The sequence below is a fragment of the Paramisgurnus dabryanus genome, chromosome 16 (assembly GCF_030506205.2).
Source record: "Paramisgurnus dabryanus chromosome 16, PD_genome_1.1, whole genome shotgun sequence".
NCBI lineage: Eukaryota > Metazoa > Chordata > Actinopteri > Cypriniformes > Cobitidae > Paramisgurnus > Paramisgurnus dabryanus.
Genome location: NC_133352.1, coordinates 16452714 through 16515198, shown reverse-complemented (window position 1 = coordinate 16515198; position 62485 = coordinate 16452714). Strand labels below are relative to the sequence as shown.

The following is a 62485-nucleotide window of genomic DNA, read 5'->3' as shown; positions in this document are numbered from 1 at the left end:
TACGCCCATGCTGTATGTTAACCATCATTTCTCAAAATAATTATCTTCTTTTGTGTTCATCAGAAAAAAGAAAATAATACAGGTTTAGAAAAACACGAGGATGAGTAAATGATGACAGAATTTTCATTTTGGGGTGAACTATCCCTTTAACGCAAAACTTTTATATGCTCGTCTACTTGCCTATACATAGTAGCATATTCTCCATATTAAAATGATATGCAGACAACATTATGCCCCATAAAACTAAGAACGTATGGTTGTTTTGGGGAGGAGATTGGGGTGAGACGCACATATACAATCTTCCGCTGACTGGGATTTATGAATGGAATTTTGCGCAGTTTCTGGAGTACGCATGGTTTTATAAATCTGAAAACCTTTGTGCATACGCAAATTCTGCCTTATGTGCGTACGCACACTTTAAGGAGGAAATCTATGAAGTTTTATACACGAGGCCCCTGGTATTATGTGATGACTTCTAGTGATTCCCAGTTTATTTCCTTCAGCAAATAAAAAATTACATGACAAACAATATTTTTGAATATGTTCCTCCAAATAAACTGTTACATGTTACAACAATCCTCTGCATTTTATCATGCGTCATGCTCTATGTGATGCCTTATTTTTTGCAATAATTTCAGCCACTTCAAGCGCAATTTAAGCGTACTGTAATTTAAGACATGCCTTTATCTGTGCTTAGTAATGTTGCAAATTCCAGTCATAACACATGCTCAAACATTAGTAAAACGTGTTGCGTATATCATTTAAATAATCTCCTACCCAAAATTATGAGTCTGAAAGGGAAACTCCTAGAAATGCATGAAAATGTCAGTCACAAAAAGAACTAGACCACACCTTTTAGCGCTAATGATCCACTGCGAGTCTTAAGTAAATCCCGACATCATTATTTAATGACAAAATTATGGTTTACGCTGGCGCAAGCTGTTAGTAAATCTAGCCCCAGGTAACTTAAATAAATGACCCAACCCTTAATATTAAGTATCACAACTAAACATTTTAGGCTGGGTTCCTGAACAGGGATTAGCTTAAACCAGGACTAGGCCTTAGTTTAATTAGGATATATAACTAGTTTTAACAAATATGTCTTACTTAAAACATTACTTGTGTACATTTTGAAGCAAAACAAAGGGCACTGATGTATTTTAAGATGTGTCAGTGCAATTTGTTTTCAGTTTGGATAGCTCTTACATTTTTTTGAGTCTAGGACTAGTCTAACCCCTGTCCGGGAAACCGCCCCTTTAAGTTGAAAATACTTAAAACTTTAAGTAAATATAACTTAACAAAAATAGTCAAAGCAAAAACACAACTCAAAAATGTAAGTTGGGTGAACAAATTTCAGGTAACTTGAAATAAATAGTTGGGTCAATTATTTTATCACATTATTTTTAACAAAAGTTAAAACTACTTACACTTAAGAAAATATAATTTAACTGAGTCAAAGCAAAAAGACAACTCAAAAAGTTGAGTAAACAATTTTTTACAGTATATTGAACTGATTCAACTTATGTTTTTAAGTTGAGGCCACAAATACTTGTCTCGTCAACTTAGAAATTAGTTAAGAGAGTAAAAACTTAATATTTTTAAGTTGACACAACTTGCAGCTTTTGAATTTGTTCATTCAACTTAACATCTTAATATGAAACAACTAAAATGACAACATTTTTTAAAGTAAAGCGTAACATTAACTGAAAAATAAAAACATTTCTACACATTCATAGTTAACATTTAGTATCTGAATTCAACAGAAGGACACAGTGAAGTACTGATAATTGAACACTTTATTAATGTTTTGCAATTGACACAAGAAAAAGTAACTTGCAGCCTAAATGTCCCATTATTTACAATGGCAATGCAGATTTTATTAAAAATATATTTTTAAACCATTGGCATTAGCTTTCTTGTAGTTTTATCACCACATGGCAGCACAACATTTCATAGGATGAAATTTAATAAGAGAGCGACTCTACTCAAAATGTGGAAGACATTACAAAGAAAACAAAATGCCATAGAAACCGTTAAAATCATAGCAAGTGACCGCTTTTCTCAGCTTTTTGATTGTGCATTTTTTAAGAGATTCTCAATAAGTCACTGAAAAAGATATTCGTATAGATATAAATACTTTAGACGATTATAAGCTCTGTGTAAATTCCATTAGAATAGAATATTTGAACTGTGGCATTATTTGGGAAACAAGCATATGTGATTCCATATGTGTCTAAGTATATTTACAGTTTGTACAGCCCTTAAACATCATTGTGCTTATTAAATGGTATCAAATCAATCACTGTTAAAATGAGTTATTCATCTGCAATAATACAATACAGCACTGATTATTCAACTGATGCTTTAAAGTTATAAAATTCTTTCAAATCAGGGTAAAAAAATCAATTTGTTTAATGTAGATGTGTCTAGAAAATGTTTAGAAAGACAGCAGAAAGAATAAACTTAACCATTTCCCAAAATTTCTTAAAAGGTACAAAAATATAAGCTTTCAAATGAAAAAACAATAAACAAAACAGATGCACACTTTTTGTTTTCTTTAAACTACACACATTGGATTGGATTATTTTCTTAATTACAATACAGATTTCTCTTATTTACAGTTAAATTGGAAAAAAGACATGAATGTCTTTAAAGAACATTTGGAAGAGCGGTAGAAACAAGTGTGTAGCAGTGCACTATTGCTTAAAATTGTCTAGACTGACAAGATGTGAATGTACTGTATATAGACAATTGTATGAAAATTATTTCTTTGGTGAAACAGCTAATTCAAGTTCTGGTAACCGAAAACTACCCTTTGAACCACTATCAATGCTAGAGGATGACGACATTCTGGACTTTTTTGAAGGCTGAGCAATTCCACCGGCATCCTCAGACCTAGCCTCAGTTTCATCTCCAAGTGTCACTTCATATGAACCTTTACCTTTCGAGCTAAAACCTCCAATTGTAGCAAACTTAATCTTTCCTTTTTTGCCTTTAACCTTAGTTTCTCCAACATCGATTGAAATGTTGCCACCCTCTGCCTGTAAGTGCCCTTCGGTAGAGACGGGGGAAGCTAAACCCCCTTCATCACTCACTGAAGATGAGTGATGTCGTGACTTTTTAAAGAAGTCAAGGGAGGCAGATTTACTTTTCGGTGAAACCTTTAATCCTTCTACTGCTACCTTGCCACTTGCCAATTCCCCAGAACTAAGACTCAATTCCTTAAATGCCTTTCCACTAGCTTTAGCAGCAACATCAGTGTCTTCTCCTTGAAAAGCAAGATCACTTGCACTTCCACCCTTAGATTTAGATTTTACAAACATTTTTGGCATCTTGACTTTCACTTTTGCACCACTGGTTTTCACATCTGTACTTTGCATCTCCAGATTCTGGGACATAACATTACCACTAGCAGCCAGTTCTGCTGAACCTACATCTGCTGCTCCAATCTCTTTTCCTTCTACTTTTGGCAATGCAATACCAAACTTTGGTACTTTGATTTTAGGAAAGGTTACATGACCTTCTTGGTACTCCATACCACCTGTTATTTCTCCTGTTTGTCCCCTTACATCCAAGCCTGACATTTCAATGCGCCCTTTTACAGCCTTTTGTTCAGCGAGATTTAAACCAGCACCAAAATCATCACCATGGATTTTAACAGACGGCATTGCGAGCTCAACATCCTGATTTCCTCCTTCAACATCAATTTTAGCACTGCCCTTTCCATTAATGCCAGATCCAGTGACACCTGGAGCATTTAAGCTAACACCCTTGCCCGATGTGCTAAATTTTGGCATTTTGATTTTACTCTCTTTTGCTTTAATATCCGGGCTCTCCAAACTAGTACCTGGGGTCTGAATATCAACACCTTGAACATCAGTTTTAAGGCTTGCAGATGGCAAATCAATATCTGATGATTTTACAGCTCCTTTTACTTTTGGAGATTTTATGTCAAATTCCACATCAGGAAAATGTAGCTTTCCAAAAAATGGCTTCTTTACTTTGGCAGGCTTCAGCTGCAAGTCAGGATCATGTGTCTCTATCTTAACATTTTCAGTCTTCATATCACCATCAAAAGGTTTTGACTTTCCCTTTCCTTTCGCCAATTTAAATTTACCCTTCTTTCCTTTAAAATCTATGTTCATATCAGGTCCTTCTACACTGCCACCAACATCAGGAATTTCTGCCTCTAATTTTGGGCTTTTACCTCCAAATGTAAATTTGGATTTCTTTGTTTTAGGCATTTTGATGTTTACATCTGGTCCACTTATTTTTCCTTCAGGTCCTTTGATATCAACATCTGGAGTTTTGATGTCTATTTTAGGTCCTGCAATATCAAAATCAGCTTTTGGTAAGTTGACATCAACTTCAGGACCCCCCAGTTTAGGACCCTGGAGTCCAAATTTTGGCATTTTGACTTTAGGCATATTGAAACCCCCCTCAGGTCCCTTGATATCAAGATCAGGACCTTCAATGTCTAAGTTCGTAGCCTTTAGGTCACCTTTGATCTTTGGCACAGAAACATCTACATCACCCTTGACTTTGGGGCCTTTAAGATTGAAGTCTACATCTGGCATTGAGATATTTGGTCCAGATATGTGAGGCATTTTGAATTTTGGACCCTTGATTTTTCCCTCAGGACCTTCAATGTCAAGATCTGGAGTTTTGATGTCAATTTCAGGTCCTTTAATGTCAACATCAGCCTTTGGCAGATTGACATCAATCTCAGGACCCTCCAGTTTAGGACCCTTAGATCCAAATGATGGCATTTTAAATGTAGGCATTTTGAATCCACCCTTGGGACCCTCGATATCAACATCAGGACCTTCAATGTCTAATTTCGGAGCCTTTAGGTCACCTTTGATCTTTGGCACAGAAACATCCACATCACCCTTGACTTTGGGGCCTTTAAGATTGAAGTCTACATCTGGCATTGAGATATTTGGTCCAGATATGTGAGGCATTTTGAATTTTGGACCTTTGATTTTTCCCTCAGGACCTTCAATGTCAAGATCTGAAGTTTTGATGTCAATTTCAGGTCCTTTAATGTCAACATCAGCCTTTGGAAGATTGACATCAATCTCAGGACCCTCCAGTTTAGGACCCTTAGATCCAAATGATGGCATATTAAATGTAGGCATTTTGAATCCACCCTTGGGACCCTCGATATCAACATCAGGACCTTCAATGTCTAATTTCGGAGCCTTTAGGTCACCTTTGATCTTTGGCACAGAAACATCCACATCACCCTTGACTTTGGGGCCTTTAAGATTGAAGTCTACATCTGGCATTGAGATATTTGGTCCAGATATGTGAGGCATTTTGAATTTTGGACCTTTGATTTTTCCCTCAGGACCATGAATGTCAAGATCTGGAGTTTTGATGTCAATTTCAGGTCCTTTAATGTCAACATCAGCTTTTGGCAGATTGACATCAATTTCAGGACCCTCCACTTTAGGACCCTTAAATCCAAATGATGGCATTGTGACTTTAGGCATCCTGAAACCACCCTTGGGACCCTCAATATCAACATCAGGACCTTCAATGTCTAATTTTGGAGACTTAAGGTCACCTTTGATCTTTGGCACAGAAACATCAACATCACCCTTGACTTTGGGGCCTTTAAGATTGAAGTCTACATCTGGCATTGAGATATTTGGTCCAGATATGTGAGGCATTTTGAATTTTGGACCCTTGATTTTTCCCTCAGGACCATGAATGTCAAGATCTGGCATTTGGATGTCAATTTCAGGTCCTTTAATGTCAACATCAGCCTTTGGCAGATTGACATCAATCTCAGGACCCTCCAGTTTAGGACCCTTAGATCCAAATGATGGCATTTTAAATGTAGGCATTTTGAATCCACCCTTGGGACCCTCGATATCAACATCAGGACCTTCAATGTCTAATTTCGGAGCCTTTAGGTCACCTTTGATCTTTGGCACAGAAACATCCACATCACCCTTGACTTTGGGGCCTTTAAGATTGAAGTCTACATCTGGCATTGAGATATTTGGTCCAGATATGTGAGGCATTTTGAATTTTGGACCTTTGATTTTTCCCTCAGGACCTTCAATGTCAAGATCTGGAGTTTTGATGTCAATTTCAGGTCCTTTAATGTCAACATCAGCTTTTGGCAAGTTGACATCAATTTCAGGACCCTCCACTTTAGGACCCTTAAATCCAAATGATGGCATTGTGACTTTAGGCATCCTGAAACCACCCTTGGGTCCCTCAATATCAACATCAGGACCTTCAATGTCTAATTTTGGGGACTTAAGGTCACCTTTGATCTTTGGCACAGAAACATCCACATCACCTTTGACTTTGGGGCCTTTAAGATTGAAGTCTACATCTGGCATTGAGATATTTGGTCCAGATATGTGAGGCATTTTGAATTTTGGACCCTTGATTTTTCCCTCAGGACCTTCAATGTCAAGATCTGGAGTTTTGATGTCAATTTCAGGTCCTTTAATGTCAACATCAGCTTTTGGCAGATTGACATCAAACTCAGGACCCTCCAATTTAGGACCCTTATGTCCAAATGATGGCATTTTGAATGTAGGCATTTTGAATCCACCCTCAGGACCCTCGATATCAACATCAGGACCTTTAATGTCTAATTTTGGAGACTTAAGGTCACCTTTGATCTTTGGCACAGAAACATCCACATCACCCTTGACTTTGGGGCCTTTAAGATTGAAGTCTACATCTGGCATTGAGATATTTGGTCCAGATATGTGAGGCATTTTGAATTTTGGACCCTTGATTTTTCCCTCAGGACCATGAATGTCAAGATCTGGAGTTTTGATGTCAATTTCAGGTCCTTTAATGTCAACATCAGCTTTTGGCAAGTTGACATCAATTTCAGGACCCTCCACTTTAGGACCCTTAAATCCAAATGATGGCATTGTGACTTTAGGCATCCTGAAACCACCCTTGGGACCCTCAATATCAACATCAGGACCTTCAATGTCTATTTTTGGAGACTTAAGGTCACCTTTGATCTTTGGCACAGAAACATCCACATCACCTTTGACTTTGGGGCCTTTAAGGTTGAAGTCTACATCTGGCATTGAGATATTCGGTCCAGATATATGAGGCATTTTGAATTTTGGACCCTTGATTTTTCCCTCAGGACCTTCAATGTCAAGATCTGGCGTTTGGATGTCAATTTCAGGTCCTTTAATGTCAACATCAGCTTTTGGCAGATTGACATCAATCTCAGGACCCTCCAGTTTAGGACCCTTAAATCCAAATGATGGCATTTTAAATGTAGGCATTTTGAAACCACCCTTGGGACCCTCGATATCGACATCAGGACCTTCAATGTCTAATTTCGGAGCCTTTAGGTCACCTTTGATTGTTGGCACAGAAACATCCACATCACCTTTGACTTTGGGGCCTTTAAGATTGAAGTCTACATCTGGCATTGAGATATTAGGTCCAGATATATGAGGCATTTTGAATTTTGGACCCTTGATTTTTCCCTCAGGACCTTCAATGTCAAGATCTGGAGTTTTGATGTCAATTTCAGGTCCTTTAATGTCAACATCAGCTTTTGGCAAGTTGACATCAATTTCAGGACCCTCCAATTTAGGACCCTTCAATCCAAATGATGGCATTGTGACTTTAGGCATCCTGAAACCACCCTTGGGACCCTCAATATCAACATCAGGACCTTCAATGTCTAATTTTGGAGACTTAAGGTCACCTTTGATCTTTGGTACAGAAACATCCACATCACCTTTGACTTTGGGGCCTTTAAGATTGAAGTCTACATCTGGCATTGAGATATTTGGTCCAGATATGTGAGGCATTTTGAATTTTGGACCCTTGATTTTTCCCTCAGGACCATGGATGTCAAGATCTGGAGTTTTGATGTCAATTTCAGGTCCTTTAATGTCAACATCAGCTTTTGGCAGATTGACATCAATATCAGGACCCTCCAATTTAGGACCCTTATGTCCAAATGATGGCATTTTGAATGTAGGCATTTTGAAACCACCCTCAGGACCCTCGATATCAACATCAGGACCTTTAATGTCTAATTTTGGAGACTTAAGGTCACCTTTGATCTTTGGCACAGAAACATCCACATCACCCTTGACTTTGGGGCCTTTAAGATTGAAGTCTACATCTGGCATTGAGATATTTGGTCCAGATATGTGAGGCATTTTGAATTTTGGACCCTTGATTTTTCCCTCAGGACCTTCAATGTCAAGATCTGGAGTTTTGATGTCAATTTCAGGTCCTTTAATGTCAACATCAGCTTTTGGCAGGTTGACATCAATTTCAGGACCCTCCACTTTAGGACCCTTAAATCCAAATGATGGCATTGTGACTTTAGGCATCCTGAAACCACCCTTGGGACCCTCAATATCAACATCAGGACCTTCAATGTCTAATTTTGGAGACTTTAGGTCACCTTTGATCTTCGGCACAGAAACATCCACATCGCCCTTGACTTTGGGGCCTTTAAGATTGAAGTCTACATCTGGCATTGAGATATTTGGTCCAGATATGTGAGGCATTTTGAATTTTGGACCCTTGATTTTTCCCTCAGGACCATGAATGTCAAGATCTGGAGTTTTGATGTCAATTTCAGGTCCTTTAATGTCAACATCAGCTTTTGGAAGGTTGACATCAATTTCAGGACCCTCCACTTTAGGACCCTTATGTCCAAATGATGGCATTTTGAATTTAGGCATCCTGAAACCACCCTTAGGACCCTTGATATCAACATCAGGACCTTCAATGTCTAATTTTGGAGCCTTTAGGTCACCTTTGATCTTTGGCACAGAAACATCCACATCACCCTTGACTTTGGGGCCTTTGAGATTGAAGTCTACATCTGGCTTTGAGATATTTGGTCCAGATATGCGAGGCATTTTGAATTTTGGACCCTTGATTTTTCCCTCAGGACCTTCAATGTCAAGATCTGGAGTTTTGATGTCAATTTCAGGTCCTTTAATGTCAACATCAGCTTTTGGCAGGTTGACATCAATCTCAGGACCCTCCACTTTAGGACCCTTAGATCCAAATGATGGCATTTTGAATTTAGGCATGCTGAAACCACCCTCAGGACCCTCGATATCAACATCAGGACCTTCAATGTCTAATTTCGGAGCCTTTAGGTCACCTTTGATCTTTGGCACAGAAACATCCACATCACCCTTGACTTTGGGGCCTTTAAGATTGAAGTCTACATCTGGCATTGAGATATTAGGTCCAGATATGTGAGGCATTTTGAATTTTGGACCCTTGATTTTTCCCTCAGGACCATGAATGTCAAGATCTGGAGTTTTGATGTCAATTTCAGGTCCTTTAATGTCAACATCAGCTTTTGGCAGATTGACATCAATCTCAGGACCCTCCAGTTTAGGACCCTTAGATCCAAATGATGGCATTTTGAATTTAGGCATGCTGAAACCACCCTCAGGACCCTCAATATCAACATCAGGACCTTCAATGTCTAATTTCGGAGCCTTTAGGTCACCTTTGATCTTTGGCACAGAAACATCCACATCACCCTTGACTTTGGGGCCTTTAAGATTGAAGTCTACATCTGGCATTGAGATATTTGGTCCAGATATGTGAGGCATTTTGAATTTTGGACCCTTGATTTTTCCCTCAGGACCATGAATGTCAAGATCTGGAGTTTTGATGTCAATTTCAGGTCCTTTAATGTCAACATCAGCTTTTGGCAGATTGACATCAATCTCAGGACCCTCCAGTTTAGGACCCTTAGATCCAAATGATGGCATTTTAAATGTAGGCATTTTGAAACCACCCTTGGGACCCTCAATATCAACATCAGGACCTTCAATGTCTAATTTCGGAGCCTTTAGGTCACCTTTGATCTTTGGCACAGAAACATCCACATCACCCTTGACTTTGGGGCCTTTGAGATTGAAGTCTACATCTGGCATTGAGATATTTGGTCCAGATATGTGAGGCATTTTGAATTTTGGACCCTTGATTTTTCCCTCAGGACCATGAATGTCAAGATCTGGAGTTTTGATGTCAATTTCAGGTCCTTTAATGTCAACATCAGCTTTTGGCAGATTGACATCAATCTCAGGACCCTCCAGTTTAGGACCCTTAGATCCAAATGATGGCATTTTAAATGTAGGCATTTTGAAACCACCCTTGGGACCCTCAATATCAACATCAGGACCTTCAATGTCTAATTTCGGAGCCTTTAGGTCACCTTTGATCTTTGGCACAGAAACATCCACATCACCCTTGACTTTGGGGCCTTTGAGATTGAAGTCTACATCTGGCATTGAGATATTTGGTCCAGATATGTGAGGCATTTTGAATTTTGGACCCTTGATTTTTCCCTCAGGACCATGAATGTCAAGATCTGGAGTTTTGATGTCAATTTCAGGTCCTTTAATGTCAACATCAGCTTTTGGCAGATTGACATCAATCTCAGGACCCTCCAGTTTAGGACCCTTAGATCCAAATGATGGCATTTTGAATTTAGGCATGCTGAAACCACCCTCAGGACCCTCAATATCAACATCAGGACCTTCAATGTCTAATTTCGGAGCCTTTAGGTCACCTTTGATCTTTGGCACAGAAACATCCACATCACCTTTGACTTTGGGGCCTTTAAGATTGAAGTCTACATCTGGCATTGAGATATTTGGTCCAGATATGTGAGGCATTTTGAATTTTGGACCCTTGATTTTTCCCTCAGGACCATGAATGTCAAGATCTGGAGTTTTGATGTCAATTTCAGGTCCTTTAATGTCAACATCAGCTTTTGGCAGGTTGACATCAATCTCAGGACCCTCCACTTTAGGACCCTTAAATCCAAATGATGGCATTGTGACTTTAGGCATCCTGAAACCACCCTTGGGACCCTCAATATCAACATCAGGACCTTCAATGTCTAATTTCGGAGCCTTTAGGTCACCTTTGATCTTTGGCACAGAAACATCCACATCACCCTTGACTTTGGGGCCTTTGAGATTGAAGTCTACATCTGGCATTGAGATATTTGGTCCAGATATGTGAGGCATTTTGAATTTTGGACCCTTGATTTTTCCCTCAGGACCATGAATGTCAAGATCTGGAGTTTTGATGTCAATTTCAGGTCCTTTAATGTCAACATCAGCTTTTGGCAGATTGACATCAATCTCAGGACCCTCCAGTTTAGGACCCTTAGATCCAAATGATGGCATTTTAAATGTAGGCATTTTGAAACCACCCTTGGGACCCTCGATATCAACATCAGGACCTTCAATGTCTAATTTCGGAGCCTTTAGGTCACCTTTGATCTTTGGCACAGAAACATCCACATCACCTTTAACTTTGGGGCCTTTAAGATTGAAGTCTACATCTGGCATTGAGATATTTGGTCCAGATATTTGAGGCATTTTGAATTTTGGACCCTTAATTTTTCCCTCAGGACCATGAATGTCAAGATCTGGAGTTTTGATGTCAATTTCAGGTCCTTTAATGTCAACATCAGCTTTTGGCAGATTGACATCAATCTCAGGACCCTCCAGTTTAGGACCCTTAGATCCAAATGATGGCATTTTGAATTTAGGCATGCTGAAACCACCCTCAGGACCCTCGATATCAACATCAGGACCTTCAATGTCTAATTTTGGAGACTTTAGGTCACCTTTGATCTTTGGCACAGAAACATCCACATCACCCTTGACTTTGGGGCCTTTAAGATTGAAGTCTACATCTGGCATTGAGATATTTGGTCCAGATATGTGAGGCATTTTGAATTTTGGACCCTTGATTTTTCCCTCAGGACCATGAATGTCAAGATCTGGAGTTTTGATGTCAATTTCAGGTCCTTTAATGTCAACATCAGCTTTTGGCAGATTGACATCAATCTCAGGACCCTCCAGTTTAGGACCCTTAGATCCAAATGATGGCATTTTAAATGTAGGCATTTTGAAACCACCCTTGGGACCCTCAATATCAACATCAGGACCTTCAATGTCTAATTTCGGAGCCTTTAGGTCACCTTTGATCTTTGGCACAGAAACATCCACATCCCCCTTGACTTTGGGGCCTTTGAGATTGAAGTCTACATCTGGCATTGAGATATTTGGTCCAGATATGTGAGGCATTTTAAATTTTGGACCCTGGATTTTTCCCTCAGGACCATGAATGTCAAGATCTGGAGTTTTGATGTCAATTTCAGGTCCTTTAATGTCAACATCAGCTTTTGGCAGATTGACATCAATCTCAGGACCCTCCAGTTTAGGACCCTTAGATCCAAATGATGGCATTTTGAATTTAGGCATGCTGAAACCACCCTCAGGACCCTCGATATCAACATCAGGACCTTCAATGTCTAATTTTGGAGACTTTAGGTCACCTTTGATCTTTGGCACAGAAACATCCACATCACCTTTGACTTTGGGGCCTTTAAGATTGAAGTCTACATCTGGCATTGAGATATTTGGTCCAGATATGTGAGGCATTTTGAATTTTGGACCCTTGATTTTTCCCTCAGGACCATGAATGTCAAGATCTGGAGTTTTGATGTCAATTTCAGGTCCTTTAATGTCAACATCAGCTTTTGGCAGATTGACATCAATCTCAGGACCCTCCAGTTTAGGACCCTTAGATCCAAATGATGGCATTTTAAATGTAGGCATTTTGAAACCACCCTTGGGACCCTCAATATCAACATCAGGACCTTCAATGTCTAATTTCGGAGCCTTTAGGTCACCTTTGATCTTTGGCACAGAAACATCCACATCACCCTTGACTTTGGGGCCTTTGAGATTGAAGTCTACATCTGGCATTGAGATATTTGGTCCAGATATGTGAGGCATTTTAAATTTTGGACCCTTGATTTTTCCCTCAGGACCATGAATGTCAAGATCTGGAGTTTTGATGTCAATTTCAGGTCCTTTAATGTCAACATCAGCTTTTGGCAGATTGACATCAATCTCAGGACCCTCCAGTTTAGGACCCTTAGATCCAAATGATGGCATTTTGAATTTAGGCATTTTGAAACCACTCTCAGGACCCTCGATATCAACATCAGGACCTTCGATGTCTAATTTCGGAGCCTTTAGGTCACCTTTGATCTTTGGCACAGAAACATCCACATCACCTTTAACTTTGGGGCCTTTAAGATTGAAGTCTACATCTGGCATTGAGATATTTGGTCCAGATATGTGAGGCATTTTGAATTTTGGACCCTTAATTTTTCCCTCAGGACCATGAATGTCAAGATCTGGAGTTTTGATGTCAATTTCAGGTCCTTTAATGTCAACATCAGCTTTTGGCAGATTGACATCAATCTCAGGACCCTCCAGTTTAGGACCCTTAGATCCAAATGATGGCATTTTGAATTTAGGCATTTTGAAACCACCCTCAGGACCCTCGATATCAACATCAGGACCTTCAATGTCTAATTTCGGAGCCTTTAGGTCACCTTTGATCTTTGGCACAGAAACATCCACATCACCTTTAACTTTGGGGCCTTTAAGATTGAAGTCTACATCTGGCATTGAGATATTTGGTCCAGATATGTGAGGCATTTTGAATTTTGGACCCTTAATTTTTCCCTCAGGACCATGAATGTCAAGATCTGGAGTTTTGATGTCAATTTCAGGTCCTTTAATGTCAACATCAGCTTTTGGCAGGTTGACATCAATCTCAGGACCCTCCACTTTAGGACCCTTAGATCCAAATGATGGCATTTTGAATTTAGGCATGCTGAAACCACCCTCAGGACCCTCGATATCAACATCAGGACCTTCAATGTCTAATTTCGGAGCCTTTAGGTCACCTTTGATCTTTGGCACAGAAACATCCACATCACCCTTGACTTTGGGGCCTTTAAGATTGAAGTCTACATCTGGCATTGAGATATTTGGTCCAGATATGTGAGGCATTTTGAATTTTGGACCCTTGATTTTTCCCTCAGGACCATGAATGTCAAGATCTGGAGTTTTGATGTCAATTTCAGGTCCTTTAATGTCAACATCAGCTTTTGGCAGATTGACATCAATCTCAGGACCCTCCAGTTTAGGACCCTTAGATCCAAATGATGGCATTTTAAATGTAGGCATTTTGAAACCACCCTTGGGACCCTCGATATCAACATCAGGACCTTCAATGTCTAATTTCGGAGCCTTTAGGTCACCTTTGATCTTTGGCACAGAAACATCCACATCACCTTTGACTTTGGGGCCTTTAAGATTGAAGTCTACATCTGGCATTGAGATATTTGGTCCAGATATGTGAGGCATTTTGAATTTTGGACCCTTGATTTTTCCCTCAGGACCATGAATGTCAAGATCTGGAGTTTTGATGTCAATTTCAGGTCCTTTAATGTCAACATCAGCTTTTGGCAGGTTGACATCAATCTCAGGACCCTCCACTTTAGGACCCTTAGATCCAAATGATGGCATTTTGAATTTAGGCATGCTGAAACCACCCTCAGGACCCTCGATATCAACATCAGGACCTTCAATGTCTAATTTCGGAGCCTTTAGGTCACCTTTGATCTTTGGCACAGAAACATCCACATCACCCTTGACTTTGGGGCCTTTAAGATTGAAGTCTACATCTGGCATTGAGATATTTGGTCCAGATATGCGAGGCATTTTGAATTTTGAACCCTTGATTTTTCCCTCAGGACCTTCAATGTCAAGATCTGGAGTTTTGATGTCAATTTCAGGTCCTTTAATGTCAACATCAGCCTTTGGCAGATTGACATCAATTTCAGGACCCTCCACTTTAGGACCCTTAAATCCAAATGATGGCATTGTGACTTTAGGCATGCTGAAACCACCCTTGGGACCCTCAATATCAACATCAGGACCTTCAATGTCTAATTTCGGAGCCTTTAGGTCACCTTTGATCTTTGGCACAGAAACATCCACATCACCCTTGACTTTGGGGCCTTTAAGGTTGAAGTCTACATCTGGCATTGAGATATTTGGTCCAGATATGTGAGGCATTTTGAATTTTGGACCCTTGATTTTTCCCTCAGGACCTTCAATGTCAAGATCTGGAGTTTTGATGTCAATTTCAGGTCCTTTAATGTCAACATCAGCTTTTGGCAGGTTGACATCAATCTCAGGACCTTCAATGTCTAATTTCGGAGCCTTTAGGTCACCTTTGATCTTTGGCACAGAAACATCCACATCACCCTTGACTTTGGGGCCTTTAAGATTGAAGTCTACATCTGGCATTGATATATTTGGTCCAGATATGTGAGGCATTTTGAATTTTGGACCCTTGATTTTTCCACCTGAACCCTCAATGTTCAGATCAGGAGATTTAATATCAATTTCTGGTGATTTAATACTAACATCACTGGTAGGTAGACTCGTGTCAATGTCTCCTTTAGGTGATTTAAATCCAAATTTTGGCATCTTAAATTTTGGCATCTTAAAACCTCCCTCTGGACTTTTAACATCAAAACTTGGAGAATCAACTTCCACTTTCGGCACACTGACATCACTCTCAACATTTACTCCAGCTTGACCTTTTACTTTGGATCCTTTCAAGCTTAAGTCAACATCAGGTAAAGACATCTTTGGACTTGATATTGATCCCATTTTAAATTTGGATCCTTTAGCTTTGATGTTAGGTGTTGTGATATCAACATCTGGAACTTCAATGCTGCCTTTTGCTCCTTTGGGAAGCTTGGCTTCCACATCAGGACCTTCAATCTTTGGACTTTTAAATCCAAACTTTGGCATTTTGAACTTGCCTTTTTTCACACTACCTCCAGGAACATCTAAATCAACATTAGGGCCCTCTATGTCCATCTCTGGTAACTGGATATCAACATCATGTGAGACATCAGCATCACCTTTTAGTTTGGGCCCTTTAAGGTTGAAATCCACATCCGGCATAGAAATCTTTGGTCCAGAAACCGATTGCATTGTAAATTTGGGGCCCTTGATTTTTCCCTCAGGTCCCTCAATGTCAAGCTCTGGACACTTGATATCCACATCTGGTGCTTTAATCTCAATTTCTGCTTTTGGAAGTTTTACATCAACATCAGGGCCTTCGACTTTTGGACCTTTCTGTCCAAATGAAGGCATTTTGATAGTTGGCATCTTGAAACCACCCTCAGAACCTTTAAAGTCTGGGCCTTCAATTTCAACTTTTGGTGGTTTAATATCTCCTTCAACTTTTGGACCTTTAATAGCCATTTCTGCTTTTGGAAGTTTCACATCAACATCACCTTTTAGTTTGGGCCCTTTAAGATTGAAATCAACATCTGGTCCAGAAATCGATGGCATTGCAAATTTGGGGCCTTTGAATTTTCCCTTAGGTCCCTCAATGTCAAGCTCTGGACTCTTGATATCCACATCTGGTGCTTTAATCTCAATTTCTGCTTTTGGAAGCTTCACATCAACATCAGGGCCTTCGACTTTTGGACCTTTCTGTCCAAATGAAGGCATTTTGATTTTTGGCATCTGGAATCCACCCTTAGAACCTTCAAAGTCTGGGCCTTCAATTTCAACCTTTGGTGCTTTAATATCTCCTTCGACTTTTGGAATAGACACATCCACATCACCTTTCAGTTTGGGCCCTTTAAGGTTGAAATCCACATCCGGCATAGAAATCTTTGGTCCAGAAATCGATGGCATTGTAAATTTGGAGCCCTTGATTTTTCCCTCAGGTCCCTCAATGTCAAGCTCTGGACCTTTAATATCCACATCTGGTGCTTTAATATCTCCTTTAACTTTTGGAACAGACACATCCACATCACCTTTCAGTTTTGGCCCTTTAAGGTTGAAATCCACATCTGGCATAGAAATCTTTGGTCCAGAAATCGATGGCATTGAAAATTTGGTGCCCTTGATTTTTCCCTCAGGTCCCTCAATGTCAAGCTCTGGACCTTTAATATCCACATCTGGTGCTTTAATATCTCCTTTAACTTTTGGAACAGACACATCCACATCACCTTTCAGTTTTGGCCCTTTAAGGTTGAAATCCACATCTGGCATAGAAATCTTTGGTCCAGAAATCGATGGCATTGAAAATTTGGTGCCCTTGATTTTTCCCTCAGGTCCCTCTATGTCAAGCTCTGGACCTTTAATATCCACATGTGGTGCTTTAATATCAATTTCTGCTTTTGGAAGCTTCACATCAACATCAGAGCCTTCGACTTTTGGACCTTTCTGTCCAAATGAAGGCATTTTGATCTTTGGCATCTGGAATCCACCCTTAGAACCTTCAAAGTCTGGGCCTTCAATTTCAACCTTTGGTGCTTTAATATCTCCTTCGACTTTTGGAATAGACACATCCACGTCACCTTTCAGTTTGGGCCCTTTAAGGTTGAAATCCACATCTGGCATAGAAATCTTTGGTCCAGAAATCGATGGCATTGTAAATTTGGAGCCCTTGATGTTTCCCTCAGGTCCCTCAATGTCAAGCTCTGGACCTTTAATATCCACATCTGGTGCTTTAATATCTCCTTTAACTTTTGGAACAGACACATCCACATCACCTTTCAGTTTAGGCCCTTTTAGGTTGAAATCCACATCTGGCATAAAAATCTTTGGTCCAGAAATCGATGGCATTGTAAATTTGGAGCCCTTGATTTTTCCCTCAGGTCCCTCAATGTCAAGCTCTGGACCTTTAATATCCACATCTGGTGCTTTAATATCTCCTTTAACTTTTGGAACAGACACATCCACATCACCTTTCAGTTTAGGCCCTTTTAGGTTGAAATCCACATCTGGCATAGAAATCTTTGGTTTAGAAAATGGCATCTTGAATTTGGAGCCCTTGATTTTCCCCTCAGGTCCCTCAATGTCAAGCTCTGGACCTTTAATATCCACATCTGGTGCTTTAATATCAATTTTTGCTTTTGGAAGCTTCACATCAACATCAGATCCTTCGACTTTTGGACCTTTCTGTCCAAATGAAGGCATTTTGATTTTTGGCATCTGGAACCCACCCTTAGAACCTTCAAAGTCTGGGCCTTCAATTTCAACCTTTGGTGCTTTAATATCTCCTTCGACTTTTGGAATAGACACATCCACGTCACCTTTCAGTTTGGGCCCTTTAAGGTTGAAATCCACATCTGGCATAGAAATCTTTGGTCCAGAAATCGATGGCATTGTAAATTTGGAGCCCTTGATTTTTCCCTCAGGTCCCTCAATGTCAAGCTCTGGACCTTTAATATCCAGATCTGGTGCTTTAAAATCTCCTTCGACTTTTGGAATAGACACATCCACGTCACCTTTCAGTTTGGGCCCTTTAAGGTTGAAATCCACATCCGGCATAGAAATCTTTGGTCCAGAAATCGATGGCATTGTAAATTTGGGGCCCTTGATTTTTCCCTCAGGTCCCTCTATGTCAAGCTCTGGACCTTTAATATCCACATCTGGTGCTTTAATATCAATTTCTGCTTTTGCAAGCTTCACATCAACATCAGAGCCTTCGACTTTTGGACCTTTCTGTCCAAATGAAGGCATTTTGATCTTTGGCATCTGGAATCCACCCTTAGAACCTTCAAAGTCTGGGCCTTCAATTTCAACCTTTGGTGCTGTAATATCTCCTTTAACTTTTGGAACAGACACATCCACGTCACCTTTCAGTTTGGGCCCTTTAAGGTTGAAATCCACATCCGGCATAGAAATCTTTGGTCCAGAAATCGAAGGCATTGTAAATTTGGGGCCCTTGATTTTTCCCTCAGGTCCCTCTATGTCAAGAACTGGACCTTTAATATCCACATCTGGTGCTTTAATATCAATTTCTGATTTTGGAAGCTTCACATCAACATCAGAGCCTTCGACTTTTGGACCTTTCTGTCCAAATGAAGGCATTTTGATCTTTGGCATCTGGAATCCACCCTTAGAACCTTCAAAGTCTGGGCCTTCAATTTCAACCTTTGGTGCTTTAATATCTCCTTCGACTTTTGGAATAGACACATCCACGTCACCTTTCAGTTTGGGCCCTTTAAGGTTGAAATCCACATCTGGCATAGAAATCTTTGGTCCAGAAATCGATGGCATTGTAAATTTGGAACCCTTGATTTTTCCCTCAGGTCCCTCAATGTTAAGCTCTGGACCTTTAATATCCAGATCTGGTGCTTTAAAATCTCCTTCGACTTTTGGAATAGACACATCCACGTCACCTTTCAGTTTGGGCCCTTTAAGGTTGAAATCCACATCTGGCATAGAAATCTTTGGTCCAGAAATCGATGGCATTGTAAATTTGGAGCCCTTGATTTTTCCCTCAGGTCCCTCAATGTTAAGCTCTGGACCTTTAATATCCACATCTGGTGCTTTGATATCAATTTCTGCTTTTGGAAGCTTCACATCAATATCAGAGCCTTCGACTTTTGGACCTTTCTGTCCAAATGAAGGCATTTTGATTTTTGGCATCTGGAATCCACCCTTAGAACCTTCAAAGTCTGGGCCTTCAATTTCAACCTTTGGTGCTTTAATATCTCCTTCGACTTTTGGAATAGACACATCCACGTCACCTTTCAGTTTGGGCCCTTTAAGGTTGAAATCCACATCTGGCATAGAAATCTTTGGTCCAGAAATCGATGGCATTGTAAATTTGGAACCCTTGATTTTTCCCTCAGGTCCCTCAATGTTAAGCTCTGGACCTTTAATATCCACATCTGGTGCTTTGATATCAATTTCTGCTTTTGGAAGCTTCACATCAATATCAGAGCCTTCGACTTTTGGACCTTTCTGTCCAAATGAAGGCATTTTGATTTTTGGCATCTGGAATCCACCCTTAGAACCTTCAAAGTCTGGGCCTTCAATTTCAACCTTTGGTGCTTTAATATCTCCTTCGACTTTTGGAATAGACACATCCACGTCACCTTTCAGTTTGGGCCCTTTAAGGTTGAAATCCACATCTGGCATAGAAATCTTTGGTCCAGAAATCGATGGCATTGTAAATTTGGAGCCCTTGATTTTTCCCTCAGGTCCCTCAATGTCAAGCTCTGGACCTTTAATATCCAGATCTGGTGCTTTAATATCTCCTTCGACTTTTGGAATAGACACATCCACGTCACCTTTCAGTTTGGGCCCTTTAAGGTTGAAATCCACATCCGGCATAGAAATCTTTGGTCCAGAAATCGATGGCATTGTAAATTTGGGGCCCTTGATTTTTCCCTCAGGTCCCTCTATGTCAAGCTCTGGACCTTTAATATCCACATCTGGTGCTTTAATATCAATTTCTGCTTTTGGAAGCTTCACATCAACATCAGAGCCTTCGACTTTTGGACCTTTCTGTCCAAATGAAGGCATTTTTATCTTTGGCATCTGGAATCCACCCTTAGAACCTTCAAAGTCTGGGCCTTCAATTTCAACCTTTGGTGCTGTAATATCTCCTTTAACTTTTGGAACAGACACATCCACGTCACCTTTCAGTTTGGGCCCTTTAAGGTTGAAATCCACATCTGGCATAGAAATCTTTGGTCCAGAAATCGATGGCATTGTAAATTTGGAGCCCTTGATTTTTCCCTCAGGTCCCTCAATGTTAAGCTCTGGACCTTTAATATCCACATCTGTTGCTTTGATATCAATTTCTGCTTTTGGAAGCTTCACATCAACATCAGAGCCTTCGACTTTTGGACCTTTCTGTCCAAATGAAGGCATTTTGATCTTTGGCATCTGGAATCCACCCTTAGAACCTTCAAAGTCTGGGCCTTCAATTTCAACCTTTGGTGCTGTAATATCTCCTTTAACTTTTGGAACAGACACATCCACGTCACCTTTCAGTTTGGGCCCTTTAAGGTTGAAATCCACATCTGGCATAGAAATCTTTGGTCCAGAAATCGATGGCATTGTAAATTTGGAGCCCTTGATTTTTCCCTCAGGTCCCTCAATGTTAAGCTCTGGACCTTTAATATCCACATCTGTTGCTTTGATATCAATTTCTGCTTTTGGAAGCTTCACATCAACATCAGAGCCTTCGACTTTTGGACCTTTCTGTCCAAATGAAGGCATTTTGATCTTTGGCATCTGGAATCCACCCTTAGAACCTTCAAAGTCTGGGCCTTCAATTTCAACCTTTGGTGCTTTTATATCTCCTTCGACTTTTGGAATAGACACATCCATGTCACCTTTCAGTTTGGGCCCTTTAAGGTTGAAATCCACATCTGGCATAGAAATCTTTGGTCCAGAAATCGATGGCATTGTAAATTTGGAGCCCTTGATTTTTCCCTCAGGTCCCTCAATGTTAAGCTCTGGACCTTTAATATCCACATCTGGTGCTTTGATATCAATTTCTGCTTTTGGAAGCTTCACATCAACATCAGAGCCTTCGACTTTTGGACCTTTCTGTCCAAATGAAGGCATTTTGATCTTTGGCATCTGGAATCCACCCTCAGAACCTTCAAAGTCTGGGCCTTCAATTTCAACCTTTGGTGCTTTAATATCTCCTTTAACTTTTGGAACAGACACATCCACGTCACCTTTCAGTTTGGGCCCTTTGAGGTTGAAATCCACATCTGGCATAGAAATCTTTGGTCCAGAAATCGATGGCATTGTAAATTTGGAGCCCTTGATTTTTCCCTCAGGTCCCTCAATGTTAAGCTCTGGACCTTTAATATCCACATCTGGTGCTTTAATATCAATTTCTGCTTTTGGAAGCTTCACATCAACATCAGATCCTTCGACTTTTGGACCTTTCTGTCCAAATGAAGGCATTTTGATTTTTGGCATCTGGAATCCACCCTTAGAACCTTCAAAGTCTGGGCCTTCAATTTCAACCTTTGGTGCTTTAATATCTCCTTCGACTTTTGGAATAGACACATCCACGTCACCTTTCAGTTTAGGCCCTTTAAGGTTGAAATCCACATCTGGCATAGAAATCTTTGGTCCAGAAATCGATGGCATTGTAAATTTGGAGCCCTTGATTTTTCCCTCAGGTCCCTCAATGTTAAGCTCTGGACCTTTAATATCCACATCTGGTGCTTTGATATCAATTTCTGCTTTTGGAAGCTTCACATCAACATCAGAGCCTTCGACTTTTGGACCTTTCTGTCCAAATGAAGGCATTTTGATAGTTGGCATCTTGAAACCACCCTTAGAACCTTCAAAGTCTGGGCCTTCAATTTCAACCTTTGATGCTTTAATATCTCCTTCAACTTTTGGAACAGACACATCCACATCACCTTTCAGTTTGGGCCCTTTAAGGTTGAAATCCACATCTGGCATAGAAATCTTTGGTCCAGAAATCGATGGCATTGTAAATTTGGAGCCCTTGATTTTTCCCTCAGGTCCCTCAATGTTAAGCTCTGGACCTTTAATATCCACATCTGGTGCTTTGATATCAATTTCTGCTTTTGGAAGCTTCACATCAACATCAGAGCCTTCGACTTTTGGACCTTTCTGTCCAAATGAAGGCATTTTGATAGTTGGCATCTTGAAACCACCCTTAGAACCTTCAAAGTCTGGGCCTTCAATTTCAACCTTTGATGCTTTAATATCTCCTTCAACTTTTGGAACAGACACATCCACATCACCTTTCAGTTTGGGCCCTTTAAGGTTGAAATCCACATCTGGCATAGAAATCTTTGGTCCGGAAATCGATGACATTGTAAATTTGGAGCCCTTGATTTTTCCCTCAGGTCCCTCAATGTCAAGCTCTGGACCTTTAATATCCACATCTGGTGCTTTGATATCAATTTCTGCTTTTGGAAGCTTCACATCAACATCAGAGCCTTCGCCTTTTGGACCTCTCTGTCCAAATGAAGGCATTTTGATAGTTGGCATCTTGAATCCACCCTGAGAACCTTCAAAGTCTGGGCCTTCAATTTCAACCTTTGGTGCTGTAATATCTCCTTCGACTTTTGGAACTGACACATCCACATCACCTTTCAGTTTCGGCCCTTTAAGGTTGAAATCCACATCTGGCATAGAAATCTTTGATCCAGAAATCGATGGCATTGGAAATTTCGGGCCCTTGATTTTTCCCTCATGTCCCTCAATGTCAACATCTGGACCTTTAATATCCACAACTGGTGCATTAATCTCCATTTCAGCCTTGGGAATTTTTACATCAGGCTTTTGAACGTTAATCCCAAATGATGGTCCAGTAAAGCCCCCTTCAACATTTTGAACAGACACATCAATGTCTCTTTTCAGGACTGGCCCTTTAAGATTAGCATCTACATCAGGCATACATTTTGGGCCAGAGACTTGTGACACATTGAATTCAGAGCCTTTGATTTTTCCTTCTGGACCCTTAATGTTAATATCTGTAGTGGTGAGAATTTTTGATGTCTTGAAGTTTAAACCTCTGCGGCCGTCATCTGTAGGATTTTCATTGTTAAAATTTACTTCTACATTAGAATCTCCTACAGTAGATCCTTTAGTTCCAAATGATTGCACTTTGACATGGGTAGTTTTGAATCCTCCACTAACTGCATCTGTGGGACCTGACAGAACAGATTCACTAGTTTCAAGTTTTGGTAATTTTACTTTACCATCTACTTTGGACATGGTTATATCAGAACCCTGACTGACTTCAACTTCAGATCGTTTAAAATCTGCTTTGGGCTGTTGAATATCTATGCTAAATTTAGATAATTTGGTTTTATCATCAGACCCATCCTTAAGTGTAACAGACGAGGAATCTCTGCTTATAACTGATGTGTTTCTGTCCCCAGCACTGATGGAAAAACCTGAAACATGAGTGTCAAAAACAGGTCCCTTTGATGTGGCAAACTCATTTCCTCCTATCATTCTTGAATCTTTTAATTCAAAAACATGTCCCACTTCAGTTTCTAAGCCTGTCACTTTGCCAGAAAGACCACCACTACCTTCAGCAGTTAACGTCTTTTCAGAATATCCCTGTCCCTTCCCCTCAAACAGTCCAGTGTCTGACACATTAATTCTAATCTCCCTCTCACTCATATCTAATTCACTTGTTGTTTTGACAGGTCCGGTGCTAAAGTGCTTCACATAGGAACCTGTGACCTTGGGTCCTCCAAGAGATATGTCTCCCATTTTAATACCTCCATCTGCACTGCCATGTGGTAATCTGATTTGGGTAGAATCACCCACCAACTGCTCATGCTTAGAGACCTGATATTTGAACTCAGGGCTTGAGTAATCAATTTGCTGGTCACTCTCCCCAGGCACATCCACAGTGTAGGTTGTTATTCGACGAGTAACTGTAGTAATGGTGCAACCATCACTGCTTGTACTACTATGGCGTTCTGTGCGCACATCAACACCCTCAGCAAGATCCTCTGACTTCAGTCTGGGTTTAATCTTCTTAGTGTAGATCCTTCTGTAGTCTTCATCATCCCCACTCTACATGGAGAGAAAGTTTAAACTCAAATGCATATGTTCACCAGTGCTGAATGAAACAACTGAAAATATTAAGCAATAAAGGTTCACATGGTCATCTTACCAGGAGAATGTCAGAACTAGATCCTCCGAATGCTGCACGTCCTTCCCGTGACATTGTGCTCATTGGAGATCGGCAAGGTGACTTCTCTCCAGACTTGTTTTGCAATTTGAGGCCAACCTTATGTCGATTTAAAGTCTTCAGTAGATCAGCTGTTTCCTCCGAGCTCATGTTATCGAAGTAAATTGTAGCCCCAACAATTTGGTCACCTTTAACATGAACAGTAAATTTAGAGTAAAATTAGAAAACCTTTATGAAACAACAGGCTGGTCTGACTGTTAATACGTAGTTTTAATACGTAACTTTTAAAAACTACCCTACCCCAAACCTTACCCTAAACCCAAACAAAAAAACACATTTCAAAAATACATAATGGATTATTTTTATGTTCTGCAACGTAAATGGACAGAAATGTGTAGGAAAATTATACATTTAGCAGACAATAGCAGAGGTGGGAGTAAAGGGCTCGTTATAGTTGTGAGTAGGTCCTACGGCGTAGAGTGACGGCGTAGGTTCTGCGTCGGTTTTCATTTATACGTGAAAATTATGGTAGGCAGTATCCACGCGTGTAACCACAGTAGCAGCACGACCGTCAGAGAAGAAGCAGCTTGGCAACTTAACCCACAAACGAAAAAGAAACAGCAACTTGCTGTGTATGATTTGAGAAGGCCAGCAATGATGTAAGTAAATAAACAGTGACTTTTGTTGCAGTTTGAGTTAAATCACTCCTCAACTTGGCTCATCTTTGTTTTCACCGTCGTAAACGGAAATACCTATGACAGTTTTTTACCTGATGGGAGGGGTTCTGGTGGACCAATCACAGTGCTTGCTGTCCGCGTAGAACTGACGCGCTGTTAAAATTTTTGCGAGGTGCACGTCAGGCTACACAATGCTACGCACAGGCTACGGATAGCCTACGCCGCACGACTATAAATCGGGCTTAAGTCACACATGTGCACGTCACAAATAAGTTTCAAGTCTTAACTAGGGCTGAAACGATTCATGCACTATACACGTAGTGATCTGATTTACACAGATAGTTGTTCAATGTTCATAAAGCACACTATAGCACGTGATACTTTTTGAATTTAGTTGGTGCGATGGCAGAGAGTAAAGATGTCCATAAATGGCAAAGAATGTCTAAAGTTTGGGATCATTACATTCTTAAAAAAAGAAAAGAGGTACAATGTGTCTACTGCAAAGTAGACCTGGCATTCCACAGCAGTACGACTTCAATAATTCAGAACCGAAAACATCCACTCCGTGCTGTTTCACCAAACGTCACTGAAACAAGATAACATAGCCTGAGCCTATAAATTGATGTTCTCTGATTTTAATCCCATACTGTATTTGTAGCGATGTTGTTATGCGGTTTGACTAGATATGATGTTTAGCTTTGATGTTTTTAAGTAGTAAACGTATTCACATTCAATTGCAAGAGCATAGCCTAAAAAAGAACCCCTTCGCTCACACGCACGCACGTATGCACCCTCGTCTCTCTCTCACACGCCAGTCAGACCGATCACGGCAATGCATCACATATGCTTAAACTTTTATATAGCCACACAAAAAACACACCAAAAATTAATCCGATTAATCGATTAATTGATCGATCAATTGCTAGATTGATCGATAGGCCTGTCACGATAACAAATTTTGCTAGGCGATAAATTGCCTCGGAATTTATCGCGATAGGCGATAACATTGATGCTCCGGGACCATTATAATAATGCAGATACACCTTTTCAAAGATCTATAAACTTTTATTTCTAAACAATAAGTAATACTGGAACTGGAAGACATTTTAAATATCCACAAGAAATGAACAAAATAACAGGATGATTGCGTTTTAGGTGCATATGCATGTTTGTCGTGTTGCCACTTTTAAGTGCTACGTTATTACCACAAATGCGACATAACGGCTCGTTCAGGTTTAGTGGTTCACCTCGGTCATTAGGTTTAAATCCAAAGTACTCCCACACTGCAGCTGTAGCGTTTGGTTTTGAAACTTGGCTGTTTACACTTGGTATCAAGATGTGTTTTTGATCAGATCACAAGTGGACGAGAGAGACATATCACATTTACACCTGGTATTTAAATCCGTCTCTTTTGTCCACTTTCGACCGCTTCTGTGCTGAATAGTGTGAGGGGACGGTCCGTGAGACGGTGGGCGAGTCTCTCCGCTGTCATTTGAACGCCAGCGGGAGTAATTATGAGTTTATATGGACGCAAACTAATATTATGTCCACTGCTTGTTTAGCAAGTAAACATGCTGCACAGTATTTTCTACATGTATATGTTAAAGCTTTCTCTGAATTTTCAGCGCAATTGATGAAATAAGATCGCGCAACTTTCACACGCTTGCAAAATGAAACTGCGGAGATCACCCGCTTTAGTTTATCAATGAAAGGCTAAAATAGCACTGTTCACCTTGTGTCAGAAAAGTCAGAAAAGACGTAAAACATTGTGATCCGATCGATAAAAACGCATGTTAATGACAAGTGTAAACAGCCTCTAGTAAATCCATCTTTTTCTCCAACTCTCGTCTTAACTAGTGTTTTCTCCTGCTACACTTCTCACGCGGCTCTCATCCTCCTCAGTACTCCTACTGTGATAGGCTACGCCAGGAGTCCCCCCTCCCCACACAGATCATGCGACTGACAAATGACTGACGAGGGTTCACTCCTTGTCACTCGTTGCACGGAGCGGTCATCCAGTCTCTTTGGTAGAGAGAGAGAGAGACAAGGAAAACAAACAAGCATGCAAATGTGAATTATCGCGGCCTAAAAAAATGATCGAGCTCATTTTATTTACCGTGCGATTAATCGATTTATCGTTTATCGCGACAGGCCTATTGATCGATTACGAAAAGAATCGAAAGCTGCTTCACATCACATCCCTGCTTCAAATCCCAAGCAAGTCCAACTCAATTTTTGTAAGAATCAAGTCATCTCACTGCTTTATGTCAATCAATTTAAGTCAAGTCGTAGCTTAGGTCTAGCAAGTCACTGGCAGGTCAAACAAATGTTTGATGATTTAACCGAATTTATATATTAAAAAAAGTTTAATCTACAGTAGTTATGGACTGTGTGGGTTTAATTTAGTACAAAAAAAGTGCAATATTCATTTCTACTCAAAAAGCAGAGTTGTTAATGAGGTGATGCAATCATATAAAAGCAACAATAGAAGCCAAAGCTGCTAGTTTAACCCAATTCAGCAATAGTAGACTAAAATACCAGGGCTTCAAAAATGCTGGGTCATTTTCAACAATGCGTTTAAAACAACCCAGCATTTTGGGTTAAAACAGCCCAGCATAGGTTTGGGCTATTGCTTTTTTGAATTTAACTTTATTATATATAATTTATTTATTAAATATAAGACTATTATTAGATCAAGCAAATGAGTTGCTTTGCGTTCAAAACCAAATATTCATTTTAAAATCAAGTCACAAGTCATGAATGTCAAGTCAAAGTCAAGTCTTTTATTAATATTTGTCAGCAAGTCTCAAGTCCTAAAATTTGCGACTTAAGTCTGACTCAAGTCCCCCATCTCTGAACAATAGTAACAATATAGCATTTTACAGTTTTTTTAAGCCGCAAAATACAGTAACCTACTGATAACAGTTTATTAAAATCATATACAGTTAAAAATCAAAAGCATAATAGACAGACAAGTGTAATCACAATAATTTATTGCGAAATTTCAAAACCACTACCAGGAGTAGTAAAAATTATGATGTGGTGCAGCCGCGGTTCTCTCTAAAGTATATGAAGTACAAAGAATTATTTAAATTGTTAATCCACAAAAACGTTAATCCAGCTTCACTCTGTGATGTAGTATGTGAAAGCCAATGAGCATTTGATATCACTGTCCTAAAATTTGCCAAAGCTTCTTGAGGCACAATATTTCAATTAGAAATTTAACATTACGGTCACTGCTGAGAACTGGGATCAAGAACGCTGGATAAATTTGGATCTGTTCCTCTCATTCATATGAATTTTAAAGATGTGGACTAGACGTAGTAAATAATTAAGTAAATAAAAGTAACATCTTTTTGTTGTTGTTTTTGTGTAATTATGTTGCATAGGAGAAGACTGCCTAGGAGAAAACGCCCTTTGTGTATGTGTGTGTCAAACAAACTAAAACTAAATATTACACAATAGTTAAATGATTACAGAAATGTTATTCATTTCAAGTTTTAAAAAAAAAGTAGTCTTGTTTAATATTATGTAATTATTTAAAAGCCAATGCCTGCAGTTGTGATATATTTCTGAATAAAAATATGGAAAAAGGAATATGTGCAAATCTGTATGTCGGTAAAGCTGTTAACATGTAAATAATTCAAGTATTAAGAGCTGTTTACATTACAACAATAACTATAAAAATATAGCTTTTAAGTTTAAAGGAACAGTATGTAAGAAATTTTTATCAATTAATCATAAAATGGCCCTGTTATGTCACTAGACATTAAGAAATCATTTTCATTTCAAATACTTATAACATTGACAACAGTGGTCTGACCAGGATATTGCCATTTAAAAAGTGGAGTTGCAGCCCTCAACTGATGTTTATGTTGTCATTTTGTGTATTGGCCACCAGTTGTGTGATTGCAGTACCAGTTTTAGCCACAGGTTTTGTTATTGCAATACCAGTTTTGGCCACAATCCTACATACTGTTCCTTTAAGTTTATATTAAAGAGAATAGCGAAGTATAATGATAAAGATACAATGAACGATACAATGAATGATATTCAGGCATGTGATTGGCTAAGGACAAAAAAGCAGGAAAATATATTGAAACCCCCCCCCCACACACACACACACGCCAATCAAACTGGTGGCAGATCTATACGGATAGTAAAGTAGGACCCATAACAACTTATTTGAACAAAAAAACACATTTTAATTTATTTTACACCTAGATGTGCAACATGCAACTTTTTTGTACAGTATGACACATAACAACTTATTTGGTGGATGTGTAAAAGTGGGAATCAAAAGCAAGTGTCTTGTCCACCGCTCCATCACCACCTCTCTCTATATCAACAACCATGAAAAAAAAATGTTTTAACTTGTTTTTGTTTTGCATTTTTACACAACTTTAACAGCTAAATGTGCCACATGCAAATGTTCATGTCAAAAGAAGGCCTATTTTGCCGACATCCAAATAAAATGTAGACAATGGCTTATAAAGAACTAAAGGCATGGCTACTTTTAATTTTATACTTTAAATACATTTCCAAGCCTGTACTTTGATACTTTTACTTGAGTAAAGAAGTTAAATCAGTACTTCTATTTTTACCAGAGTATTTTTTTAATACAAATATCTATAAAATGTGCTACACAGGACCATTAGTTATAATAAAGTGTCTTAAAGGTCTCTTTTTCTAATTTTAGACCCCTGTAGATGAGTAACTTTGTTAGCTGTTAAACATGAACAATAGAAGGTTGACACTAATAAATAAAAGTAATTGTACAAAAAAGTACAGGAGCTATTTATTTCAATCAAACTGGTCAACCTTAAAACTTTAAAAACACGAAACCTTTGAAACAAACGATGATACAGAGGCCGTTTCTCAATCCTAAGTCTGCAGCCTTCCGGAGGTCGCATTTCTAAGCTGCATACGTCATCAAGACTCATCAAGAGTCACAATTTTAACAATAATGAAGTTTACTATTATTCTTAGTTAATTGTAAATTGTTGTAATATGTTTATCAGGGCTTGACATTAACTTTTTGAGGAACTTGTCCTTTGGACAAGTAAATTTGTGTTTCACAAAAGTCACTTGTCCGGGTAAAGATTTATAATATAATGTATTTTTTTGTGTTTTGCTAATCAGTAGTGGAGCAAGGGATTTTTCATAGGGGTGGCCAGGCAGGGGCCAGCAGTTACTCTGGGGTGGCATATAAAATCTCTATCATCCAACCTTAAAATACTTTTAAGTATTATAGTGTGTTAATCAGAATAATGTATAACATACAATTGCTACAATAATTTAATTTTTATTAAAATGAATTGAGATTAACATACAATTTATAGTCATAATTCAACCTCCATGTTTTTTAAACTATTTAATCAAATAAAACTTTTGAAATTTACTTTGAAACCAGGATTTATATCTCCCATTGCTGAAAAAACTAGAGACCAGAAAATCATGTGAATTTTGAAGGCTACTTTAATGTATTTTACTAAGATTTGTTTGGCTGCTTCTTGCTACTCTTTCTGAAGAAGGATGCTATATCTGCTGCCTTTCTCTTCATTTTCCCCTCATTTCAATGATTGTCTGACATTAAAACACTAAAGCAAAACATTAAAACATTACCATGTTCATTATTAGAGTAAACTTATTAGGGTAAATGTACCTAGATTATCTGTTATATATAAAATCAATCTTAATCCTAGCATTTACGCTGTAATGTCTGTGTGGGATTTTTTTAATGTACAGTGACGAACTCTGTCAGATTCAAATCGGCTGTCACGCGGCGCAAACACACGTAGGCGCGCTGAAAGAGAGATTCTCATTATAAAACAGATTCTTAAACAAGATTTTAAGCCATTTATGTGTTTTTTCCGAACTTTAGAAGAGAAATTTATATTCACGCCGGAGCCTGAAGAAACATCACTCTAGACTCCACTCCGTCCCGCGATTCCCGCCCCTCCGTGTTCGTGGATCAGGTTTCATGCACGAATGTAATGCTCAGTTAGGTTAAACCAGGCTCGATGAGGTAACTTATTTCCTTGCCTTTTTTCGGAACCAATATTGTTGCATCGTCCCTCTCTCAGTCGCCACCAGGATTTTCTGCAATGGCGCTCGTTTTTCCTCTCATTTCTGTGAAAATTGCTGCTCCAAATTCACAAAGTAAACCGACGTGTATATGTTTGCCGCTTTGTTTCGCGTCACGCGAGTGACAGCCAAACGTCGCAAATGAGGAGAGGAGAGGAGAGAAACGATCGGGTCTGATTGGTGAATACAATCATACTTCGCCACCGCCATTTGCGAACGGTCAGAAACACGTCCTTGTTGATACTTGGAAAGGAAGGAAAATGCATCTCTATCTCCCACCGGTGTAGCCCTGTTGCGCGGGGACGGCGATTGTGGTTCCGTCCCGGGTTACCATGGCGACGGCTGTGAGAGACCCCCCTCCCCCCTTATTTTATTTTTTTTACATATCTGCATGATTCACGTAGGTCACATTTTCAGGTCGGAAAATCCGGAATTCCGGATTAATCCGGAAAAATCACATCCCTGGATATTGTTGGAATCACGCAGCATTTTTTTTTTGTTCAACTGATAAACGATAATAAACCACTGACCCCCAATCAAATCTATTTGAACTTTAAGTGCACATGCATTTGAAATGATAGATGATACTGTGGAGAAGCTCATTGCTGAAGTCTATAACATAAAATTTCCTCAGGTGATGCAGTTGACTACGTAATGCTTTCTATTCTACATGACGACTAAACCAAAAGGTAAGATATTAGATTACACAAACTACTAGATTCACTGTTTAGAGTTACGCAAACGCAACGTGTTGAGGACATCTGCTAGTTAAACACTATGTAAATGCAACAAGAACAGCATATTTATACATTTAATAACATGTGAACAATTACAGTATAAGAGTTTATTATAGGAAATATGCAATATTAGTAAATGGCATTAAAGGTAAATTTTGTGTGAGTTCTGCGCGCATCGTGAGCAAATTCAAGCTATTGTCATCGTCTATATAACAATAACAGGTGGTGTGGACACTAATGTTGTTGTCATTATAGTTATGTGAACGGCCCTTTAGTCATGTCAACAACTTCAATATTATATCTTTCATTGTGTATAAAAACGTAAGAAAATGTATGTGGTACAACCACACTTTACTTAAAAATGCAGTTGTATTCTCATGAGATCACGTTGGAAACAACACTTCTTACAATATGTATTTGGAAAGACTAAATGCTAACAACCCATTGACAAAGGGTGTCTGCTCAAATTATACTCCTCTAAAAACACCACTATAGCATACCAATGCAAAAAAATCAGCACTTTTATAAGAAAAACTGGTTTAAAACTCATTGTGAATAACTTGCATTGCTAATTGAATTCATACCTTCATGTACTTTCCCAGTTTGAGCAGCAGGGGACTCATCTTTCACCTCTGTGACATAAATCTCTCCGTGATTGGTTTGTTCAATGGTGAGTCCATGTTTATCAGGACCCATCCATTGTGGGAAAAGAACTTCCCTTGTGTCCTGGTCGTCATCCATCCTGGAGATAAAAAATATATTATTAGACGACATCTAACACAATAAAATCATACATGCTCCCTGTAAAACTTAAATTATATCAAAGTTAAAATGAGCAGCTGGTAATTTAGAGGAAAATGGTAAAACACATGCAATGTTTAACAATGCAATGCTTTAATTCATTAGCTACCATGTATACCTGTAAATGTTTTTTCTTCACTTGTCCCCTGGTGTGGACCGCGTCTACCCTATTTCTTTCGCTAAAAAAAAAAAAACACAGAAAAAAAACAAATGTGAGTGTCCAAAAATCTACTTAAGCTTGGACAGAAATGTTAAATGCTTGCATGATTATATAATAAAAAATCAGTTTAGTTCAGTTTTACAAAACACCTCAGCTTTCAGGCACACTGAAATTTTTGGACCACTAGATGGCAATAAACTCCACAACACAGTAAAACTAAACAAGCATAAATTTATCTTGGAAGGTATCTGTGTTCCAATATACATTCCAAGTAAGAATAGCCTAACCAGCAGATGCCTAACCAGCATAACTCAATGACAAACAACTAAACTGTGTCCAAAAAAAAAAAAAACATTTATGTATCATTTTATGAAAAAAAAATGCAAAATATGGCAAAATGTAAAAAACCTAACAATGTCTAGACACCATGAAATGCACGAATATTAAAAATAGAATATAACCGGGAAGTCTCTGCTAAAAAAAACATAACTTCGAGTTACTGAGCTGACACGTGGGCCTGTCATTCCAGGATGCAACATAGAAAGCTCATTGTTTCAAAGAAATAACCCCCTCATCCACCACCCTGCAATTACACAGGACCTCTTAGATATGAAAACACCTACAGGCATATTTCACTAAACGTTTGCAAATAAACATCTAGCTTCTAGACAGTAAAGTACATTTTTAAAACATATAAAGAAAGCAGAATTTCAAAAATGTTAACACACATCAATGAGACCAAATCAACTACAAACACAAATATGGACGATACTCATTTTGAAACCCACAAGTCTCTTAAAATGTGAAATCTTTAACAAGTGGCCTGACAACAAGACTGGGAACAGGCTGTGCTGAAAATAATCAAAACAATCACTGTGAAACTGCAGCTATGCAACAATGCACAAGATATCTTTTCAAACAAACAAACAAACAGAATTAAACAGACTGCATGGTGACACACAACCAGTAAAAGAGCAATTTCAATGTATCAACAAAAATGGATAAAAGCTTTGGTTCATGTGAAAGAATTTAGCGGGATGCATGAGAGTTATTCAAGTCATTTGAATCCTTCTACCTCAATTCAAAATAGCAAGCATACAAGCTTCTGAAAAAAGCCTGACCCTGACCTTAGTGGATTGTAGAAGGAATTCATAGTCAAAACAGAATATAAAAATGCAACGCTCCATAGCACCAGATAATATTATCACTTAGGCATAATTAGAAATATTAAACTGCTACTGATAAAAGAAATGTTTCCATATCCTGACTATTCTTTCAGCAATGCGCTGGAAACATAAGATTAACTTACGGGGGAAGGAAATCTATATGAATATCATGGACAGAGGGGTCAACAATAAAAACAACCCATACATAATGTTTTTTTATTTATTTGGGGGATAAATTAATTCATAATAGCAGGAGATTTGTCATCACACTTCATGCATGCAACGGGATATCACATAACATTATCATCTTTGCACCATGCATATAATTCCCTTTAAACTTATTTTTTATAATCTCTGAATAGTAAGAGAGCAAGATATGAGCAGACCATGAGAAAAGCCTTATTATTGTTGGCTGGAGCAGGTATTTACTAAAGGAGAAGGGGAAAACCAACAGTGCTGTGTATTCAACAACTCCCTAGCAAGCAATGCAACGGCTTCCTTCACTCCCTGCCTGCTACACGTTCCTCCCCTTAACATGATGCCACACCTTGCCTTACGATACAGTATCACTACTGCATGTTTCTTCCACTTTAAAACCATATGATCCGCGGACCTGTTTGGGCAGTACCTGTTTTCATAGCTTTTCACATTCCTGGCAGTGCTCCTAGTGGGGAGCTAACAGAGAGGGAGGGTAAGAGAAAAGGAAATGGGAATAACTGATTACTGTTTCCAACAAACGGGGCACGATCTGCACGTACGTAAGAGAGCAAAAACACCGCAACATGTTACAACCAAATCTCAGTGAAGAGCAAAGGTGCAGAAAATGCAAGTAAACCTCATGACTCCCTAAGAAAACATGATACATTTCACTGCGCTCTCTCTTAACCATAAAGATTTCCACCAGTTGCAGAATCTTGCACCTTTACGGATCGGCGCAGCACATATTATCCACCAATGAAGAACTGAGATCGTCTCTGCGTTTACAATATTTTAAACAAACACCGTCACTGGTTACCAGATTATCTGTGTGTTTTAAAGCAACTGGCTCTTACCCAAAAATCATATGATCTGAGTGTAAGCAGGCCTTCATTAATACCTCCGGTGTTTATGCAATCACAAGACAGCGAACACTCCCTACTGAAACTAGAGCACATGTTTGTGAACCGATGAGTTAGAGATGTTTAGTTGAGATGGTAAGCTCCAAGTTTTAGCAACAGAGGAATGAACGACAGCAATATTTATAAATTCAACAAAGTCAAAAGCATAAGCTATGGCTGAAGGCATAGCCAAGTAAGGTATGAGTTGGTAAATAGATGTCAACCAGCAATCTGTTACACATTTGAGACCTTTAAGAAGTTAATCTATCTTGACAAACTAGAAGTGTGGTACTGGAAATCAACAGCCTTTGGTCTAGTAAAAGGTGAGAAAGCGAATGTGGTTAAAGGTGTCATATTACACAATGAAGACCTTCTTATTGCATGTAGGGTTATATAACCTAAATGGATTTTATGATGCAATAAAATAAAAATATAAAATAAAACGTCGCTGAAGACCTATTTAGGAAAATAAAGAAATGTCCAGGTTAATGCATAAGCTTTGCAGTCTTCATTTATTGGCTGAAAAGGAGTAAAAAAGTAAATGTATATTATTTATCATCATATCATAATTCCCATGCTTCAAGCTATAAATTGACTAAATGTATTTCCAATTCAATGAAATTCAAACAAAGTACTATTTTCATGAAGAAACCAAAAAATTTGTTTAAAGATTGCACTGGGAAATTAGCTTGTGAACAGGCAGACTTCATTTCTCTTTTCCTTAAAATATATAGCCCCACCCTAGTTAGTTTTATACTTTCTCTGGTTTCCCCTAAGAGGGCGACAGCGACTGACACAGTTACAAAATGAACACACAAACAGGGAGTTTTCCTTTATGTGAACCCAAGCCAAGAGATTATTCATGCCTGCACAAGTTCAAACATTTCCTCTGGATGTTTCTGTTAAACAACTGTCAGGCTAGTTTTCACTTACTAGGATGAAATACACAATTCAGGCTTTGTTTGTCTTTTAATTTGTCAATTTAATAATCAGCTAGCACAATGCAATTGTTAAATACAATCATCAACGTCACGCCTTTAAAACAGACTCATCCGCACATGGCCACACAAATCCACAAAGTGCTCTGAAGACTTATGAATGAATGTTTGGCCTGCTATTGATTACCTTCCTATTCATCAAATTTTACTAAATAATAATTGTAGCCTTAGTCACTAAAGCATTCATTTGCGATCTGCGAGGTAAGAAGAGTATATTAACACAAGCATAAACAAAAAATATCCTATAAGGATCATCACAAGCCATTTATAGTATGTCAAATGCTAAATTAAATTGATTTCTCACAGAAAAGCAAATATCAAACCATGTGCTAATGCTCAGCTGATAACCTAAAGGCTTTAGTAACCATGTGAAAAGTGGAGACTAAACACACCTTTCATTTAAAACACAAACTGTATTATAAACTTTATCATCATATGCAGATCTCAAATTTAACCCATAAAAAAAGTGTTAAGATGGTTACCTCATGAGGTCAACATGAGCTCCAAAAGTCTAATTTATCTCAGTATTTATTTTGATATGTAAACTCCCTAGACAAATACCCTGACCTAGTGTCAACTGTTTAAACAACGAGTCATAATTCATGCAAAACCAAGTCATAGGACTCTCACCAAACACCCCAGTGCCATCCCGCACATCTAAGAAAACTTTAATCTGCCGAATTGTCATCGTACACCGCTTTCAATTTGAAAAGTAGGGCTTCTTCGGTCTTCCTGTGCAATAAGTTTTTGCATGCGCCTATTGATTATAAAATGAAAGTGATGAGGTGGAGCACAAAGGCATTTTTGTAGCATGCCTGGCAGCTTGAGCAAGAGCAATGTTGGGAATGTTCACTTCAGGTACCATTTCAAGGCCTATAAAGCAATGACGCATAATAAAATGAGATGCATGTGTGTTTCAGTAAAGATTATGATTAAAGTTCAGTTCAATATATGGGTTCCACAGTGCTATCATTTCTGTAAAGGTATATGACTAGGTCTGGATCAGAGCTGTGGTTAGTCCAAATTGAGAGTTTCACCCCTCAGCAGTAGACTAAGGCATGAAAAGACCTCTCATTTAACAAACTCCGCAATCAGCAAAGACAGGTATGTGCTTGTGAGGACCTGTCCTGATATCTATCATCCCCAGTACTATTCCACTGTTATTCACTCTTAAAAATGAAAAAAACTTTGCAACAAACATTTCAAAAGCCAGACATTTAATGATGTGTTTGAACTGCCTGTGAACGATGACTTGAAAATGACCTGCTGTTTTAGGAGGAGCTCAACATGGCCTGTGGACTCGAGTCGGACACAAAATGCTATAAAATGTCATGCTTCCCTCCTCTTCATGGTCTATTTTTTGAAAGCCTTCGTTGGAACCTCACGCTACCCTGTTGTTTCATTAACCGGCGGTTATTTCTGAGCCGTAACTGAAATAGTCTCAGGCTCATGATAAAGGCCAGCCTGGACGAGGCTGTCATACTGTTTACAAAGAACAACATTTGGCAGAGCAGCTGTGTACACTCAAATGGGTAACGTCTACGAAGCGCTCCGTTTGGCTGTATCAAGTTAGCAATCACCACGCAAAGGATGATGCCTGCAAGCATGCTCAATAATACAACGTTTGACCGGGGTTAAAACAATGATTATGAAGAACGCAGACCAGCTGTATGTTTATAAAAAACTATGTTTGTGAATACTTCATACGGTCATGTGTGTAGATCTATTCTTGACGATAATCACATGCTACGATGCTCATATCTGGCAGAAGATATTTGGCAACAACTATAAAGATGAGTTTATGGTACAACACAGTCGGCAAACGTTGCAAATCCAAAGTAGGAGACACGCCCTTGTACAGCAAGAAAGAAACAACACACACACCATCTTTCTCAGACTGCACATAGGGAACAGTGAGTTGCGAGCCCCACCCAGGCCTCCAGTCACACACATTCCTTGATAGAGCCGTCAGGCCAGCTGGAAGAAAGCCAAGCCTCTCCTGCAATGACTAACTCCAAAGTAATGTCCTACACTACCCAACCACTCAAGTGGGTACAAAAACAGAGTACTCATTTTCATGACTAACAATGCAATTTGATCATTTTCATTGTTTAGTTGAACGCTGGTTGAATGGATAAAAAGACAAACAGTAGAGCCTTTTGACATTGATTGATGCCAACCAAAATGAAATGTATGGGTTTGCATGGTCTTGGTGCTCCAGTGCAACAAAGCTATCTCACAACTATAAATCTAAGGTTTACCAACACTGAGGGTTGTATAAATCATCATAGAGCTATTGGGCAGAAAACCAGACCACAATTTATAGAAGAGCCAGAGCTAATGGCTCACTGTTTCCACTAAATTGCTGTAAGGCTTAATAAGAGACGCACGTACGTACAGTCACCAATTAGATAATGCGATAAAATAAATCGTGGCCTTTGGCTTCGCTGACAGGAGTTACTTGGGTCACACACATAGCAAATTACATGCGACAAGCCATATCTCTTCATAAAATCTTAGCTTTATCATTTGTCTTCAGGCCCTTTCTGACGTAAACAAAACCAGATACATTCATGGAAAATCAGGGAAAACTGTAATTTGGTGAAACGTTTCACTTCCACGTGGATGCAATTTAAAACCAAACTTGTGCAAAGACGAACTGTGAGGATATTGTCAATTTAGAGGAACGAAATAAAGATGTGTAAACCAGAATAATAAAATTAAGAAGTACCTTTATATCGCAACAATCATGGATGTTACAAAAGTGATGACTAAATAATATGCTGATGAGTTAAACATTTGAAGTGCATTTACTCAATTGTGTACACAGGGCTTACAGTGAGTGAGTCATGTTTTCGGTCCATTTTATCTTATTATTTATATAAAGCTTTTCAAAGGATATGAGTCAGAAATCAAACAAACTATAATAATTGATGTGGCAAGGTGGTGCCAGCTTTGGCTGCATTATATTTCAACCACTATCAGTTGGTTTTATGTCTATAATACCACGGCCAGGAGTATTGCAGAAGTGAAAAACAAGCGGTTTGAAACGGACAAATAACGAAGCTCCTCAATTTAAGTAGTATGCAATTGTAAAAAATACAAATAATGTGAACAAAAGAAGAATCTAACCTTTGCAGGATGTCCCTTATGCTGTTGCAAGTGCATCACTGCATTGCTGGCATAGGATGATGTAGTACAAGCTGTGGTCAAAGTAATACCTAGCCTATGGCAGGAACCACCAAAAGCCCCCTTTCATTAGCATCCTTTTTTTTTTTTTTATTACCGGCAGGTAACAACTTTAATGTTACTATAAAACTGACTGGAACTATAAAAATATAAAACATGTTATTCATTCGCTGTTGCTTATTCACTCACTGTTTGGTCTTATTTGTACTTGTTTTTCTTTATTGTGCAAATTTAACGCAGCATGTCATGCAGCATTCGCAGGTGTGGCCACTGTTGCAACTTAAGTCACACATGTCGGTGCATGTGTGGATGCTTCACCCTGGCTAAAAATAAGCCTTCTTGAACCGATAACTTGTGGTTTCTGAATATAAGCATGTATCTTTTAATAGTAGCTAGCTACATATTATTAAAAACAGCAGCACTCAACCAAGAGCACAACAGGTACCATTGGACTGACCTTGCCACCTAGTTAAAATATATAAACAAATACCGTCAAGTGATTTTTAAACCTTGGGAAAATGCAGAATGTATTCTCTAATTCATAATCAAGTAATCCATACTAATTGTGAAGACGCAGAACAGGACACTACACCAGTAATCCAATAAGGAAGACTTATACATACAAGTATATCTGATAGAATGTACTAAAACAATGCTATATTATAAAATGTACTTTATGCATCTGCAAAATTGAATCAATTTTTAATTAGAGACTAAAAACAAACTCTTTCATCTAAAAATTATGAATCAGCTCTTAAGGCGTGCCTATGCCACAGTCTTACAACATAACTTCAACATGGAAAAATGAAGAAATTTGGATGTCTGACTCAAAGTAATACTGGCAAAGGCTTGGTGTATTGTACAACTTTGTTTAAGCTTTAAAACAGTCTTTCTCAATCATGGATAACTCCAGGCTCTGTCTGAACAGGAAAGACCCACTAAGATAATGCAAAAAACGTAACATTTCTAAATGCTCCCTACATCCTATAGGCCATTATCTCTTAAACCAACCATGCCAACAGCTTATCTGAGATGGTTAAGCTGCACAATTTTATGGACAGTTGATTCTTTTGTTGAAGACAAAAGAATATTCAAGATAATATGCAATAAAGTCAACACTGTTAAACTGACATGAGAACGCATGGCAAGTCTTTGACAAGGAAACGATGGAGGAAGTGTGCACGAGTCCATGACTCTTTCCGTTTCACGTTGGCAAATCCAATGAAGCACGCCCAACTCCAACTTTGACCCGTCAAACCCAAGGAGGAGAAAGTTGTGCATTCATTGAAAACCTCCACGACAGACGACCTGTTATTTTGTTTTGAAGGGAACCAAACATACCCAAATATTTCAAGATAAGATGCATCCTGTTCTGTTAAAAACCCAACACTTCACAACCTTCAGATTTACCCAAGGTTGAAAGACAAGACAGAAAACAACTACAGACAACAACTCCAGACAACTTTAAACCTTTCTAGCTTAAATGAGTTTTATATTTGACAAAGTTATAGCATGAAAACTGTTTGACTCTTAATCTGCTATGCGGAGTCTTCTGACAAACCAAAAGAGAGTTTTGGGTGTGGCAGTAGAGGGGGATGGGCTTTAAATATTCTTCTGCGGGCTATGCACAGACAAGCACATTTATACAAGTTTTCCTACATAAAAAAGTCCTTAAATGTCAATATTTATACACACACATCCAAAAACTCAGCACTTATATGCAACACTCCCATTTCTGTCCTTTTTCCTTTCACCCATTTCTGTTATTTAACAAACTGTTATTTAACACACTGAAATCACGTAGCAGTCGGGGCTAGAATAAAACACATCATTCTTTATCCGCTATAGCAATCCTTGCTTTTCCCTCTATGCTTCAAACCTGGTTTCAATTAGTAAGTCTTTCCAAACCACTGCATTCCATTACCCCCTCCTCCATCCCCAGTTACTCACACCCCACACCCTGACCAGAGCGCTCCAGGTTACTTAAAAATCAAGATTAATCTGGGTTGGTTTCCCCAACTTTAATGTAAAGTAAATATAATTTTTCATAAAAGAAAAAGGTAAATGTGTGAACGCAATTATTTTATAGCACACCCACAAAGCTGTATTTGTGCTGACGTTGCCCATAAGTCTTGAGCTATGAACAGATTTGGTGAGACAGGGTAATATTCATTTCAACAGGAAAGTTAAAGCCCTGAGGAAAACCCAGTCGCGTCACACGTGAAACGCACGACGAAATTGTGGAAGAGTTGATATTCCACTTTCATTTGCTTTATTTGACATCATTTATAAACTCGTGCAATTAAATACAGATACAACCATCTTTTCCAGTTTAAACACTGCAGGACCAATGGACGTATGTTTTGCATGGCATGCAAAACAGAACATTTCCCTTAATGATAAAAAACGTGAACCTGTAACATGCGAGTCACCTTTAAAAGGTCATGTTTATGAAATAAAACGCTGAAATGTGTACAATCGTACCCTTCAGTGATGTTGGAAAGAAACGTGCGCAACAGATGGGAATTGTTGAGCAGATACACACCCACTCACCCTCTCTTCATGTGCGCACATACAGATGATCATATTTTAAAGTTTGTAGAATACAATATACCGCATTACAACCAGATAAGCACTTATATAGCGTCAAAAATATACAATTAAACTTTTTTTCGAAAGTTCAAAACTTAATTTTAAGGTTTACTATTACTAGCACGCCAGATATGCACAATAATTAAGCATCATCATCACACACAAAATATACAAAACTCATAAACTTACCTGGAAACTTCAACACTTTTGCTCAGGCATCCTTTGCGGTCCACGTCTTTCTGCCACAGCCCAAAAAGTTTGCCACCAAACGCTTTCTAAACTTATGTGGTTTCTCTCTCTTTCTCGATGCGTGAAAGGCTCGCTTTAGTTTTATAGTGTTACTTTTTGTCACTTTTCTCTCTCTTTCCTCTCACAGTTGTGCTGCAGTTTTTCGTGTTCGCGTGTAACTCCGGGCTATGGAGAATGGCAAAGTTAGGCTGGAGCTGTGAAGTTCTTCTCTGGACAGAAGGGCGGAGGTAACGGTGTAGCAGGGCGTGGTCATTAATAAGTTTCCCCCCGCCCACTCGGAGATTGAGTGACATGTAACCTTAGCTGTCCAAGATCGCCCACTCGTCACTCCATCACTTTTTCCCTATATTGTGAATGACGAGTCCACTAAATGTGGATGTAGTGAGCAAAAATGAGTGAGAGATTTCGGAGTGACACCGACGTAAACATCATATTTTAATACCGATGCCAATAGTTTGGTGGTTATAAATTATATTAACTAAATTCTTAAGATTACATTTTCTGAATGTTATTCATTCATATAATATCCATGAATCATTAACTAATTATGTTTTTTTACATTTTCTATACAGAGCTCAAATTCCCTGTTGGAAAAACCAGCATACCAGCAAGACCAGCATATGTTGTGTTTTGGTGCTGGTGACCACGAGCATAGACCAGCATAATTCCAATGCTGGTTTGGTGCTGGTTTAGCTGGTGGTCATCAGCATATCAGCACTAGCATCCCATGCTGGTCATACCAGCAAGACCAGCATATGTTGTGTTTTGGTGCTGGTATGTTGGTGACCACCAGTTAAACCAGCACCAAACCAGCATGGACCAGCATGGGAATTATGCTGGTCTATGCTGTTTTTCAGCAGGGAATTAACTGCATTTTCCTGTTCTCTGTTTTTAAACTAGCAGCCGATAACCAATATTGTGGACGGATACCGGTTATTGGCCGATATATAAGTGCATCTTTGGTTTTATGTAATGTTTTTTTTTTACTATTATATTTTAAAAATATCATTATATAGTTGACATAACTTATAAATACAAGTTGAAGTTGTTTAACTTACTTTTTAAGTTAAAGTAGCATAAAAATATATGTTGATTTGACAAAAATGCTGCATTTTTGTAAGTGCTATAATTGGGTCCCCAGTGCTTCAGTAAACCTAGAAAATGTGGAAAAGATCAACCCAGTAACTTAGTTTTGGTAAACCATTACCTGCAAGCATGTAAAAAATAGGTCATTGAAATTTGGCTCCCCTTGTGATGTCAGAAGGGGATAACACCGCCCCTTTATCTGCACTATCCAGATGGATTTTCCATGTAGAGTTTGTTTTCTTCTGATGGGTTTCCTCCATACTACAAAGACATGCAGATGAGGTGTATTGGAGTTAATAAATTGCCCGTACATGTGTGTCTGTGAGTGTGAGTCCTTTGAAGGACTGACCATCTGTCCAGGGTGTTTCCTATACAGCCTGAGACGTTGGGATAGGCTCCAGCCCTCCTGTGACATTGTAGAGATTTATATTAATGTGTTGCACTGAGTTACTGAAGCAAAACTTTTTTAAAGAAACTAATTTTGTTTTGGTGAAACATATAATGTGCTGCAACTTGCATATTATTAAACATGCTTGGACTACAGTAGTAGACTGGCTTGACTAGTTTGACTATTTCTTGTAGTTCAATCAAATTAAAATCTAATAAATGTTTGTATATTTGTTCATGTATGTTTAATGCTGAATGATATTGAAACCGTCTAAAGCATTATTATAGCAAAAATAAAATTGTTTTTTCAGAATTAGGTATTACAAGAGAGTGTAATGGGTGCAATGCATTACATAATAATGTATATTACGGTAAATTAAACAATTGGGAAACCCTTCAACAATGTTTATGAACTTAAGACAAATAAGTAATAAATTAAGCAACTCTCATAATAAATTATGATTTCTCCATGTGTGAGAAACATTACAGATTACATCAGTGTGTGAAGAAAGGGCGCATGTGCATAAACAACATTCCAAGATCCACACACACCCTCCCAAATACACATGAGCATCTACAGTACAAACACATGAACATGTGCTTATTTTATGTCATACTGTTTATTATGAATAAGGGTTAAAGGTGCTATACTGGCCACTGTATTTGCCATCCATGGTTTGGACACACCATACAATGAAATATCAACGGCTTTCAAAGTTTTGTTCAATGTAGCCAGTACTTCATCAATGGCTAAAAGACAAATTTGAAGAACTGCTTTATAACTCTGATAATATGGTCATTGTGTCAGTAAACAAAAGCAGAGTACTTTCTTTCAGCGGGGCAAACATAATTTCCATACAATTTTCATAACAAAAAAAATCCAACGTAGATCTCTGAGAAGAGTTTCTCATTTAATGGTGATTGCATTGAACAAACACTGCTGTAGTTAAATGGAAAATGTATTATCTTTGTAAACAAACTGAGAATTTTACTGTAAATATAATCATGAAGCTTAGTAGGGATTTGTTAATGGTGTTGGTAGCACACTCAACATTGCTTTTTAATATTTTAAAATAAAAGATTTTTATTGCATTTTAAACATTTATAGCATGTGCCCTGAATGCAGTTATAAACTATCCAACTATTAAAAAGTTCAACTTTTTACAGCCATGCACAAACGTTTATTTCTTTTTCAAAGTTAAAGCTCTGCTTTCAAGAACATATAAGAGAATAAGAATTTGATATGCAATGCCATGCTTGAACACACAGGTAGGGGAGAGCAGGTAACACTTTTTGACTTTGGCTCTATCATTCAAAAAATATTTAAGTTAGATTAATAATTTTTACACAATCAACCCACAAATCTCTGCTACTAATGAACACTTAAAGTTTGTTTGTGGGACCTACCGTTTTTATACATTTACACTGAAAGCGACTAAAGTGCAACATTACCCCATGGGGTTAATTGTAACAAACAGAGAGTTTGTTGTAAAACCTGCTAGATAATTGTGTTTAAACACAAATAATTCAATACAATTCTGTCTATATACTAAAGGTTGATATTGTTTATATATCTGCCTATAATTAATAGATATCCCACATTCATCCACCCATGATCCTTCATCTAACCATCCTTGTGTTATGCAGTAATATAAATACTTGCAAGTTATTTCCCCTGATATTGTATGAACAGTTTTCATTTTGATTAATAGTATTTATATTGTTTTCATTGCATCATCATTGTATACCTGAGGCTTAATTGTAACACTGTGACAACTAACCCCGCTGTGCACAAATATTTTAAATCCCAGCTATCAGTTAGGAGTTGCTGACATGTTTCAAAATTATGTTATGTTTTAGGTAACAAGACAGTGATTAAAATAATATAAGGTTGGATTTGGTGACTTACACACCCAATTCAGAAAAAAAAAAAAAAACATAAGATGAAGAAATGTACTTCTATGCCTCCAAAACAATCTTTGTTCAACATCTTAACCAAAACACATCAAAACTTTTTACAAATTCACGAGATCATCTTCTCACAGTAAGAGAAAAAGACCAAAAGCACAGATTGCTCAGCCCTGTATGTAAAGTAGCCATGATACAATTAAGTTTTCACATTTTGCAACAATAAACGAGTAAATTAAACAATGAAAAAACAGACACAAATTACAGGCAGCCACAATTATATTAAAACATAAAAGAAATATTAAAGATAATGTAGTTAATTAACTCAAATAATGAGCATGTATTAATCTAGAATTCAATTAAATTTAATTAGTTTAACCCGCAACAAACTCTCAGGCTTTGAGTGCAAACCTTTAATGCAAGATTTCCCACATCCACCTCACAGAAGAAGACAGTTTGCTATACTGCACATAAACAAAACAAAATGGATGATGTTTTCTTGCTTGATTGCCTCAAAAATGTCAAAATCTTAATCGTTCGGTAATGTTCAAAAGCAATGCTTAGTTTCTCACAGACGGCATAACTGCTTAAACCAGAAATGTCAAGAAATGTCAAGACATGTCAAGTTAAAAGCACACGTGCATGTGTGCGCATGTCTATAATCTATATTTTAATAAGCCTTTTAATAGGAGAACAATACTGGAAAATAAACCTAACCTAAAGCAAAATCGCACGATTTACATTGCAGATGAGCTATACCTAAAAGACCCAAAATATTAAAAAGAATTTACATCTTCCCTCATATTGAATGTTTGTGACTTTTACTACAGCATTGTACGTGATGAGTCCTTTTAGCTGTAGGTTCTGCCCTGCAGGACAACATCAATCAATAAATTCTGTCAAAACAGCCTTTCCCTAAAGCATCTCACATTTTTTCCCAAATTCACTCTGCTCTCTTTACTCTAGGGCTTCTTTGCTTTGTTTTAACCTGCCGTGATCTAAGCCGACTGTGTTTCACAAGGTATACTTAACATTTGATTGAGTAACACGTCTGTGGTTCCAAAATTAATCTATATGGCTGCTTTCGGCTTTCTTAGATATTGCTCTTCTCAAAAAGACAAGTGAATAGGTGTGTATATAAGGCTCTAGGGTGGGTGTGTGTGTGTGTGAGACAAACAGAGAGAAAAACAGAGAGACAGACAGGCAGGCAGAGAGAGAACCCCAAGGCGCTTGGTGAACAAATCCACATGTCACACCCATATTCAGGGCTGTGTAATGGTAAGCAGAAAATGAATTCTCCAAACATAAAAATGAGTTATACTGTCTGTCTTGTTAAGAATCACGGGGAGTGGCAAGAAAAGAAACTGCTTTGGAGATGCATTGCACTATTCAGAACTTAAAAACACGATACAAAGTCTTGGAAATACTAAGCAGATACACAAAAAGTACCAAACAGAACACGTGCATTGTTCCAGTGTTCTCATTCGTTGCCTTCTTGGTGTAGGAGTTTTGCCTTCCCGATGCAATAAAAACTTTTGGATCACAAGCAGGAAAGGAATGTCAAGGAACAAAACAGTCATGCTTTTTTGCAGAAACCAAGTTTGAAGAAAAAAGACAGCATAAAAACAGCACCAACAGCTCTTTGGTTTGGGGCATGGGCATATTTGAGAGATTACTCACTGTAATCTAAACAAGAGGGTCTCATGCTTTTAATTTGTACTGTAGGAACCGTATTATGCATCATGTTGAAAAATGTCTTGTAGTTGTAGTATTATAATACTAGGATATGTGTGAACGGGTGTTTCCTGGTGAGTGCCTCATAGGTGTGTCTGCCTGTATGAACTAGTGCGAATACACCACTGAGTGCTTGTGTGTCAGCGTGAGTCATCCCGTATGACTACAATGCACACAGTGCTGCTATAACCAAGAAGCGAAGGAAGGGAAAAGAACAAGGAGGGGCAGAGATGATGAATTTATTGGGTGTGTCCTAGGATCAGACTTACAGGATAAGATGAGACCCTTTATTTGAAGTTTAAACAAAACTGCGGAGAACAAAGTGACTTTAAATGTGCACTTCGAGTTGCGTTTTTGCTAGTTATTATTACATGTATGCTCTCATACATTTAGCTTAAAGGACTGTTGATGCTCACATTGCAGACACACAATGCGCACAAATAAAATTCCTGTCCGGTCTAACAATGCAAGCAGTGTTGCTAGCAATGTTTTTGCAAAGCTGGTTAGCTGACAGGTAGCATTTGTTCTTCTAACAAAGACACCATAAATGGTCTTGAATGGTTATCAGTTACAACTTAGTTGGAAGGTAAACTGGTTGATAAGTTCAAACACCATTTTTTATTAAATTAACTAAATGGCCAAAATACGTACCCAAACTGTCACTAAAAAGTACAGCTTTGCACTTACAGATGAGGATGCTGGTGCCAAATGTATAATATCTGTACCTAATGGTATATTCATACCTTTTTAAAGGGTACTGCTCCTGTGACATCTGGAGCATAATTTGACCATTTTCTTAAAGAGCAACTATGGTCCGATTCACGATTTTACATTTCCTTTGGTGTGTAAAGGGGGGTCTCACACCGGACGAGAAGTGCAGCGCCATGAATCTATAAACAGAACACATCATTTTCTGTGAATGTACACACCGGCAGTGCCTGTCGGCAGCTGTCGGCAGCTGTCCGCTGTGACTCTGGACACTGCTCAAATCCCTGCCACTTAACATTAAATAACATCATATTTGTCCCAAATTGTTAGCAATTAACATTTGCATTTTGAAGTATCTGACTAAGCTCACGCTATTTAATGTGCACTTCCGGTGTACGATACCTCCGAGTTGTCCTAGACGCGACGCGGCACTTCTCGTCCGAAGTGCGACCCCCTTTAGTGTGTATTGGTACATGTTAACGATATGCAAAAGGTACATACCCCAAAGTAAACAATGACGCAAGTTATCGTCTCCAATGTAAATCTCTTTTTTTTGGACTACAACAAACACAAGAATTTTAGTTAACAGTTTATTTCCTGGGATTGGCGATGTAGACAAGACCGACATTATCATAATTCCTCCCGCTTCAGACTCACAAACTGTTGTCAGCATTGCATTGTGAGCGAATCTTTCAAATATGGTAAGGAGCGTCACATTTCTGGCTGACATCAGAGGTATTCAGTCCAATCACAACATACAGATTATCTGGCCAATCAGGGACACAGTGCTTTTCAGATCAATGAGTTTTGTACAAAATCAACGCATTTAAAGGGATACTTCACCGATTTAGCATTCAGCTTTGTATCTGTAGAAACCCGGCAGTATTACTGAATGACCATGTTTCCCTCCATCATTTCCCCCTGAGAGGAGAGATATCTGCATTTTGGTTCTGCAAAAAAGTCCTCCGATGATGCAAAAATCGTCATATTACATCATCGGAGGACTTTTTTGCAGAACCAAAATGCAGATATCTCTCCTCTCAGGGGGAAATGAGGGAGGGAAACATGGTCATTCAGTAATACTGCCGGGTTTCTACAGATACAAAGCTGAATGCTAAATCGGTGAAGTATCCCTTTAAGGAAGGCAGGATATCTGGAGCTACAAAAATGTACAGTTTGTGGAAAAAAATGTTTTTTTAACCACAAACCATGTGAACACATTGTATTATACCAAATACACAAAATAACGTTGTTTTAGCAATGAAATAAATGCACTTTAACAGCATATGAACAAGACATAGTCTAAAATTGTCTGAAAATATATTTATATTCCTCCAAAATATATAGTATTGTGCAAGTATAGGCCACAACCAGCTTTGTAGTTTTAGAAAGTTTTTATGAACATCCATATTTATTTTGTGCTCTCCTTTATAAATATACAGGAAATATGTACACAACATGCAAAAAAACACAATATTCAAAACAAAATGGCTTCTTCATGGCAAAAGTCAGTATTTAGTGTGATCTTTCTTGGTACCAAGCACACCTTGAACGCTTTTGAGGAGACTGACTTGAAGAAATTTGATCAGATTAGAAATAAGATTTTATTTTTTATTTAGGTTTAAGATTTCCTGCAGATTCCTGCTATTGCTCAAGTATAAGGGGAGATCACACTACCAGTGGTCTCCAACATGTTGCGGAGTCTGTGAGTTGCCCACCAAAGCTAATTTTATTAATAGCCTCAATTTTAATATTTCTTTATTACTTATATTTTAATATTAGCTTGGCTTTTAAACAATAATATAAACATATCAACAAGTAAAATAAAATGAAATCAACAAGTAAAACAAAAATGTAGGCCTCCAGATTGTTTCATTCATTGCTCACAAAAAGGTTTAATAATGCATAAAAATTTCAGTATGTGGTTGTATTTTAATAAAGAGACTGAGAAATATTGTTATATGGTTGCTATACCATTGCAAAATAACACGTCTAATGGTGACACGGTTGACATTTGCACAGTACTGTATGTGCAGCTTCAGGAAATGAGAAAGGTGTGCATATTTAATTCAGAAAATGTAAATTAAATCCACACACATTATTGCCAGGTGTTTTCAAACACCGTTCAAGCAAAACAGGTTATTGTATCTAGAGTTTACTACAAAACAAAGGCAGGCTTTTTAGTTTTTCAATAGGTCCATCCTGTCTTTTGTAGGAGGGTTTGTTGCATGAGATGAGGGCGTGTACCTGTGCACAAGGGTTAAATCTGAGGACAAGAATTATTATTACAGTAGACACATCTGGTTTTCAGTATGGACGATGGGAGCGTTTGTTTATGGGTACTGTATGAAAGCAGAGATTTTTGGCATGCGTGTTATCTGATAAGGTGAAATGTGAAGGAGAGAGCAGAACACGAAGCTATAATAATTCATTGCATTTATTGTTCATTTCATGTTGTCTTTACTACTTGTATAACAGCGTAGTAAATTTCATGTGATCCTAAACTTATATGTGGAAAAGCTTGGCTCGTTCCTCATTAAAATTCCTCGTGGTCTCCATAGTCACATATTTGTATGTTTTTATGGAATTTCCCCTTTTCGAGACCCAGTCCTTATGTTCTAGTATAAAAAAAAAATGTAGGGGAGGAACATCATGAGATACACACTGAATTGTGGTTTCCCCTGCAGGTTATGAGTCATAAACACGAGGGAGGGACAAACTGAAAAGGACTATTCTGGGATGGCTGCTATGGCAACATAATAAGCAAGGGGGAAGGTTATTGCAGCGATGTTTCCATAGTGATCTCCTGTGTGTGTATAAATATGCATTGTCAAAATGTTGTTTGAAAACTTGTAACACTTCTGTTGCTGTGTACTCAGCAATGTCATGAAGTGATATAAAATGACAAAGTAGTGTAAACTGTTTCATTTCTGCAAAAATGTGCCTCCAGGCCTCTATAACTCAGAGCTAGTGTGTATTTAAATGTAATTTGTTTCATTTTACTACTATCATTTGTATTTTCAGTCGTGCTGTCAAAAATACAATTAAAGAAGTGTGGTAATGTTTTAGAGCTGCTCCAACTAACTTTTCCTATTGATCTTAAGTGCAAGTGTCCTTACCTTCTGAATTATAACTAAATATGAAGTAATGAAACTGGATAAAATATAGTCAATACTTTAATATCTATACACTGTAAAAAAATGCTGGGTTATTTTTAACCCAGTGTTGGGGCATACAGGGATGAGCCCAGCCCCTTGGGTTGTAATTTAACAGATTTTTGGGTCAAAAATAAACATTTGAGTTAATTAAACCTAACGGTTGGGCTCGTCCCTTTCTGAGCCCAAGCTGGGTTGAGTGTATATAGTATTACTATACACTATCTACAATAATAAGAAGCCTAGATTATTATTTTAACAACATGGATTTTTCTCCTATACAATCAGCACTGTTTATTTTAAGGTTCATCGTCCCATTTTGTGTTTTTAGATAAAATAGACCACATCAGATCATTGCATTCCTGTCGTAGCTTTAAAGTGTTTCGACAGCACGGTCTTTTCTGGGGCGGATATAAACTTCAAGCACAAGTCAACACAAGACTGACAAGCAATCTTTAACAATCAGAACAATGTGTACATTAACAGTAAGTCGCATACCAAAAGCCCTGACACCTGGGAACATTGCATCAGTGTCTACTTTCACATGCAAGTACAGTAGCAGGCTACAGTATATATTAAACCAATGTTGTATATGCATGAAGATGATTTATACATGTTAACACCTACATAAACAGGACAAAATGATTATTACTTTTTTATGACTCGTTGTCCATCTTACTCAACAACAAAATGAACTGAATGAATCGTGACGTGCATTACCTAAAGTTTACCTCTGACTGTATATATAGTAATGTTATAACTATCAATTACTATCATCACTAAAATGATCAAATGAAAACGCTAATATATAAGCATGCAGCTCGCTCTCTCTCTCTCTCTCTCTCTCTCTCTCTCTCTCGATTACTATCAAATATTTAAAATGACCTTACCTTAAAATAAACATGTATACCAAAATGTCATTCATTCCTGATGGTGCACATTCCATTGGTTTTATGGTGATTGCCCCTTTAAATCAGTGTAACATAAAGCTGTTTATCTTAGTCATTGACAAAAACGCAGATGTATTGTACACAAATGGCAGAGATAAACAGAAGTGTCAGAAGCAGGGATTCCAGTGTTATTTAACTTGTGTAATGCCTGATAGGCTGAGCGCTGGCAGACGAGACTGCATTGCAGACCGAGCAGATGCACTGGCAATAATGAGAGGTCACACTCCACTGAAATAGTTGGCAACACTATTAAAGTCTAGTCACAAAAACTGTGTGTTTAATTCATGATGATGAAAAGTGGATACACTCTTACAAATAAAGGTTTATTACAGTAATGCCAGAGAAATCTTCTATGGTCTTTATTTTTATCTAAATAACACAAGGCAGAATAATTTATATGGCCTGTAAATTACTGTCATTTATTATAAGCATTTGCACAACATTTGCACATCCTGCACCAATACGGTTATTATATCTTCTTTCCTAAATTGGGATATTTCTATATTTATGCTCATAGTTTTCATAAGGTTATTAATATTATTAAGAGTTTTATTGGTATGCACATGTAGTACACAAAGACAAATTCATTGTCCATTGTAAACTCACAGTACTTGCAAAAAAGTTTATTCTGATTATTTTATATAGTATGGTTCAATCAACATAAAAAAAATTATTAGTAAATGTGCAATTCCATGCAAATGTCAACCTTATTTTAAGAAGTACAGTTTTATCCGAAGTTTTAACAATACTGATACATCAGATGTCCATATTTAGTATTTAAATACCCATGCAACATAGCTGTTAAAGTTTAAAGCATTTTTTTAATAGTGCAAATTTCATAACAGAAAAAAGTCACATCCGTAAAGCTTTTTCTTCCTCATAAATTTACACGCGAACATTAAAATAAATACGAGCATCCTTTCACAGTTTGTTGGGTATTATTACTTCTGGTTTGTGCATTTTCATTCACAGAAATCCTGAAGAAATGTCTGATGTCTGGACCCTATGATCAGGAGTTAAGGAAAATATAAACAGATGGTTCAATCTGCACCATGGGTCACCAAACTAAGGCCCGCGGGCCGACTCAGGCCCTCCACCCCCCCTCTGCCCCCCATTACTTAAACCGGCCCTATGAGGCAATTTTATTTTTGTAATTGTTTTTTGGAAAGTAATAACACGTCGCATCTGGTATTTTGTTGATTTTTTAAGTAAAAAATGTATATTTAGTTATACATCATAAAATGCACTATATTTGCCGAATTTTCGTTACCCGACATGCTCAAGTTTTCAAAGAACAGTGGACCAACGATAATTTTTTTGTTTGGTGTAAGAACCGTTCAGTTTGTATGTAAAGAAAGTGTGGCAGTTTTCAAAGAATATAATCTGTGTCGTCATGACGAAACCCGCTACAAAGTATATGCTAGCTAGCGAGGGCAAGCAAGAGAAGAAAGGATTCGAGGATGAAAGGCAGACTGGCTGCACAACAAAATGTATTTTTTCACCAAACTCAGGTAAACCAGGCTGCTGTCAGAGCTAGCTATAAGGTAGCTCACCTACTAGTTACCCATGGAAAGCCGTTTACTAATGGGGACTTTGGCTGTGCCAGGCTAGTAATCTCTACTACACAATGAGGCCTGCTGGTGATAATTTTTGTTTGGGTCATACAATTCTATGTTATATAGCTGACCCGGCCCCCCATCACAGTCAGGAACGATAATGTGGCCCCCAGAGAAAAAAGTTTGGTGACCCCTGCTCTACACTGTCAAAAATAAAGGTACAAAGCTGTCACTGGGGCAGTTCCCTTTTAAAAAAAAGGTCTATTTAGGTGTATCTTTGAACCAATATGTACATTTGAAGTACTAATTATGCACTCTTTGGGTACAAAGGTGTACCTTTTTCAAAGGGTACTGTCCCAGTGACAACTTTATTTCTGAGAGTGTAAGAAATTATATTTTAAGTTTTGAGTGCAAATGTCACATCAATAACGTTGGAATTACTCAAATGCTAAAATGAACATGAATTAAGATTAATAAATGCTGTAGAAGTATTGTTTATTGGTAGTTGATGTTAACAAATACAACTTTATTTAAATGTTACCATTCTTTGAATGTCTGTATTTATTTGGTCTCCCTTTACAAAACATACACTCAAGGTAGCATAAACCCCACAGCTTTGTACAAAACTAGATGATCCATGTTATGATAGCATGATTTGAAAATCTTCCAAAATGCATTTTTGTGCTTCAGTGGAATCAAGGAAATGTGACCTTTCGTACAAAGGAGGCAATTCAACTTTAGCAATGTCACAAATTCAAAACATTTGGTTTATTTTTTCATTAATTTGCATCACAGATTTTTATTGTGGCCTGTTAGCCTTCACTGTATATTAATACAAATATAAGCATATAATAGTTCTACTCGGTTTAAATAAGAAATAATAGATTTATAAATATTTTACCTTTTGTCACATCTGGGTCATAAGCAATCATTCAAGCGCTCTTACATTTGTTGCTTATTTAATAATGTAAAGAAAATGTGCGCTATAAGCACACAACACCAACTGCATACTTCAAATGTAGTGTTAATTTAACAAAAACACAATAATGCTGTAATTTAAAAGTTTATACTCAAATAAACCAAACAAATCCACCAGGAAAACGACCCATTTATCACCCCTAATGAACAACGAAAGACTATTTCATGTGCCTCACATCTCCAAAGCATTGTAAAAAAGCTCTGGATAAAACCAGTGTCTATGCTCCACCCTCCCTCCAATGGTAATCTGATCTTGCAGAGTTATGTATGGGGTCTCATGTCCAAAAATGCAAGGGCTTTCTGTTTTCGCTCTCCCCAGTGATTCCTGCAATGGCTTGCATGAAAACCATCCAGTTAGTTTCTCATGCAAACACGTAGAGAAAGTCTGACGGGTGTGGTAGACTTTAAAACGCATCAATGCACGGAAGGGGATGTTAAGTTTAAAAAAAACACGAGATGCGGTTCAGATGAATCTTTGTTGCGGTTCAAAATGATTGACAACACCACATTTTTTCCTTTGGCACCCTGAACTTTAACCTCTACACTGGAATGCCAAAATTCTTCCTTGCTCTTCAGCAGGAAGAAAATATGCAGGCTGTCTTCAGCAGCCAGATGCATACGAATACCTGTCTTCAGAGTTCCTCTGAGAAACATTATAATCTGTTTAAGTTAAAAACTCAATCTAAAAACAAATGTAAAGTTAAGTATAAAATCAAAGTAGCAGAGGATAATTGGTGAAGACTTCTATGCTAAGTTCTGTCGAGCCTGACTGCAAACCAACAAACTAGTGGTTATTTTTTCCTGGCAAACGAATACAGTGACTCCAGGGGAAAATTTCCATATCAGCACTGTAGCACAAACCCACTTCATAGAAGATTCACTTTCATAGCCTGGTTTCTGTTCTTAAGTTCCTCAATTAATTTGGGGTTTCACAAATGACTCATTGTTGCCATGAAACGTCTTGTATATAAGGTAACACCTCTGTGACAATGTTCTAGAGTTACCAAAGCCATCTACTGAATGTGTCATAAAACTCTCTAAAGTGCATTGCTTTTCTGCAACACCTTACTCTTTCCAGATGTATGAAACCGATTCTTATTAAAGGCATACAGAGCTTTAATTTTCACATGGAACTGACCCTTAACTAAACGCACAATACAGACCTCGGGTGATTCGGAGGTACTGTATTATTCTGTAACATAAACTTGTTGTAGTATAATAAAATCATGGCGAAAGGAATTGTTTGATGGGAGCTAAAGGAAGAGCTGGGGCAGGAAAAACAGCTAGAGAGCGAAAAAGCTCAGGGGAACATCAGGGGGAGCTGGCAAGACTAGTATAGTGTTGCTGTTGGCATTAAACCACTTATTGTTCTTGAAGCTGGTCTAGTTTGACCCTTTTTAACATTGAAGTCTCTGAACCAATACAAAAGAAGAGGTGGTTTTCTGGCAAACATTCCAGCTCCACACGATTACGTCCCTGCGCGTTTCCTAACTCGAATCATATTTTCACCCCTGGCACCCATCCTCTCGCTCAATGCTCATGCTTTTAAAAACAAGAATTAAAGGATTATAAATACGGTAACTGGTCAACATGTTGCAAAAGAATAAATCTGGCAGAAATCCTGTGACAACATTTATTTTGGTTATTTACTGTTTCCTGCATAAAATCATAATTTACAGAACATTGTGTGATGATAACCTAGATCTCTTTATTGAATAAGTAAACAAGTATAGTAAAATAATTCCTTGTTGCACTTAAGTTGAATCAACTTTGACTAGTGGGGAGTTGCTATTAATGATAAAAATAAAGTTGAATTAGCTCAAGTTACCTTTTGAGGTAACACTTTACTTGAAGGGGTGTTCATAAGACTGACGTGACACATGACATGAACATGAAGGAGATTTTATACACGATTATATTTATATTAATGCAAAGATGACACTGGTTGAGATCCCTTTGTTATGATCTGTTATGATTAAGCCATGCTGTGTTGGGTCACAACATATAAAGTTAAGTATATTTTGACGTGTCTGTTGCTTTTTGTTAAGGTATTTAAAAATTTTTGACATATAGTATTAACACTTATTGACATTTTAATGACAAGTTCAATTTCTAACACTATAGTTGAGGTCAAGAAAAATATTCATGATGCTTTTATAAAACTATTTGACAATGTATTAACACTTAATGACAATTTAATGTTATGTTAACCCATAAAGCTAGGTAGTTTCTAAGGTTTGATAATTATTCTGCTATGTCATGTTTATGACAGATTTATCAGGGGTTCGCACACCTTAGTTAACTTCACATTCAAGGACCTTTCAAGGACTTTCCAGGTCCAATACCCTCAAATTCAAGGACTATTTAGTGGGGACACATTTAGTGAGAGCAAGGTTACATCGTGTTACCTTTTCAAATACATTGTTACAGTTCCCTTTCGAGGGAACTTGCGCTGCGTCACTGTGGTGACACTTTGGGGATGCCTCCAGGGGTAAGTGTGTCTGAATGTGTATATCAAATTCAACCAATGGTGAGGCTTAACGACAAAGACAGGGTTACACGGGAGCAAGGGAGTATATCGCTTTTTGAAATATTGCCAAAGATGGCATTACAGGGATGCAGGAAGTATGGCAAGGGAGACGCAGCGCCTCGTTCCCTTCTCAGGGAACAACAGTTACATACGTAACCCGAGACGTTTTCATGTGTTAAACACAACTATGCAAAAAAGCATTTTGGTATGAATCAACATTCGCATACAGAAGATATAAACATTTAAAGCGAACAATTTATCATGCGTGCTTTAAAAAAAAGTCTAGGATTTTTATGATATTGTCCTACACTGCACAGGAAATAATATGGGGTTTTTTCCCAGAAAACTTCTTTCCTAAAATAGATTCAAGCACTTTCATTTACCTGTATCTATGCATGTATATTTTCAAAAACTTCTCAGGGCCTTGAACTTTTTTCCCAGATTCACAAACTTTCAAGGACCCGTGGGAACCCTGATTTATGAAGTTATGATATATTGGTTTATGTCAACTTTGCATTAAAAATGACATAATTGTACAAAGTACACTTAACGAATAAATTAATAAAATCTCCTTCATGTTCTTGACACGTGTCATCATGATTATGAAAGTGTCATGTCAGTCTTATGAACCCCTTCAAGTAAAGTGTTACCCATTTGTATAACTTATAGGAACTCCTTACTAAAGTTGAAATTAATTGTAAAATTCAAGTTGTTTAAACTTAAAAATGTAAGTGCAATAAAGAATTTTTATGGTAATGCCAAAGACTACAATCAAACTTTAATACTCCTAATCCTATCATTAGATTATGAAACTTCAGCCTGGATTTCATTAATAACATTAAAAAAAAATTTAAAATTTAAATCAAAGTGACAACGATCTGGTGTAAAGCCTCTTTGTCATGCAGAAATTTCATAGGCCAAAATCGAGTTTTTACGTAACAGATCACAAGTTGACAAGAACAGTGCATGTGCTCTTCAAAGTCATGCAAGTGAATCATAGCTCCTGTGACCAATTCTTGCCTATCTGCTAACACACACACACACACAAAGAGGTTATGTTAGGTCAGTATGATGTCCACCTTTCAAAAAGTCTCGAGCCCAGGCCACACCCCATGCTCAACACTGAGCAACAGAATGGGATTTTATCAAAGGTAATTCAATAGCGCTACATCCATCACAACATTTGCGCAACTCAAGGCAGCATGCAAAATTGTTTGGCCTACTTAATGCCAAACCATTCTCATCGCATTGCTCCCCCTTGCGTGCGTTCTGTGTATCTGCACCCTACCTGTTCCTTTATCGAGGTTGTTTTTGACTGAAATGTAATGGATTAGTGACAGGATTCATGTGTATTAAACGATTCAAGCTTTGAAGAGACAATAATGGATGCGTTACAGACACGCCCTTTGGTAGGGTGTGGTCCTTTTGTTTTAATTTTTAGTTTACACAGTCTTACCTGAGGCGTGTCAACCGACATGTCAAGCTAGCATGATCTTATGCAAACACGACTGTGTGCTTGGACATCGGCAGATGTAGGAGATTGTTCCCACCATCAACAATGAGTAATACACAAAAATGCTACGTGCATTTAGGGATGTGCTTTGAAAGAGGACAATGTGCTTGGGGAGGCTAAAGTTAAACAGCTTGTTAACAAAAAAAGATCTGCATAGTTAGCAGTTTATGTTATTTGAAGCCTCCCCTATAGCAGGATGTAAATAAAAACCTGTGGCAATATATGTTATGTGGAATGCATTTAATCCATAAAATAAAATTAAAGGGGACATTACACTAGACTTTAAGATGTCAAATAAATCACTGGTCTACCCAGAGTACGTATGTGAAGTTTTAGCTCAAAATACCAAATAGATCATTTATTTTAGCATGTTAAAATTGCCACTTTGTAGGTGTGTGCAAAAATGTGCCGTTTTTGGGTGTGTCCTTTAAAATGCAAATGAGCTGATCTCTGCACTAAATGGTTGTGGATAGTGCAGGTTAAGGGGCGGTATTATCCCCTTTTGACATCACAAGAGGAGCCAAATTTCAATGACCTATTTTTTCACATGCTTGCAGAGAATGGTTTACCAAAACTAAGTTACTGGGTTGATCTTTTTCACATTTTCTAGGTTGATAAAAGCACTGGGGACGCAATTATAGCACTTAAACATGAAAAAAGTCACATTTCATGACATGTCCCCTTTAAGACACATTATGGGCATATTAAACTGCTGAAGAATGATGTAATAGATGAGCATGTATTTCATGGGATTAAGTGTGTGTGACTAAGCATAGAGTTGCATTAGGACATCAGGGGCCAGATGCATAAACATAGCCGGTAAATAAGACCGTCTTAACAACTAGCTAAATAACTAGCAATTAAATCTACTTTTCGGACTAAAATGAGATCAGACAACATTTTCACACAACTGACTTAAAACGGTTATCATCAGTTCTTAAGAAAAGAAATGACTAACTTGTAAGACTAGTCTAAAGTCTATGCAACCGGCCACAGAAATGAAAGAGATAGCCATGTGACACAAGCACCTTGAAGTAAAGATTTTGGGTGGTGCTTAAGTAAATATTAGCATTGCCTAAAAAGTAAATATAAATATAAAATTTGATTAACATTCCCAAAAGGGTTTGGTTAAAAGCTTTAATATCTATATTGGAAAAAACTTAAAGGTTTTCCAATCTTGGGCTCCCTCTGGTGGATTAGTTAATTGCTCCAACAGCCAATGTCAAAATATGCAAACATTCCCTTAATTTAATGTCTGAGGCGCCATTTTGTTCCCAGAGATACAATGATTTCCAGATTTGATGAGAATGTCAGTTTGTTTGCTTTATCTCTGGTGTCTGGAAATCATTAAGCACTGAAAAAATCTGTTGAGGGAACAAAGCCAGGAAAAAACTACCTTGTCCAAAACTTTCACAAGTTTACTTAGACCTTGTTCACACTGTCAGTCCAAATCCGATTTTGGTGCATATACGATCACATTTAGAAAGTGTGATTGGCCAAAAACAAAGTTTTTTCTTATCAGTTCAAGGCTACACCCAGGGGTGGTTTGAAATCCTTTTTCAGTCTCACCACTCTGACCACAATTGTGTAGCTTTTGGGTTACACCATGCTGTCGCATGACGTAAAACGTAAACACGCCAGATATCGAGGCAGACTTTCGTGCCAGCGTGACGTCATTGCCATAGAAAACATTTTGCAAATATTTCGGAATACGGCAGAACGCTACGGGACGCACAGATCGGATCTGAACAGTTGTGACACTCAAATCGGATGTGCACCAAAATTAAATTTGGCCTGACAGTGTGAACGAGGTATAAATAGATTAACAGAACATTTTGAAACCTATTCAACAGCTAAATAACTGGGTCACAAATAAGCAACTAACTAAAATTTCCAAGAAACTACAGTTTTATCCAAATGGATTGTGACACTTAACGAAATCACTACATCCAGAAGTGGGGTTGTGGAAAACATTTTTTATTTTTCTCAACTGAAATCTTCCATTCATCACAGTACAACCTTGTACATGAGATTCTCAAACTGGGTTCATGTCCATTGATTCTGCTGTTGATAAATACTGGGCACAAGATCGGATCTCATTTGAAAATCTTGCCCTGGTTGAAAGGTTTGCCTACATGTTTAAAGTCGCCCTCCCATGCGAAGTACTCCTTCACCATGGTCTTGCACTCATCACTGTCAACATCCAACTTGCGCCAACTGTATGACTCATAGTCGATTTGCCAGTCGTCACTCAGCTGAAAAAAGAAAATCATAGTTTTGAATACAAGTATTTAAAGTCATTTTAATTAGTTATTATTTATATTTATATTAATCGCATGCAGGTAACTATAAATCAATCTATTTGCATAACAAACTCATTGCACAACCGGCTTTCTAGCAAACAGTTGAGTCCACCTTGTCATAAATAGAGGACACTGTCATCATATGAGTGGGCGTGGACAACGACAAGCAACTAAACTAAACCTCAACAAGTAACAGCCTAGTTATCTTGTGGTGTGTTGCATCCTGGAGAAAAACAGCTTTATAACATCTTTTCAAATGCTTGTTTGCATCAGTGGGTCTCTATTGGTCTTGTTTCAGATTTTACTTTGGATATAGCTGGAATCCAAACAGGACATCAAAGGATATTCGTTCACTTTTGTGATGAACGTGGAAGTCTACCAAACAAAAATTCAAAAACAAATGTCAAGCCAATGTGAAACTAATTATTGAAATCAAACTTGGATGCTGCTAATCTCATTTAAAGATTATAAAAAATGTGACCCTGTCTGTGAAATCCATGCTCAAGTCTCATAATCTAATATCTTCTTTGCAAAAAGGCATATTGACATCAATATAATTTAACTGGCTTCAACAAAGTGACACAACACAACCTTTAACATGAGGAAATCTTCTATATAACAGATATACTTCTGCGTTGGCACTGACTGACCAAAAGCAAGTGTGTACTTGATTTAATAAAGAAAATCTTTGACATTTAGGACTGCCTTTCAACCAGTGTGTGAATTATATGTTGACTTTGAAATTATACATTAGCGGAGATCATTAGTTTGCCTAATTCGGGTAATGCAGTTACCTCAGCTTAAGTGAGCGTAGTTGAAATTAAATTACGTCTGGCTAAATTTATTCAATAAAAATATGCATATCCTTGCCAAAGAAAAACATTACACCGTCCTCAAATTGGATGCGGGCAGATTTGACTTTTAAAAATGCATTAATTCATTCCATTCTGTGCAAATAAAAATCAGAAAAATAAGGCTACTAAACAACAGAACTACAGTGTATAATTTATGCTCTGTATATTTATGCTTTGTTTAACTCAAATTCTAAGTTTGAGATGTTTAACGTCATCAATTTCTTAGGAATCCCCAAAGGGATGCACAAGGAGGGGCCACGCCAAAAAGGCTGAGAACCACTGCGTTGAATGTACAAAAGAGTCAAACCTACTCAAGTACTTCAAAACATTACACAAGAACACACTATAGGCGAGTCCAGTACATCCAACTGATATTCATCATATTAATTACTCACTTCTAGTTTTCCTGACATGTCCTGACATTTCCTTGCACACGAACAAAGCACTTGCTGTAATTTATACAGTTTACCATTATGTGTCAAATGATGCCAATGAATCCATATTTAGTGGTAATTTTTTACAGTTACATCTTTTCAGTACTGTACAGTACACCATCACCACAAGTCCTTTTTAAAGAAAGTCGTGTGCGCCACCATATTCGCTACACCTCCAGGAACAAGATCCATTGATTCTGCGTATGCATTTCATTTTTATTGATCGACAATCTGTTTTTTTACTGGGAGGCAGGACTAAAGGGA

At 38.0% G+C, this 62485-nt stretch overlaps 2 protein-coding genes across 8 annotated transcripts in view; both read right to left on the bottom strand.

The window, feature by feature from the left end:
- Positions 1-1778: 1778 nt before the first annotated feature.
- Positions 1779-42339, bottom strand: ahnak (AHNAK nucleoprotein). 7 transcript variants are annotated; one of them, XM_073812210.1, is made up of 9 exons: positions 42066-42336; positions 32793-32853; positions 32458-32615; positions 24355-24560; positions 18014-24254; positions 11966-17665; positions 10538-11608; positions 7325-8395; positions 1779-6967 (listed from the first exon to the last, which is right to left on the bottom strand). In XM_073812210.1, exons 3-9 carry the CDS (start codon positions 32612-32614, stop codon positions 2763-2765), a joined length of 18651 nt encoding a protein of 6216 aa, XP_073668311.1. In that variant the 5' UTR covers position 32615; positions 32793-32853; positions 42066-42336; the 3' UTR covers positions 1779-2762. The 7 variants fall into 7 exon arrangements, with proteins under 7 accessions (XP_073668311.1, XP_073668313.1, XP_073668314.1 ...); XM_073812212.1 differs by having other exon boundaries at positions 1779-5539; positions 5897-6967; positions 11966-24254; positions 42066-42335; XM_073812213.1 differs by having other exon boundaries at positions 1779-5572; positions 6287-6967; positions 11966-24254; positions 42066-42335.
- Positions 42340-60586: 18247 nt separating this feature from the next.
- Positions 60587-62485, bottom strand: part of eef1g (eukaryotic translation elongation factor 1 gamma) — a 7688-nt gene continuing 5789 nt past the window's right edge. The window contains exon 10 of the mRNA XM_065266464.1: positions 60587-60885. Coding sequence (XP_065122536.1) covers positions 60727-60885 — 159 coding nt within the window. The 3' untranslated portion in view covers positions 60587-60726. The remainder of the gene's footprint in view (positions 60886-62485) is intronic.

Excerpts from the sequence above, each read along its gene's own strand:
- ahnak (XM_073812214.1), bottom strand. The coding sequence starts at position 32,614 with ATGGATGACGACCAGGACACAAGGGAAGTTCTTTTCCCACAATGGATG. Across the intron at positions 24,561-32,457 it reads AACTGGGAAAGTACATGAAG|GTGACCAAATTGTTGGGGCT; the intron begins GTATGAATTCAA and ends TTCATGTTAAAG. Across the intron at positions 24,255-24,354 it reads CTAGTTCTGACATTCTCCTG|AGTGGGGATGATGAAGACTA; the intron begins GTAAGATGACCA and ends CTCTCCATGTAG.